The sequence below is a fragment of a genome, unplaced genomic scaffold (assembly GCF_019419815.1).
Source record: "Pyrus x bretschneideri cultivar Hongxiangsu unplaced genomic scaffold, Pyrus_bretschneideri_v1 Contig6, whole genome shotgun sequence".
Lineage (NCBI taxonomy): Eukaryota > Viridiplantae > Streptophyta > Magnoliopsida > Rosales > Rosaceae > Pyrus > Pyrus x bretschneideri.
The window spans coordinates 1-57,747 of NW_025999798.1; the positions used below are offsets into that span (position 1 = coordinate 1).

General features: G+C 37.2%; 9 protein-coding genes and 1 pseudogene across 11 annotated transcripts; 6 read left to right on the forward strand and 4 right to left on the reverse strand.

Moving 5' to 3' along the window:
• Positions 1-1,527: 1,527 nt before the first annotated feature.
• On the forward strand, positions 1,528-4,309 carry LOC125471570 (annotated as a pseudogene).
• Positions 4,310-5,033: 724 nt separating this feature from the next.
• LOC103947118 (glutamine--tRNA ligase) lies at positions 5,034-11,411 on the forward strand. Its single transcript, XM_009357974.3, has 23 exons — positions 5,034-5,377; positions 5,508-5,558; positions 5,806-5,877; positions 5,994-6,093; positions 6,261-6,356; positions 6,880-6,941; positions 7,045-7,146; positions 7,251-7,343; positions 7,709-7,861; positions 7,942-7,997; positions 8,414-8,504; positions 8,577-8,663; positions 8,809-9,006; positions 9,090-9,188; positions 9,386-9,517; positions 9,623-9,759; positions 9,875-9,974; positions 10,052-10,147; positions 10,241-10,341; positions 10,429-10,534; positions 10,643-10,732; positions 10,836-10,965; positions 11,161-11,411. The coding sequence occupies exons 1-23, from the start codon at positions 5,234-5,236 to the stop codon at positions 11,253-11,255; spliced, it is 2,391 nt and encodes a 796-aa protein (XP_009356249.2). The 5' UTR covers positions 5,034-5,233; the 3' UTR covers positions 11,256-11,411.
• Positions 11,412-13,536: 2,125 nt separating this feature from the next.
• LOC103947119 (MYB-like transcription factor EOBII) lies at positions 13,537-15,066 on the reverse strand. The gene is made up of 3 exons (XM_009357976.3): positions 14,713-15,066; positions 14,493-14,622; positions 13,537-14,344 (listed from the first exon to the last, which is right to left on the reverse strand). Exons 1-3 carry the CDS (start codon positions 14,846-14,848, stop codon positions 13,720-13,722), a joined length of 891 nt encoding a protein of 296 aa, XP_009356251.2. The 5' UTR covers positions 14,849-15,066; the 3' UTR covers positions 13,537-13,719.
• Positions 15,067-20,677: 5,611 nt separating this feature from the next.
• On the forward strand, positions 20,678-22,683 carry LOC125471235 (transcription factor bHLH75-like). Its single transcript, XM_048571442.1, has 6 exons — positions 20,678-21,117; positions 21,304-21,420; positions 21,647-21,712; positions 21,840-21,908; positions 22,032-22,121; positions 22,428-22,683. The coding sequence occupies exons 1-6, from the start codon at positions 20,842-20,844 to the stop codon at positions 22,524-22,526; spliced, it is 717 nt and encodes a 238-aa protein (XP_048427399.1). The 5' UTR covers positions 20,678-20,841; the 3' UTR covers positions 22,527-22,683.
• A 2,657-nt stretch (positions 22,684-25,340) lies between these two features.
• On the forward strand, positions 25,341-26,365 carry LOC103947121 (universal stress protein A-like protein). The gene is made up of 4 exons (XM_009357978.2): positions 25,341-25,629; positions 25,740-25,831; positions 25,917-26,035; positions 26,125-26,365. The coding sequence occupies exons 1-4, from the start codon at positions 25,356-25,358 to the stop codon at positions 26,201-26,203; spliced, it is 564 nt and encodes a 187-aa protein (XP_009356253.1). The 5' UTR covers positions 25,341-25,355; the 3' UTR covers positions 26,204-26,365.
• Positions 26,366-28,941: 2,576 nt separating this feature from the next.
• LOC103947123 (universal stress protein YxiE) lies at positions 28,942-30,486 on the forward strand. The gene is made up of 4 exons (XM_009357980.3): positions 28,942-29,273; positions 29,399-29,490; positions 29,993-30,111; positions 30,201-30,486. Exons 1-4 carry the CDS (start codon positions 29,021-29,023, stop codon positions 30,292-30,294), a joined length of 558 nt encoding a protein of 185 aa, XP_009356255.1. The 5' UTR covers positions 28,942-29,020; the 3' UTR covers positions 30,295-30,486.
• On the reverse strand, positions 30,440-33,123 carry LOC103947122 (endonuclease 2-like). Of its 3 annotated transcripts, XM_048572334.1 has the most exons (10): positions 32,532-33,082; positions 32,232-32,376; positions 31,918-32,089; positions 31,725-31,832; positions 31,530-31,585; positions 31,382-31,465; positions 31,208-31,300; positions 31,048-31,115; positions 30,822-30,895; positions 30,440-30,714 (listed from the first exon to the last, which is right to left on the reverse strand). In XM_048572334.1, the coding sequence occupies exons 1-10, from the start codon at positions 32,846-32,848 to the stop codon at positions 30,620-30,622; spliced, it is 1,212 nt and encodes a 403-aa protein (XP_048428291.1). In that variant the 5' UTR covers positions 32,849-33,082; the 3' UTR covers positions 30,440-30,619. The 3 variants fall into 3 exon arrangements, with proteins under 3 accessions (XP_048428291.1, XP_009356254.1, XP_048428292.1); XM_009357979.3 differs by having other exon boundaries at positions 32,232-33,080; XM_048572335.1 differs by lacking the exons at positions 30,440-30,714; positions 30,822-30,895; positions 31,048-31,115 and having other exon boundaries at positions 31,257-31,300; positions 31,382-31,452; positions 32,532-33,123.
• A 4,325-nt stretch (positions 33,124-37,448) lies between these two features.
• LOC103947182 lies at positions 37,449-38,843 on the forward strand. The gene has a single exon (XM_009358036.3). It carries the CDS (start codon positions 37,693-37,695, stop codon positions 38,602-38,604), a length of 912 nt encoding a protein of 303 aa, XP_009356311.1. The 5' UTR covers positions 37,449-37,692; the 3' UTR covers positions 38,605-38,843.
• A 3,384-nt stretch (positions 38,844-42,227) lies between these two features.
• Positions 42,228-42,854, reverse strand: LOC103947124 (VQ motif-containing protein 20). Its single transcript, XM_009357981.3, has one exon. It carries the CDS (start codon positions 42,852-42,854, stop codon positions 42,228-42,230), a length of 627 nt encoding a protein of 208 aa, XP_009356256.2.
• Positions 42,855-52,328: 9,474 nt separating this feature from the next.
• Positions 52,329-54,351, reverse strand: LOC103947125 (adenylate isopentenyltransferase-like). The gene has a single exon (XM_009357982.3). The coding sequence runs from the start codon at positions 53,849-53,851 to the stop codon at positions 52,739-52,741; it is 1,113 nt and encodes a 370-aa protein (XP_009356257.1). The 5' UTR covers positions 53,852-54,351; the 3' UTR covers positions 52,329-52,738.
• Between the last annotated feature and the right edge of the window lie 3,396 nt (positions 54,352-57,747).

Here is a 57,747-nt window from a genome sequence, read left to right on the forward strand (position 1 = left end):
GAAACAAAGCAAAGGTGTGTAATTTGTTGCCTAATTGGTTGACATAAGATTGATGATTGATGAGGCAAACAATAATGTGTCACGCGACGTAGGGTCCATGTGGGACGCAGCCCCATAACGTTGTTTTGTATAGGCATTATTTGTTGCGTTGCAAGCGCTCAAACTAGTTTCAACCTTATTAGGGCAAAGACACAATGAAGTTGTACTAAATCTAAAAGCATGTGATCATGTTAGAATGTGAGAGCGTCCAACACAAAAATATGTGGAGAGACTCAAAGTTGTTCAACTACGTATGTGAAACTTTAATATTGGATGTGAGTTACTTTCAACATGTCTTTTTATAAGTGATGTTTTTTGGGAACATGATTTAAAGGATCATGTTTGTGCGGAGCTTTAGGATCAATTGATCCTGGTCATTCACCACATATCGAACGACTATGATTTCACCAACCTCATGTTCACTACCTTCTCTCTTCTCTCTTCATTGCTTTTCTTCTCATGTTCACAGATCGAATGAGTTCGCGACCAAGGCATGTTGATGACTCGTCGTAAACTCAATTAGCGTAGAGAACAAGTTCGCCACATAAGAGAGGTTACGATCCCACCTTCGTCGGCGATAGTGTGCTTTAGTGCACGATGAACGCGCAAATCAGAAATGGTGTTTGGTTGGGCAGAATTGTAAGGCGATGGACGAGGCATGATGTCCATGGATTTGGAGGTTCTTTGGCCGCAACAGCACTCTTCGATAGCGTGATTTTTTTTCACTGTTCGATATATCATGAACGACTCGGATTAATGGGTCCCGAGTATCCGCACAAACAGGATTTGAAGAGGATCCTCTTTCAGATCTTTTGTGGTTAACACTTTTCACAATTTTAATTGGATATATGGGAACATGTGGGACAATTGGACAGATCACATGAATATCATGTTAGAATGTAGCGTCTAATCCAAAATTATTTAACTATGTGTGAAGAGGTAATCTTTAAGCACTAATATTATACTTAAATCATTCCATCAATCTCAATATATTGAAGTGGGATCCATGATGAGCACCCGCACGAAAGAGACTTCGATAATTTTGGTTCATCAGGACTTATCTCGCATGTGATAGAACTAAAGTTACGAAAGCTAAAAGTTACGTAAGATCAAAATACAAATGAACACATATTTTTGCGATATTTACTTTATAAAAAATATGATCTTTTGTCACGCGCCTTACTGATACAATCACAATTTGTAATCATAAAACGTGCAAGTACATGCTATGCACGAAGGATTTGACACATGGGCTAGTACCTCTGTTTGACCTAAAAAATAAGGGCTCCAAAGAAATGACTAGGACGGAGGGACAGACAATGCATGATATAGGTAGGCCCACGTAACGCGATGTCAGTGTCCCTTAATTTGATGGGCTTGTACATTCCTCGTCCCACCGCCCACATGGACCCTGTTTGGGAATCTAATTAAGCATATCCCCGAAACGTTGTCGTTAAGGCATTAAAATACATAAACCCCAAATCAAATTACCCAACATAAATACATGCAAACGCCAAACAGCGCTTTTACCAAACGAAAACTACAGCGGAAAATTGAAGTGAAACGTCGTCAGATCTAGACCCGGATCCGACCCGCCAGCGGAACGATGCTGACAGCTTTGACTATCGGGTAACCTCCAGATTTCCACAAACCGACACGACCATTCCCTCCATACAATCTTTTATTCCCGCAATTTGGGCCGGTTCGAAATGAGAAAATGGAGCCGCCGTGGGACAAGAGCATGAAGAAGAGCGGAAGCGGAGCCGCCGCTGCCCCCGTCAGGCTGAGATGCTTCGTCAAGAATTACGATTGGGGCATTGTCGGCCGCACATTCCAAGTCGCCAGGCTTTTCGCGCTCAATTCCGGGTCTTACATCGACCCGGGCAAGCCGTACGCGGAGTTCTGGATTGGACTCATGAATCTGGGGCGTCGGATGCGGATTCGGTCGGAGCCCTTGAGTCTCAAGGCCTGGATCTCGCAGGATCCTGGTGTGCTTGGAGACAAGGTGGGTTGAAAAATGGGTGCTGATCTTCCGTTTTTGTTTAAGGTATGGGTTCTGTTTGTTGTTTGGTTGCTGAGAAAATGCTGAAGAGGGGAAAAGAAAATTGAATAGTTAATGATAGTTGTGAACACTGTATTTGCATTTTGTTCTTGTTATCTGGGTAATACATTGTAAATCTGAGATTTAGAACTTTGTCTGCAAAATGCTATTGAGTGTCTTTAGCAAGATTATGGAGTTTTGGGATTATTGTGGATTGTAGGTGCTTTCGGTTGGGAAGGGCGTTGTCGATACAGGCTCATCCGGATAAAGAACTGGCTAGGGTGTTGCACAAGTTACACACAAGTGTTTTCCGAGATGAAATCACAAGCCTGAAATGGCATTGGCATTGACGGAATTCGAGGCTCTTTGTGGGTTATCAGTGTCAAGGTAAAAATATGCAACTTCGCTTTGATGTCATTTGGTTCTTGTGCTTGTATTGAATTTGATTTTTATAACAGTGTGGCTAGATTTAGATGACGTTTCTTATCAATGTCTGAAAAAGTACCGATTATAGTTGCGATGGGTTAGATCCCTAGTAATTGGTAATGAAGCATAAACTCTGCTTTTGCTTTTAGCAATCAGTTCCACAGGATCTATGCGGTAAGGAAGAGTAAAGGAATGCAGTTGAAATCAATAAGTTAATACGCTGTTGAAATCCAGTTTTTAACTTTTCTCAAGTATATCACCTGAAATGCAGTTCACTTTTTACCCTCAGCTTATAAAGATTTTATAAAACATATTCAAACTGAGTGCATTCTTATTATAATTATAAAACACTTTCTCGTACTCCATATTGTTTGTTTGTTCCTAATGTATATTTTATTTCAACCAGGAGCTTAAGGACATGCTTAATAGTGTTCCGAGATTGCAGAATTGGTTGTAGTTGGAGATGCAGAGGGATTCTGCTTGGTAGTGAGGACCATGAGAATGGAAAAGCCAAAACGGATATAGAGTCCATCTCTTCACTCGACTTTATGTTACTAGTAAGATACAATTGCTGAGATGATTTCTAGACTGAAAGACGCCTTTATCTAGAGAAAAAGGTACTTTCAGTTATGTTTGCTGTAATTGTTGCCATTAAAAAAGTTGATTTCCGCTAAACATATTGAAGGATTATAACCCACACAATAACTAAAATCATAGCTCATTGTTCTGCTATCAGTATATACCCAATATGAAAGGTGATAGGAACATTGTTGTTTGAATGGTCAGTATAACTAGAGAGTTCCACCATTATCATGTTTATGTTGATTGCATCACTAGGTTTTTCTTCAATTACAATATTCTTTGCTTCATTGGACCAGAAAGGCATCTTGAAGCGTTAAAGAACAACTGGTACTCAGATTGGAGAGTCAATATCCAGATGATGTGGGTGCAATAGCAGCGTTTTTTCTTAACTATGTGAAGCTGAACCGTGGTGAAGCAATAAGTCCTTGGGCCAAATGACCTCATGCATATATTTCTGGTGAATGCATTGAGTGTATGGCAACTTCTGACAATGTTGTTCGTGCTGGCCTTACCCTCAAAACCATTGGATGTCCAAACACTCTTTCTATGGCTCGAATACAGACAGGTAACATAGATTTTCATTCTCGATTCTTTCCGTTTCTTGAGGGATGCTCCATCTGTCACTGTTGTCCAATAGATCAATAGGTCTATGCATTTGCCATGACTTCATCACTGTCTCATCTGTCAATGTCTGGCTGGATTTTACTGGATATGATCATCACGCCTTCTGGTAGATATGAGCATTCTAAAGAATATAAACCTGCTTGGTTCTAATCTATTGACATGTTTTTTCAGGGTTCTCCTGAATTATGCAAGGCATTTCTTTGAATCCATACACAACAAGGTATCTCCCACCTTTTGAAGAATTTGAAGTTGACTGCTGTAACCTTCCTCACTCTGCATCGGTGGTTTTTCCTTCAGTCCTAGGACCATCCCTCTTCCTGTTTACTCGCCGGGAAAGGACATTTTGATGCAAGTCTGTCTGAGGATGATATAGTGACCGGTGATGATATAGTTGAAGAGGGTGAGGTTTTCTTTGTGCCTGCCAACACGAAGATTAGCATTACCGCCAAATCAACAGAACTACAATTGTATAGGGTGGGAGTGAACAGCAGAATATTTAGGGATTTGGTAGTCTGCAGTTACTTTGAATTCTTCCATTTTCTTTTTCCGAAAGAAGAAAAATGTGGACACGGTTTTATACGGTCACATTCTTATTAATATTTAATAATATTTCCTCCATCATTCTTTACATGTATTTTATTTATCCTTTCCGATTCTCATAATTCCATAACTAGTGTATTGGTATCGTTAAAGAGATTTTGTATGTAATTTAATGTAAGTTTTCGAGCTGATGAATTGTATGACTGTATTCTAGGAAGATCAATGTCCTCGCTGGCCATTTTTTTGACAACTGACATTGACCCTTCTGTGAGTTTGGGCTTAGTTGCTTGTTGAAACCATACTTTGATTCCAATTGTTAAGAGTTTGTGGTAGTAAAAACTGACTCGAAAATGAAGATGCCCACGAGTGTTCTTAAATTGTGCCACCGTACTTTTGGTTGTAGAATCATTCGGTTAGTAGGTTAAAATTGTTGAATGTTAGGATAAAATGAGATCGAATCCGCACCAGAGTACATGAGCATTATTACTTTTCATCATTGTGCGAAACCGTTATTTGCATTTTCTCGACAAAGTTATTCTCCACTCAAGTCACAATTAAAAAGATTCGCGAAAAGGAATCTCCAGAAGAGAAGGAGAGAATAAATTCGGGTTGCTTGAAGCCCAAGTTTGACGTGGAAAAATAGAATAACGACTAATGATATTTTCTTGATAAGATGTAAATAAATAAACGGGTCGGGTTGCTTGAAGCCCAAGTTGGTCTGGGAGGGTTAAATGGGTTAAGACAAACGCGTCCTATTGCTTTTCCAATTCCAAGTAAAGCTTAAGGCCCACAGAAGCGCGAAAACCACAGATTCTCTCTCTCTCTCATCGCATTCCCATCAAATTAGCTGCCAGAGTCCACCGCCGCAATCCGATTCCCTCTCCACTGCTTCGCCTGCTTGGCGCCCTTCCACGTCTAAACCTACAAAGTCACGCGCAGGCTCGCTCCCTAAACCCTAGAAGCTCCTTTCCTGTTTCAGCCATGCCCGGCAAGGACGACGCCGGCTCCTCCGAGAAGGAGAAGAACCTCGAGCTCTTCCTCAAGGTCGGATTGGACGAGCGCACGGCCAAAAACACCATCGCCAACAACAAAGTCACCGCCAACCTCACCGCCGTCATTCACGAGGTACTCAATCGTTGATTTTCTTCTTCTTCTGCTGCTTAATTTTTTTTTTCCGATTCAAATGCATGCAATTCATAATCCCTCGGATTTATATTTTTAGTCTACTTATTTTGTTGTTCTTGAATAATTTCAGGCGGCGGTTACTGATGGATGCAGTCGAACAGTTGGCAATCTCCTCTACACGGTCAGTAATTTAACTTTAAGCCATCTGTTAACATTTCTGATTAAGCTATTAATCCAGAATTTACTTTAGCTCCATCTTTTTCGAAATGGATCATAGTTCCATAAGGGTGCGTTTGGATGACGGACTTTGAAGCTCCGTGGAACCTAATAGTCTAAATTAGTTAGGAAAGCATGGTTAATTAATATTAATGACAGTGAGTATATGTTAATGATTATATATGCACTTGGTGTTGTATCATCTATGACAGGTTGCCACAAAGCACCCAGCAAATGCCCTTGTGCATCGCCCAACATTGGCGCAATACATTGTATCGTCGAAGGTTGGTGACCGCACATTCTTAGTGTTTTGGATTTAACGGACGTACTGTTTTATAATTCTTGCTGTTGATTATTAAAGTACTTTTTCTTCGAATTCTTACACAGTTTTTATTTCCAGATTAAAACCCCTGCCCAGTTAGAAGCGGCTTTTTCATTTTTTGCAACAACGGGGCCAGAGAATTTTGAAGTAAATAAATTTGAAGAAGCTTGTGGTGTTGGTAAGATTTATCAGGACGTATATTGAACATGTTTTGTTACGTAATGTGTATGTCTGGAATTTGATACTGGTTCCATTTATCTATTCTGGACTTAGATTTTCTCACAATTTGATACTGTTTTATTTCTACAATTATAGACACTTAACCTTTGCGCTTTTGGCAAGCAGGTGTTGAAGTTTCAGAAGAAGAAATAAAACAAACTGTTAGTGAGGTTTTTGAGGAGAATAAGGCTGCAATCTTGGAGCAGCGGTATAGAACAAATGGTTAGTTTTTTTTTTTTTTTTCCTCCCAGGCATTTCTAGTTACACACAATTCTCACAACTGAAAAGTTATATGTTATTATAGAAAAACATGCATTCATCAATACTATGTTTTATGAATCTTTTGAGAATTTTTATCATTTTGTGTTATCCTAGACACATCCAGAATTCAATAGTTTGGTTGATTGCTATTATTTCTTCTAGCCCTTTGAGGGTTCTTTAAGCCTCATAATTACTTTTGGTTTTGAGAAATTAGAAGTGTCACGTACATGTCTTTCCAAGGGGTTCCTGCCTAATTGTTCGTATATGCTCGCTTCTCAGCCGTTAACTGGTTGGGCTATAGGCTCCTGTCTGATCCTTGTGACCTCTGTTGCTCTGAATTGTTTGGCGCTTATGCATCTGTGTTCCTGTTTAATTCTTTCTCCAACCCCCAATTCTTTATGAAATTGTTTGTACCTTCTTTATGTGTTGCATCAGCATGTCCTGTTTGAAACTACTAAACTTCGTATTCTGTTGTTTAATCTAGTGGGTGATTTGTTTGCACACGTTAGGAGGAGGCATCCGTGGGCTGATCCAAAAATTGTAAAGGTGATCTTATTTTACTTGCCTTGGACTTAATTGTTAGCTTTTTATTTTTCAGGTTTTTAACAGAAAAACTGAAAAAGTAAGCACTAAAATATTTCTGTGACAGCAATTTATTGATGCAAAATTGCGTGAATTACTTGGTGAAAGGACAGCAGCAGATGATGAGAAGGTTCCAAAAAAGAAGAAAGAGAAGGCTGCTAAAGTAGAGGTTAGTATTTTCCCATGTTTCTGCATTTTTTCTGAAACTTATTAAGAAGTGACTGAAGACCACTCTGCATTGTGTCTCCGTCCCCTCCTTCTCCATTTTTGTAGGACAAAGTTGATGCTGTTTCTACTCCAGAACAGCCATCTGAAGAAGTTCTTAATCCATACTCGATATTCCCTCAGCCACTGGATAATTATAAGGTATGATCTTCCTCTTTTTTTTGTTCTTCGTTCTTTATTACAACATACCTCCAACTGTATGTACAAGGTAATATTTAGATTCAGACAAAGTACTGAAGAAACAAAGAAGTCATTTTCATTTATTTTCTGATTAGAGTGTATTTGTACAGTTGGTGTTTTTCACCGTTGAGTAATTTCAAAATTATACTTTAAGGTAGTATCAAACTCATTCTTCTATCTTGCTCATGATTTTGACTTGCAAGTATGACATGTTTGGAAACCCCTTGCCTTTTTGGTTGCCTTATTTAGTTGTGTGTTTCTCTTTTACATTATCGCATGTCCAGACTCCAGCTCTGACGTTTTGTTACCCCGTTGTCAATCCTCAGGTTCATACTTCTGTTTTCTTTAGTGACGGTTCTATTTTGAGATGTTGCAATACAAGGGAATTGCTTGAGAAACACTTAAACAGGACTGGTGGGAAAGTTTTGACCCGCTTTCCTCCTGAACCGAATGGGTATCTACATATAGGTCATGCCAAGGTAAATGTGTTCTTGGATAGATTCAGTGTTTTGCTTTTGTCAGTGGTTGTTCCTCATTATAACTGTAAATTATTGATTAGGCAATGTTTATCGACTTTGGCCTGGCAAAAGAGAGGGATGGAGGCTGCTACCTACGGTGAGAGTCACTCCTTCTCAGCTTTTATAGTGTGATTTTACTTTTCAATTTCCAGTAGGAGGGAGAAACAAAATAGACATGGAAACCATATAATTGATTATTTTGTCGTGGTTGATGATGTCAAAATTTATGATCATATATGATGTGCATGTACTCTTTGTATTATTGCTGAAGATAATCTTACCTAATTTTTTTGTTTGCAATATCTGGAACTAGGAGAACGTGTTCTTGATTAATTCTACTGTTACAGCATTACAATATTTCTAATTTTCCAGGATAACATATTTGAACTACTGTTTGTTACAGAAGTTTATAATCTACTTTAAAAGTTTTAAATGTTCTTTAATTTGAAAGGGAAAGAATTTTTTATCTTCCCGTGTTTTTTAAAAGTCCGATTCCTACTTTATCACTTTTAGGTTTGACGATACGAACCCAGAAGCTGAAAAGAAAGAATATATTGATCATATTCAGGAAATTGTGAAGTGGATGGGTTGGGAGCCCTACAAGGTAAAATAATTGGTTGGTACATCTTCTTGATAGTCTGTTTTGCGCCAGCTGACTCCTGCTGGATTTCTGCAGATCACTTACACCAGTGACTACTTTCAAGATTTGTACAATTTTGCAGTGGAACTCATACGAAGGGGTCATGCATATGTAGATCATCAGGTTTTGTTCAAAGTTTATTTGAAAATTGTTTGTATGCTGTTCATCAATTGTTGATGACTTCTACTTTTGTATTCATGACATTGTTTTTATTTACACGTCAACATTGGTCTGAGAAAGATACTTAACTTTGTTAATATGGTTTTAGACACCTGACGAGATAAAGGAGTACAGGGAGAAAAAAATGAACAGCCCTTGGCGGGACAGGCCAATTGCAGAGTCATTGAAACTTTTTGAGGATATGAGACGAGGCCTGATTGAAGAAGGCAAAGCAACCCTTAGAATGAAGCAAGACATGCAGAGTGATAACTTTAACATGTATGACCTTATTGCATATCGTATCAAGGCAAGTGTATACCTTAAATAATTCTTCTAATTACTCGAGTTCATGGGCATCCTAATAGTTACAGCGTGAATTTCTTATTGCAGTTTACGCCCCATCCTCATGCTGGAGACAAGTGGTGTATCTATCCAAGTTATGATTATTCTCACTGCATTGTTGATTCTCTTGAGGATATCACACATTCGGTATGCTTTCCAGTTTCGATTGATATTCTTTCCTAATGGATAGTAGTGGCATGATTCATGATCATAAAATCATGCCAAATTTATCATAGGAGCATCTCCTTCCCTATCCTCTGTGTGTTTTCACATTATTGTGCAAATGTTGATGGTTGAGTCTTGAGATGTTGAGTCTTTAGTCATCCTGTATTTGAATATGGCAGCTTTGCACACTTGAATTTGAGACTCGCCGTGCTTCGTACTACTGGTTATTAAATGCCCTTGGAATCTATCAGCCGTATGTATGGGAATACTCACGGCTGAATGTCAGTAACACCGTCATGTCAAAGCGTAAGGTGAGTCAACTACTGAACATACTTATGTTAAGAGTTATAATGTTTGATATATAATTGTTACGTGTGAGCCTTTTCCACACTTAGCAACTACCATCTATGTTGCAGTTAAATCGACTAGTGACTCAGAACTGGGTTGACGGATGGGATGACCCACGTCTTATGACACTGGCTGGTTTACGACGCAGGGGTGTTACTCCAACCGCAATAAATGCTTTTGTTAGAGGAATTGGAATCACTAGAAGGTTTGAGCTTTTGAATGTGCATGTGTGCGTGTGTGTTTTGGGCCTGCTGTTAGTTCTGCCAGTATATTGTGCTTCTTCATTATCATATATGAACTTGTGATTCTTTCTGCAACAGTGATTGTAGTATGATACATTTAAGTCGCCTTGAGTATCACATAAGAGAGGAACTAAATAAAACAGCTCCTCGAACGATAGCTGTGCTACATCCCCTCAAGGTGTGTATCTTATTGGCATTGGTTTGCTTGTGGTATTTTTCTTCCATCTGTGTATGACTCATAATTTCTGATTTAAGGTGGTTATTACAAACCTGGAAGCTGGCACTACAATGGATCTAGAAGCAAGGAAATGGCCTGATGCTCAGACTGATGATGCATCTGCTTTCTACAAGGTAACCCTGGGTTTTACTGATAAATATTAAACATTGCTCCAAGCTTTTGGTACTTCAATTGTCACTGAATTTTTTATTTTTCCTTCACATCAGGTTCCCTTTTCCAATACCGTTTATATTGACCGGTCTGATTTTCGGCTTAAAGATTCAAAGGATTACTTTGGGCTTGCTCCTGGTAAATCTGTCCTGCTCAGGTACCATATGGACTACAAGTTTTTACTTTCCTTTCCACTTGAGCATATTTGGGCTCAAGGGTCACAGTCTTTATCTTAATTTTGCAGATATGCGTTCCCTATTAAGTGCACGGATGTCATATTAGCTGATGATAAGGAAACAGTTCTTGAGATACGGGCTGAGTATGATCCTACAAAGAAGACAAAGCCAAAGGTCTACAGTCCATCCTTTTTCTTGTGGTTGTTTGATGCTTGGAAACTAAGCTTTGGTGCTTATTACTCACATTTTGTATTCTTATTGTTCAATTTGTATATTCCACAGGGGGTGCTCCACTGGGTTTCTGAACCTTCTCCAGGGGTTGATCCACTCAAGGTGGAAGTCAGATTGTTTGACCGACTGTTCCTTTCAGAGGTTGGCCATCATTACTCTCTCTCTCTCTCTCTCTCACCCCTTCCTATCCCTCCCTCCCTCCCTCCCTCTTGCTAAATCTTTTGGAAATTTGTTTGTCTGTCAGAATCCTGCTGAGCTCGAAGACTGGCTTGCTGATTTGAACCCACAGTCCAAGGTGGTAATACCGAATGCATATGCTGTGCCCTCGCTTGGAAGTGCTGTTGTTGGGGACACATTCCAGTTTGAAAGGCTCGGTATGTTTCTGCATTGACCTTTTTAATTTTTTTGTACTGGGATAACGTTTTTAAGGCAAGAAGTATTCTTTCAAGCGTGTTGATAGCAGTCCATATGGAATCTAGGAAGAAAGTTGTACAGGAGTGGCTCGAGTCCATATAATTTGTCTACTCATATGGAATCGTCTGAGGACTCTGTATGTTTCTGTGTCGCAGGATATTTTGTAGTCGATAAGGATTCAACTCCTGAGAAGCTCATCTTCAACCGTACTGTCACGCTGAGAGATGGCTATCACAAGGGCGGGAAGTAGGCAACGCCTTAGCAGGACACAAAACTGAAAGTTTGGGAACTCAGTGAGTAGATATGAATTAAAAACTCAACTCTTCTCTGTACTGATGTTATTGTGCCAGCAAACTTATAAATTTGGAAGTACCAAATGAAGTGTAACCTAGATTAGTATCTCTAATCCAATCCAAGGCACCAAACGAGTTCTAAAAGTTATTTAGCGTGTTATTTTTGCGTCGTTGGATTGGATTACTCCTCGTCCTCGTTGAGAATTGAGAATGTGTGGACGGGGAAATTACGGGTAATAAGGAGCAATTAAAGAACACTTTGTTGCTCTCTGCAGTCGGCAGTGTTGACACTAGAAAGAAATTTAAAAACCAGCCAGCTGCCTCCTCATCCCTACTCCTCCTTTGTGAGAGAGAGAGAGATTGAGAGTTTAGTCTCTTCACGCTTAGTTGTGAAAGCGAAAGAAAGATTGATTTGATTGAAAATTTGGAGCGATAATATCTCATTTCCCATCGTATTCTTAAATTTCAAAGGTTCCAAACTTCCAAAGCCAAACCCTCACATGAAAACATAGCGCACCATTTTCCATCTCTCTCTCTCTCTCTCTCCCTCTCTCTCTCTCTCACTGTGGTGCCCTACTTTTTCAAGGATAACCCTCCCCAACCCTAGTACTGATGTTCACTTTAATTCATCCACACGGCTCCAAGCAAAACACCCACGAGTTAGATGCTCTCAAACTCACGAACCCACCTCTACAATTTTTTTGTACGATCGATCATGATACTTTAGATCATCTTCAATGGAAATGTCAAATTATAACTATTATATTACAAATTGATGAGCGATGTGATATTCTGAAGTCATATATCAAATTTTGTGTTTCTTCAATCAAATTGTTAAATATTATTTTTCTTATTAATGTAATCTTCAAAGAAGATGTCAAAATTGTTATGTAAGCATACAACAATAAAAAATGGTAGCAAACTCTTTCCAATCGAGCCTTCAATTTCTTACATGGCACTAAGTTATTTGAAGGTAAAACCTTTTGTTGTCAAATTTGAAAAATTTATTAAATGATTTTTTTAATAGATTAATATAATATATAATAAATGTTATTATGTTTTTGAAATATTTGATTGGTTGCCTTAATCATTGGACTCCACAAAATGATAAAAAAAAATTATTAAATGGCATTATTATTTAACATATCGGGTGGAACAAAATATTGTATAAAATGTCAAATTGCCACATAAGCTATCAACAATTATTTTGATGTTTAAAATTTGGCATCTCCTTTGAAGATGCTACCCACAATTAAATTAATAAAAAAAATTTTGATTGTCAAATTTGACTCTTAATTACAAGATCTTTAAATCTAATCAGCAAATAACACATTAATTGGAAATTTTTTTAATATCATATGGGCATAATGGCATCTCGACTTAGGATCTGACACGTCTTTTAAAAATACTTTTAATTTACCTACTGATTATAGTTATGCGTACGTGACAGTCAATACAATATGTCTGCTTTCATTCAAATTTCTTATCCAATAAATTATTGTGTATTAAAATATTAGTATATTAGAATATCACTTTGTAACATTCACCATGTGGTCACCTAGAAATAAAATCATATGGTTGACCGTCTAAAAAAATAAGACTGATGTGACATAACCATCGTAATTCATTCCACGACGTGGCATCTAGTTGGGGACCCCCTCCTTTAACAAGTATTAGAATTTATGTTAATTTGTTTTATATATATATTTATTTATTTTCTGATTGCCGACGTTTAGCTGCTTCTTCAACACTTTCCTTACGGAAATTCTAGTCAGTTCTACTGTTTGTTATTTGTTAGTTACGCTGAGCTGTCACTCAGTGAGTGAGTTGAGGCCTTGTAGATGAATAACTCGTGCAAATATGCTGAAACAAAGAAAATATCCATGCTCGATTCTGCTAAGAGTGGATTCTCCTTTTATGTTATCGCTTGTTTAACGTTTAGTGACTTGAGAAATAGAGCACTCTTGGACTTGGTAATCCGACCTGATAAGATTTCGTACTTGTAATGAAAGTTTGATAGGGGTTTGAAATAGATCTATTTGAACCCCTCTACGAACTATCATTTTCGAGCCCCCGCCTACCTCTTATTACAACATTTTTGTCACCCCCGTTATAAAAATTAAACAAATATTAATTGTAAATAAGATTTGTACTATATCCGCAATTAGTATAGGGTCAAACATATGAGTACACTTAGTAAAGGATGAAACATAAGATATTGTTTCAACGTGGTTCACCTAAGTTTGAATCTTTATTTTACAAGTTTTAAATAATTGTAAATAACAAAAAAACAATCAACTTCAAACAGCATCTGATTACATTACTTGTAGAAAATGCAGTTTGAATACATCCCCTAACCTTAAACAACATCAACTCAGAAATCAGAATCATCTCCTGAAAATCATCTAACTTTCTAGGTTGTCACATCCCGTCCATGTTCCATAAATTGTCAGTGATGGTGTCCAACATCCAATCATTTCCTACCATCTGGCAATCAAACTGTGAATTGTCATAATTGCCCATTGCCGAAACAGGGTCCAGGCTGAGACCCTCCATGTCATAGCTACTGCTGTCCACATAGTAACTGCCATCTGGACTTAAGCCGCCGTATCCAATGTGGTCAAATGCAGGGTATAAACTCGTCGACTGTTCTGCCATTTGCGGAACCTGTGAAATAAGAGATTCCGACGAAAGAATATTACTTGGGACGGTGGCAAGATTGGAAGTTCCACTCATGTGATAATTGTCAAACATGTTTGTCACATTGCCAGGTGGAGAAGTTGGGAGTGGCACGGAAGGAACTGTGTGATTTGGCGACAGAGAAGGAGATGCAGAGTTCTGAGAAGGGCTCAAGGTTGAAGAACAAGAAGATTGCTTCATCTTTTGCAGCAGAATCGGCATCCAGAAACCCCGAACTGCGTCGAGAAATTGCACGCTGTTCGACTCGATGTTCAGTTGGCGCGCCTGTTTTTGCACCCTCGTTCTCCAATAGTTCTTTATCTCATTGTCTGTTCTCCCCGGCAAATGCTGCGCAATTTTAGACCACCTGAAATAACGTACATGCATGTTATCGATATATTTTTGACAATACTGATGCGCGACATAAAGAACGGGTATTCTGCATGGAGAATTTCTGACATAACAAACATCAACTTTACTAAAGAGTTAACGTTGTGACATGAATAGAAGATGACCTGTTACCCCACTTGGAGTGGAGTTCAAGGATCAGGAGCTGTTCTTGCGGAGTAAGGTTGCCGCGCTTAATATCGGGTTTTAAGTAATTTAGCCATCTCAATCTGCAGCTCTTTCCGGTCCTCTTCAATCCTAAAGTAAAAAACAGAGTTGAATGCTTGAGAACCAAAAAATGAAATGGACTTGTTGACAAAAGGTTGTGATCATGTGGCTACTATTTACCTGCAAATTTTGCTAAAGAGTTCCAACGGCCTTCGCCGTGGCTCGCGATGTAATGTATAAGCAGATTGTCTTCCTCAAGAGTCCATGGCCCTTTTCTGAGCGCATGTTCTTCATTAGGGTTTCTAGGAGCAGCCATAGTTGCTGTTTTACTTGAGAGAGAGAGAGAGAGAGAGAGAGGGAGGGGGGGGGGGGTGGAGGGAGATATTTGCTTTGAGGAAAGAGAGGGATGAAAGTGAAACAACAGGAAGGCAAATTCAGATTTTATAGAGAAGAAGAAAGTTTCAAATAATTACAGGTTCAAATCCAGAAAAGTAAAACCCTATAAGGCGTCTGTCCACATGCATATTCGGCTTTCTAAAACTTTACAAACGGAATTTTATGAGATGGTATTTGGTTGTACAGTTTCAATGGGGCTATGGATTAGCCTGCTGAGTGTTAAAGCTAGAGCTTCCAGCTATAGATGGGACACTTCAAAATACATCATTTTCTTAGTCATCCTTGGTCAAGTTCAAACCACATTAATTGTACAATTCTAATGATATTGCAATTAAATATTACAGAATAGTTGCGGAATTTGAGTCGTCAGTTGTTAACGCAATACAACTGTTCGACTGTCATACTAATGATTTCATAAACAGTGTGATAGATTTGAATAAGGATTTTTAACTAAAATGATCTCTGAGATTTGTATAATACATTACTTTGATCATGAGATTAAAAACCAATAGACTTGAGATTGTCCACCGTCCATTATTTTGGTCATTCCGTTAAAAACTCTGCTAAGTATCTTGGAGCTATTGACCAGAAGTTTGGCCAATTTTCAAAGTTTCACAACTCAATCGTTTTTTAACCAAATTTGACCCATAATATATCAAAATGAAGATAGAAAAGTGTAGAACAATATTATAACTATTTGGAAGCTCAATGGTTGCCGGAGATTGCCGAAAAATAGCCTGAAAGGTGACCGGTCAGCCGAAAAAATTGAAAAACTCACCGGAAATTGGGTAAACTTTAAACGTTCATAACTTCTTCAATACTCAATGAAATCAAGTGATTCAAAAATGAAAATCATACTTCTCGACGAGACAAATAGAATGGTATCTTTGGTTGATGGCTAACTCGCCGTGGTTTGTCCGGAAAACGGCTCGAAATTGGCTGTCTTGGTCTCGAGTTAGCCACTTTCGAGCCATTTTCTGGCCAAACCACGGCTAATTAGCCATCAAGAAAGGTATCATGCTCTTTGTCTCGTTGAGAAATATGATTTTTGTTTTTGAATCACCCGATTTCGTTGAGTATTGAAGAAGTTATGAATGTTGAAAGTTTACCCAGTTTCCGGCTAGTTTTCCAGTTTTCCCGCAGACCAGTCACCTTTCAGACTATTTTCCGACTATCTCTGGCAACCATTAGGCTTCCAAGTAGATTAATCTTGTTGTATACTTTACTATCTTAATTTTGATATATTATGGGTCGAATTTGGTTAAGAAACGATTGAGTTACGAAGCTTTGAAAATTGTCCAAACTTCCGGTCAAGAGTTCCGGGACACTTAACTGAGTTTTTAACGGAATGACCAAAATAATGGATGGTGGATAATTTCAGAAACTATTTCTATTGATTTTCAATCTTAAGGACCAAAGTAATGTGTTATGCAAATCTCAGGACCATTTTGGCTAAAAAAACCTTTGAATAATTAGGTATGAACTAAAGAAAGAGAAGATTAGTGAGCTTCTCGATAGTGAAATGTAGTAGGGTTTCTTTTCTTCAGGGGATAGCTAGCTTCGTTTCGTTTGTGTTTGTTGCCCATCTGGATTCGACCCCTCCTTATACAAGAAACGTGATTGACTGGACAAAATATATTTACGCAGATACAGAACTGCAAAAATACAAAACCAGATGTGGAAAATGGCGTCTTCTGCGTTGGGCTGCATTGAAGCGTGATTCAAAGTATTCAACTTTGTATGACATTGACAGTGTGTGTGTGGTTGGAATATAACTGATGCCTCATTCAAGCACCAAAAAATGCGTTTGTTCTTTTGAACGTGGTACTATTTGTTTTGATAAAAAATTATCACTCGCCTAGCCAACTAATAAATGAAAATACGTGAAACCATACCTTCTAGTCCACTTAATTGTAATTAGGGTATTTTTATTAAACAAATATTATAAACTGAAATCACTTGCTTTCTTAGTCATCATTTAAAGATCAACTTTGTAAAAACTCAGTCAAATTAATTAGAGATTGTTAAGTCACTCATATGTATCAAACAACTCTCAATTTTGGTAACAATTAGCATCCTCATGCTAAACCAATCATGTATTTGATACATATCACTAACAATATCATCTTTAATTTGACTGATTTTGAAAGGATGATATGTGAATGATAATTATGAAGACAAATGTTTTCAATCATGATATTTTTACCATGAATTACGTAAAGCACAATTGAGTGGACACGCATGTGGCCCATGGTGTGAACACAAGTATTGTCCTAACAATAAAAGAATGACACTTAGGTGCACACCATTGCACTTCTCATTATCTACTTGGTTGTGATTACACAATTTTCATTGTGCACGAATCACAAACAAATTTGTTCAATTTTTAATCACAACCTAAAGAATATCTATGCAAAAACATCAATAAAATTGGAAGTCGTTTGATCATCGTGATAATCTTGATGAAGAATCAAATTATCACTATATTTTTTTTTATTTTTATACTTCTTCTTTCAAATGCAGGATAACTCTTTTTTTCCTACCAATTGGGGCCCTCCCTTCACCAGCATATAATTCTTGCATATCCACCATTTGAGTCTCCAACAATGATTCCAATAATTACATATCCAATTTGACCTATTTTCACAAACGTTGATTTGTTTTATACATGAAACTAGCTGGATTGTAGAAAAAGTGGTGAGAAGAAGAAAGACTGAAGTGACATGGGGAGGTTTCAAAGTGGGGGAGGTGGCCAATGGAGAGGAGAGGGGGACCATATATGGGGGCTTAAAGTTTTGAATAGATGCAAAGGCCAGGTATATTTGATATCACATATCAGAACATGAGAGAATCGATTATTTGAGGATAATTTTTTTCCAAATTTAGTTGAATTGCTCTTTATTGTGGGAGGAGATGCTCTTGTCATCTTATCTATTTCTGAATCATGTAAAAAAAGATTGGAGTAAAAAGATAACTAGCAACAACTCATCATGTGAGATAGACTTGATCTTGATATATATCGATACAAGGCACGCGTGTTTATGCGGTAACCCTTGTTCGGGTGGGGGTACCCTAGGCTGGAGCTGTGGATCTGTGGATATGTGGCTGAGAATATGAGAGAGTGCTATGGACGTACTGTCCAAATTATGTGATTATTGACGTTAAACCACCTATTGTGTAGATTTTAGATAGACAGATCACTCAATTCAACGCAACTCCTTTACAATTAGACAGTCTAGCATGTCCGCATGCAATTTATAAAAAAGCTTCGGTGTTACTAGTAGTGGAATGTACTTGGAATGTGTGGGTTGAGGGTGACAATTGACGCAGAGCATAAACATAAGTCATAGATGGAGTGGAACATATGATACACTTACGACCTATTTGTAAAGGCTAAGTTCAATGGGATAGAGAATTGGAGAATTTAGGAATAAGGAAAGTAAGCAATGGGAATCGAATCAACTAGTCGTCCCACCCTCTAGCTAATCTCATTTTTTACTTATAGATTATGAATTTCAAGATTTATTTACGCTTTTTCGGCTTTATATATTTTAGTGAACACCGAGAAAATTAAAATAATTCTAATTTTTATTTTTAGTAAATAAACATGTTGTAAATTACAATATCTTAATCTTAAATCTTAAAAGAGAGAAGATTTTAATTAAATTTCAGATGTCGCAAGCACTTATGTATTTTAGAAATATAAATAGTATATTTGTTCCAGGTCAGGGTTGAAAAATGAGGAAAGGTGTTGGTGGTATTTGCTGTGTCATTTGTGTATTTTTATTTTATGAATTTGGTCGGATTCTTCAACTGCTGCGAGGTTGAGCCGGCCTGCCGTTTGGACCGAGTTAATATTTGGGCCCGTTGCGTGTTGTTCGGCCCGGAAAGAGTGGATTAAATTAAAAATAAAAATCAACATCATTTGGGCCTAGGAAAGTCCAACCCTAGTCCGTATTATCAAGTAACTGAGATATAAAATCTCGAAGATAATGATAATGTTTGTAACTACTTGTAAGCTACTTTGCACCTATGAATTTATATTCATAATATGATCGGAGTAATGAGAACCGAACAAAGAACCTCAGATGTAGTCGTAAATACTCTAAACCACTTGCAAACCTCTTAGCCACCAAGAGTTAATAACAAGGTGATATGGTTCTTGTATAATCCCATGATTATGTCATTGTTAGTGAAATAAGTTTCATACAACTTTAAATTTATGGCTTGTCATTCCATAATCATATGGCATTCGCCTATCACTTTCCTCCATGAACTAAGATTCTCACGTAAATCTAGTACATCATCATACGTGCAGCCGGATATGGACATTAGTTATGAACTTAAAAAAGACCTCCATTAATTTTTACCAAAGGAGAACACCAAAAACACTGCCCGCCTACTGATTTGGGTTACTAATGATATTGAAGAACGCTGAACTGGTATAAGAAGAAAGACTAAAAGTTTACTTATATACATAGCAACACCGAACTGGTTTATATTGTTCGACAAAAGAAAATTCTAACACACTTGAACTTAAATGCAAGAAAACGAACACATTATTCTGACTAATCGACCCAAATCACATTGACAACAATAGAATACAAGGAATATATGTTGGATGAAATCAAGGTCTAAACAAGTTAAGGTCAGTAACAGGCCATTTGTGATGTACCTTCAAAATAATTTGGACGAGGATGTTGACAGTCTCATTTTTCACCCTTATATGATGGCAAAGTTATCGTTCAATATCTAAACCCTAAACCCTCTTCTGCTTCCACCATTTAAGAAATAAAAGTTCGGCATAGAATGTATGGATCCTAATTCAAAGTCAAAGATTAGCTACACTACAAAATACACATTAAGTCAAGAATCAAAGGCTTATTTGGTGAAGATTGACTTTTAAACGATACTTAGTACAACTGTAATCTAATTAGCATGCTATTCTAGCTAGGGTTGAAAATCAAAAGGCAGAAGATGCCAATTAACTTGACAAGCAAGGAATGCATATATGCATGACATATTGTTATAAGTTGGGATTTCGAGGGGGATGGGGGGTTGTCAAGGAGTCGGTATGGGTTACCAATGAGAGATTTTTCAGGGTGTTCAAAAGGTAGAACACCACATTGTTATTATACAATTAGAGGAAAGTTTTTTTTTTTCCTCAAAGTGTTCCTCCAATTGTATAAGACATGTGGTGTTCCACTTTGTGTTTCGGACACACTGAAAAATCGCTTGTTATCGACGTGGATTTGAAATATCGAGTGCTCTGATAAAGAAATGAAGCTCTCCAAATTTAGAAAGTTTAGAGTCAACATTTGTAATGACTCTTTAGATTGTGAGCACTCCAATTAAGGTCAGTCTTTATATTTGGTTTTACAACCTTTTATTGAATGGAGTTGAAGTGGAAACCCTATATATGCCATTTGTGGTAACATCATCATCCATAAGGGGAAGATATATGTTCCCATCAAGAACAAAAATTGAAAACAAACAAAGCTAATCACACCAAATCAAATACCAAAGTTACATAATTCAAACCCAAACCGGTTATATGGTCTCACCTCACACATACAATACCACACACATCAGGACAATGAACCTGCTTTATTTTCACTGATCAAGTTTGAATTTTCTTCTTTGTAAATTAAAGTAAGTTTAGAATTTTATCTTGCTAAAAAACACCAGTGTATGGTCCCGTGTACTGGACGTGGATATATTTAAACTTTTATTTTTTGGAATAAAAAAAGGATATAGAAGTTGGGATACAAAGTCAACTTATAACTGAAATGAAAATCTGTAGTATAGCTAATTTGCTTTTGGACTGAAGTTTCTATAAACTCGATTGGTCTGTCTCTAAAGGCATGCAAAACCGCAATTTTCTGTGTAGACAAACGATTCGAAGTTTGGAAGATGGAACTCATAGACAATCTCTGTGATTTGGAGACTAGTCTTGGCACCAATATTCATCATGAAATCATGGCTCTCTCGGGCAATGACACCTCCCTTACTACCGATGATTATCATCAGCCACAACCTGATGATCATCAGCTCCCTATCAACTTCACTCAACACATTCAAAGCTTTTCTCAAATTTCTGATGATCCAAATCATGACGACGTCTTAGGTGCTCGTTCCACAGCTCATCTCATGAATGGAGATTTTCGCCAAGAAACCGGAAAAGGAAAGGCACGTGCGTATTATTGCATACAAAATTATATAGTTGCTTGTTGGAGAGCTAGCTAGCTTATATATGTCGTCTGGTCAATTGACCATGGGATTGATCATGCATGTATGCTTAATTTCTGGCTAGATTGATTTTCTGAGATTCGTTTTCTTTTGTTATTGAAATGCGCGATTGGTGATTCTTGGCAGTCGTTAGGAGGAAGAAAGAGAAAGAATAGTGAAAAGGATGGAGAGAAACTAAAAGAAGTAATTCATGTGAGAGCTAAGAGAGGCCAAGCTACTGATAGCCACAGTTTGGCAGAAAGGGTATAAATATATCACTTCTTTTTAAATTGCATTATGTTACCAGTAATAATTCTCTTGTTAGTTTTCAAGGCCAGATTTTGAAGCACATTTAGCTTAATTATCTTGACTTAATTAAATAGCTAAAATCCATAATATTCTGATAACTATACTGTTTACACGGACGTGAAATTATATATTGACGGGATGTTGGTCTCACGCATTTGCTTAACATGCATGGTATTATTAGCTAAGAAGAGAGAAAATAAACGAGAGGCTGAGATGCCTGCAAAATCTGGTTCCAGGCTGCTACAAGGTATGCATAATTTGATTAACTTCTTGTCGCTTAATTTGAATCATCTACGAAAGAAATGAATGATTATTTTCCTTTGAAAATTTTACTGATGTCGTTGCTCTTTTTTTATGGTTTAATTAATTTGCAGACAATGGGAATGGCAGTAATGCTGGATGTGGTTTGCAGTTACGTTCAGTCACTGCAGAACCAAATTGAGGTGAGTCATATCTTAAATAATTAATCATATCATATCATGGAGATTTCTTACATAATCATGGATCAGTGATCATATATGTCCAATAGAATATTAACAAAGTGCTTTGTATTGGTGGTTTCCAAGTTTCTGTCAATGAAACTTTCTGCAGCAAGTGCGTATTATGATTTCAATACACCAGGTGTGGATGCTGTGGACGCAATGCAACAGCAGCAGGTATGCATTTACACGCTTACGCAAATATATACGTGTGTGTGTGTATCCACATTAAATTATGAATTTGTATAGACTATAATCAATATACGGAAATGTTTTTCAGATTCATTCTTTCTTCTCATGCACATTCCTATTTACTTTTTATTTTTTAATCGGAAAAAAAAAAAAAAAAAAAACCAAAGGAGAATTCATGAAATTAAATACATAGGAGTGTGCATAAATCATTTTCCGTATCAAATATTTAAGGTTGTTAATGAGCTTTTAAAAGATGAAAGTGATAAAAGCGAGCAATGTGGAATGTTGCAGGGCACAAGTACTGCATATCCGGAGGTACAAGAGATGGTAGTAAGATCAGAAGGGTATGGAGGACTTCCTCACTACAACAACGCAACATGGCCTATTTGAGAAGTGAGAGTACGCTCAATCTTCTTCAGATCCCATGCTCCTAAGCCCTACATGTACATGTGGAGACAATGAAGCACAAGACGACGATCAATGCCATCTTCTCTAGCTTCCATGGATCCCATAATATATACAATAAAATATTCTTTTTTCATGCTTATATATTTGTGTAGGGTGCAAACGAATCTTGTACCATATAAATGAACCAAATATAATAAGATAGGAAAGGTTGAGACAGATCAAAGTGGTAATTATATAGATCATGCATGATTTGAAGACAGCTTCATTGATATATAACTTGATTTGAAAGAGTCATCTGTCGTGTGGATATATATGTGGGTTTCTAAGCTTACCCTTAAGATTAAGGGCACTGATGTCCCAACGCGGTTTTGAGTGCTGAAAGAGAGGCAGCTGAGACTGGTGTATAGTATAGAAAAGTACACCATTGTCTATGAATCCCCTAATTGGCCACTGAGGTAAACAAAGGGACATTACCTAAACTTGGATTGTTGGGACATTTATCTAAACATAGATAGTTGGGATCGTGCATGATTCACATGGAACGAGTTCACAATTATGTGGCGTTCTTTGTCCAATAATAAATTACTATGTGTAAATTTTTCTCCACATGAAAATGTATCATTAAATCAGGACGTTACGTGACAGTGAACCCGTTCCATGTAAGTTGCTCTCCCGAAAAGGGCAGGTTTCAGGGACTCTAGACTCTAGTTATAGTTGACGTGGGTGGAAAAAACTTGTGTGAGTGTCCCGATTATATCATTCGTGGAGCACTTCTACAAATAACGAATTAAACTTACTACTCACACACAAAATAAAATTAAAAATTATTATTCATTCTTTATTCGTTCCATATATTTGGATCCAATCTCAACTATGGCCCAATTCACTTCAAGAAGAATAGACCAATGGGCCGCAAAACTTTTTTCATGCCAGACTAAAACATTTTATTACTTTCTAATGTGATGTAAATTGCTTGGGTTTTGGCTCCAAGAATCCAAACAAAACCTCCCAGACCTCTCTCTCTCCTCCAAGCGCTGCCCGGCACTTTTGATTGAGCGGAGCTGCAGAGATGTTCCGGTTCCAGGGCCTGCGGGCATTTTCAATTGCTGACCCCACCCACGTGACCCTCCCCTCCTACTCGCGTGTCATCCAGACGTCGCTCCACCTCCGCCATCAGTCAGTTTCCTTCCCGACGAAGTGGCCACCTCTCCGATCACTCCCCACCGTCAGGAGCTGCACTGCTCTCGCATTCGATTTCAAAGGTCTCAAAGGGTACTCCCTAAAAACGTTCAGTTTCCTTGTTTAATTTGTCGGCATTCTCTATGTTATACCATTGTAAATTAATTAGTAATGGTTTCGTTGAGTGTGAGATCAAATTGTACAATGTGCCCAAAATCAGTCAGAGTTTTAGAATTTGAAGGACTCGTTTGATAACCATTTCGTTCTTAGCTTTTATTTTTCATTGTAAAAGCAAAATGATTATCCATTGGACCTAATTTCTAGGGGTTTCTTAATATGTAGAGTAAAGACTTGGCCTTTTTTGACTTGGCAGAATGAGTGAGTTCCTTGATGTGTAGCTCAAAGTCAGGGATTATGAACTTGACCAATACGGTGTCATTAATAACTCCTTTTTCAATCTTTACAATTTTTTTAAACAAACTGAGTTGTTGTGCTTCAATATTTGATCAGGTTATCATGAACTTCTGGAAAGGGTTGGCATTAGCGCTGATGCAGTTGCCTGCATTGGCGAGGCACGAGCATTGTCCGATTTGTGGTTCAAATTCCTCGCACCTCTCAGAGTATGCTTCAGTAATTACGTCTGGATATCTTTAAGATTTTATTTTTCTACCACGATATCGATACGCATGTTTGTATCCCTTAACATGGTACGTGCAACTAGAGTGGAGATAAGGCCATCTCCAACCGACACGGCCAAAGAGTTATAGAGTTAAAAATAATTCGGAATGACACAAAAATTATCTCCAACCGATGGCTAGGCCAAATTGCTTATGGGTCTCACCGAGCCCAAACCCCCAAATCAGGCCAATGGGTTGGCCATTTCCAGCCAACCCTCTAGCCCAACCCTTTAACGCCAAAATATCAAGCTTGACATTTTGTCAGCCCTCCAACTCAGCCCTAGCTAATGTCATGATGTCGTCAGGTTACCGTTGAAATTAGAATTTTTTTTTTTTGGACAAGTTAAAAAAAAAATTCTAATTTTTTTTCCTATAAATACTTACATCATTCCTACAACATTGAAAGCTGAAGATAAGAAGTGTTACGTAGATAAGAATCCTATCTAAAATTTGCACAACCAATTACATCTCGACATGTTTGGCCTATGGTCCCTTGACCTTCTCGGTTACCAATGGTATAAAATATGCTTAACACTGTTCATTAAAATATAATTTCTTATAAACTATAGGACTAAAAGGAGCCATTCGACTCTCCTTCGATTGGAGATGACTTTGTCAATAGGTCGGGCTCGCTGGCTCCTCAGCTGCTCGCATTATGGCATTGGGCCATTGTGGGTCTTGAAGCATCTTGACGGGCTCGACATAAATCATAACAAACACCTTACAGGCATTGGGCCACTGTGAGTCTGAACTGTGAGTATGGGATCTGAGCCCATTCGGTGACTAGAACCGGGCAAGATTGGAATTGTGACCAACTAGGTCGAGCCTCCGAACAAGGCAGTTGGATTACTAGGACACCACGTGTGTGCTTGTAGTTTTGACTCGTAGTTAGGACTTGCTAGGAGCAGGCACGCAGGAATGACAAGTCATCTCATTACTGCTGTCGTGACTTTAAATGACCATCAAGGCAGGCACAGGCAAATGTGATTTGCCTTGTCTGCAAAGAAAGAGAGTGAAAGACACAGAAAGAGAGAGGATGGAGGAGCAGGGAAAGCATGAGGAGAAGAAGAAGGTGATGGTGGCGATCGACGAAAGCGAGTTTAGCCTATACGCCTTCAATTGGGCGCTCGAAAATCTGCGCGACACCATCCAGAGTTCGCAGCTAGTCGTGTTCACCGCACAGCCCATTGACTTCGCTTCCACTTATGCTGCCAGTTACGGAGCTGCCCGTAGGGTCTCTAAATCTTAATCTCACTACCTATTTTGTTGGAGTTACCGGTTTGTAATTGTATGCTTGATCAAGCCGTTGTTTTCTGATTTTTCTCTATACATTGTGCAGCTGCTGAGTTGGTAACATCTTTGCTTGAAAACCACAAGAAGGTGGCGCTGGCTTTGTTGGAGAGTGCTAAAGAAATTTGTGCCAAACATGGGGTACAAATACAATCAAAGTTCCTTTCTTTTCCTTCCTAAAACTACATCTGATTTTGCGAAAAATTCCTCGTTTTCGACTGTGCAGATTGTTGCAGAGACAGTGACAGAGGTAGGCGATCCGAAGGTGGTGATATGCGAAGCAGTAGAGAAACACAACATCCAGTTGCTTGTGTTAGGCAGCCACGGTCGCGGAGGTATCCAAAGGTATGTGCGTTCTTATTCAGTTTGGTGTGTAGATGGCTTAAAACGAAGTGCGAAAATCGCTTTCTGATTGATATGTTCTGTTGGGACAGGGCTTTTTTGGGAAGCGTAAGCAATTACTGCGTACAGAACGCTAAGTGTCCTGTTCTTGTTGTGAGGAAACGGGATTGAAGACTTACATGTTCTCTTGTTCTTCAAGTTAATATCCAAAAACCAAACTTGCATCTTCCGCAAGAAAATGTTGCGTGCTGCTTGATAATTGTTGAAATTAGAGTCATGTAATAATAGGAAACTTCATGATTGAATAAAGCATGTATTTTATGGTTTGATTAAGTGACACGTGTTGGCCAACATCAATGATTCATATCTTGATTGTGGACTATACTTTGATTGAAAGCAACATTCTGGAACTTTTTCATTGTGCGCAACACTAGTTGCACATCATATCTTATTATATAAAGAACACTAGCGAAAAATTCAAAAAAACTTTACTTTTAATGAAAAGTTCTTTTTTTATTATATAAAGAAAACTAACGAAAAGTTAAAAAAAACTTTCCTTTTAACGAAAAGTTCTTTTTTTATTATGTAAAGAAAACTAACGAAAAGTTTAAAAAAACTTCATTTTTAATGAAAACCCTTTTTTAAAGGTATAATGAATAGTACCAAGGAAAGGTATAAATGTGATTTTTTGTTAAAAGTGAACAATACCGGAAGTGTTTTGTTAAACCTCCTTATTATATAAGTAGAGTGAAATTTTATTTTTGAAGTTGTTAATTTTTCAAGATAAGTATCTCATTATTTGTATAATAACATGTGGTATACTAATTTATATTCCAGACACACTAAAAAAATATCTTAAAGAAATATCAAAGTTTATATTTTTTGACAAACAATAATGTTAGTTGGTTAAATTACTAATTATTAGAAAAAAGAAATATCAGTAAAGATCGAACTTGGAGCGTACTAACGTAATTATTTTTGTGTCAGTGCGGTAAAGTGTTATGTATCAATAACTAATCATGTCCAACAGTTAACTAGTAATGCCTCACGTTCTTTCACCAAATCCATCAAATTCTCAAATCTGGACCATTGAAATTTGATCTAACGGTTAAAGTTATTATAATTTTTAAAGAAATCTCATGTTTGTAGTCGTTTGATCAAATTTCAAATGCCTGAATTTAGAAGGGATTTTATTTACACATCCTAAATTACTTCCTTCACACCTTTTTAATTTTTTAATGTTTTTTTATCAAGTGTTAATTTAAAGTACGTGAATATAATCTCTCATTTAATAATTAGCCGTATTTGATGCAAAGAATCCGGATATGATGTCTTTTCCAAAATGGTAGTAGCCCAATCAATAAAATAATGCATGGATAAGATAAACATCGCACGTCAAAAATTCGTTTCATAATTCCGGAAATGCGACACGTAGTGATTGGACTTTGTAGGGCGGCCCACTAGAAAGTTTTCACGTTTGTCACAATTGAGGCCAATTTAGTCAAGGAGAAATTCAAATTAAGTGGCTTAATTTAGAACTTTTGAGACTAAATATTTATGCTTTTTTTAATATTTAATTACGCTTTTCAAGCTTTTAATTAAGGTGCTTTAATCTGAGTCAACGTAAGCATTAATTTATTTATTTACATATCAGCATTTAATGTATATTAAAAAAAAAATTATTAAGGTGCTTTCACCTGTATTTTTATTTTTATTTTTTATGAACAAATGGTATTATTACATATCAGAACCGTTCATATTATGAATCACACAATAAAGATCATCTCTAGAAAAAATAAATTAAAACTAAGGTTGTTTAGTCAATATATTGTAGCAAATACATAAACGGTTCATAATACTTTTACCAATGTCATTCATTTGTTATAAACAGTTTGATGATTAATCTTAATTTTAATTGATTTTTTTTGTGGATGTGATCTTTATAGGATGATTTATAATATGAATGGTTTTGATTATTCACGAAGTTCTATAAATTGAGAACAAACAATTTTGAGAAATTTTGAAAATGAGTTATTACTCATCTTTGAGTAGGCAAGTATTGTTCTATCGTAGCTATTAGAAAGTTTTTTTTTAAAAAATCAAAATTAATTGGTTAATTTAATACAGCTCTACAATCATTTTCGGAACCTAATTTCCGGGTCATCAATTTTATCCTCTCTTTTTTCACTCTCCAACGTACCCAATAAAATCTGTGTTTCAACTTTAAATTGTATGCATGTTAAATAGAAATGTACCAATATGAAAAATGAATTAGAATTACACAATGTATCTAACGATTTGGTACATAACTACGTATTAGTAGTTTAGTATGTATCCGAATTAAAATTACATAACGTACCAATGATTTGCATGTAACAAAGTTAGCATTTCAAATATAGATTCTAGTAAACTCGCGCACCTACATCAAAATGTTTTATTGTTTAGCAAGTTGATTGTAATACCGCTAGTTAAGGACATTTATTTTTACATTCAGAATTTTGTGTTTCTCCTTCTCATAATTAGAAGCACCGGTAAAACGTAAACTTGACGAATTTATGAATGAGGATCCTCTCCGATTCTCTTTGTGAAGATTCTGAGAATTATTTAATCATATTCGTTCATCATACATCGTGCGATCAGAAATTATTGTAATTTTTTATTTAAAATTAAATAAAAATAGTACCTGACAAATACTAACCGTACGATGTATAATGAACGAACGTGATCGGAGGATTTCTAAATGCTTTTAGAGGATTCTCATGCGATGAAAACAGAGCAAACCTATCTAAATCCTAATATGTGGGGTCGGACTAGGTGTTTGACTGGCAGTTTTGACCTGAGAAAACCCGTAGTGTGTTTCTTCAACTACCATTTTGACAAAATCCATCCCAAAAATCTGATAAATAGAGATACAACTGCCCTTGGTTTTGCCAACGAAAAACCGAAGCAAAAGATTTGGGAGAGGCGATTCCAAGAGGAGAAGAAAGAATGGGAGAGGCGATTCCAAGAGGAGAAGAAAGAATGGGAGAAGCGGTTGCAAAAGGAGCCGAGAAGAAGGTGATGGTGGCCATTGACGAGAGCGAGAGCAGTCATTACGCTCTCATGTGGGTTCTCGACAACCTCAAAGACTCCATAACCGACTCGCCCTTGACCATCTTCATGGCTCAGACTCCCTCCAACGGCAACATCACCTTCTCGGCGTCGCTCGGCGCTGCTCGCATGTACTATCCTACGTCTTCCAGTTAAGTTGTTCAGAATTTCTTCATGGGGTTTTTCTTTTGTTCTTTTTAAGGTTGATACCCTAGACATAAGTGGAGATTTGAAATCTTCTGACAAGTTGTTTGTTGTTCGTGTTACGGAATTCAGGTCAGGAGTTTGTTAACTGTTCCCAAGAAAGTCACAGGAAGTTTGCGTTGGCACTGTTGGAGAAAGCTAAGCAGATCTGTGCTAGTCGTGGGGTAAGGCCACAGTTCTTCATCTTCAGTCACAAAACATTATGTTTGTAATTATACTTTTCGTACAAGTGCTTCTTTTGAGACTGCTTTTGTTGGATTCCCTGCTTATTGTTTTTGCTATAGCTGATTTTGCAAAAGCACTTGCGATTTTACTAAAAATCTTACTTCTTAGTGAATTACTTAAAAGTTCTTATTGAAGAAGTACCTAATATGTGTTTTTCCAAAAAACGCTTGTGACCCGAGCACTTTTATGTTAACCAAACTTTGTCGAAATCACTTTTGGTTATTAGTAACCGGTTTTAGCCCTTCCAGAAACTCTTAAACATGCATTAGGTAGTAGGTACAATGAATTATTCAACTTTGAATTTTCACAAAATCCATATTTTTTATATGGCAATTAAGCCCATCAAGGTGCTCTGATGAGGTCCTTGCAGATGCATAGCATCTTTGGGATATTCCACCCCTGTGAAACATTTATTTAAGTGTACCATTTTGTTTTCCATAGGTAAATGCAGAGACAGTCACAGAAGTTGGAGATCCGAAAGCTGCCATATGTGATGCTGTCAAAAAACACGGCATCAAGCTGCTAATTGTAGGCGAGCGTGGGCTCGGAAAAATCCAAAGGTTAGTATCATTTCATCAAATTTTCTATTTTTGTGTGTGTGCGCCTGCATTTCATTTAGGGGTCTGACGATTTTGATGTGCCGAGCCAGGGCAATTCTTGGTAGCGTCAGCGATTACTGTGTTCAGTACGCCAAGTGCCCTGTCCTCGTCGTGAAGAAATCAAAAGCTGAAGCTCTTGCTTGACATATGATTTGTATTCAGTATGTGAATGTTTCTACATCAAAAGAATAGAGTGGAACATATTGTGTTTAGATTTTGGATGATTCAGCTATCGATTGACTATTGTGTTTAGTTTTGGATGACACTGGTATCGATTGAACAACAACGATGTAAGAAACTAATTAAGCAGTAAGATATATTATACAGGGTTTGTAATTGTTCAAGTGCTTGAAACAAAGATATTTCTAGAACAATAGATAACAACATAACTACAAGTGCAATATATTTAAATTTAGAGGCATATAAGCTTCTGGAAATCTTGTTAACTTCAAGCAGAACAAGTGTTCTGTCACCCGAAGATGCGGTTGAGAGTGGCTGCTAGACGGACACCACCTTGAGCTAACCGCCTATGGACTATTGGTAGCCGGGAGAGGAAGTATTCGTCTGCAAATTAACAATGTTTAATTTATTCTCTTCATTTTTTTTTTTCTCCTCAATTTAACGAACAGACGAGCATACACTACCACTAAATTCAAAACATTCATGCTTACCTTCTAGCACTGAACCTTCATCTGCACCCTTGTATGCCCAATCACAAGCTGCTTCGATGCCTTCAGATGCGTATCTGCAAATAAGTACCCCGGTAATTAAACTTGGTTAGCGAATCGTTCAGGCCGAGCCTTGCTGATCTTATCATCAAACAGAAACTTAACACAACCAGAAGGCTCGAAAACATAAAGTCTCGTCAAATTTGTAACATAAGCGAATAATACATACACGTCGGGGCACGCTGTCTTGTTTAGGCTGCAGGTCTCCCAACCCTTAACTTGATCTGACCATTCAGTCTGTTTTCAAAGAAATATTAAGCATCAAAGGACAGACTTTAGGATTCAGACATTTCAGAAAATATTCTACGGCAGTTGATGTTGTAAGGTACCGTAATGTTCTGTTTAATCGCGTCAATTAGTTCTTCTACGTTGGAATGGTAGAATCTCTCTTCTGCTGTATCAATTATGTTGGAATCCCATATCTGTATGCACCGTAAAATTTGAAAATTTAATTACGTTTAGTAGTAGTTTGTGGAAATTTTGAACTGGCAAATGAGACTTACATGATGAAGATTTTGCTTCGTTGCGTACCAGTGAACATCAATTGTGTTGCCTCCCTTGTCCGGACCAAAACCTACATGCAGAGGCTGCGTAACACGCGTAAGGGTAACTTCACATCATTTGTGTTTGGTTATACAGATTGTGCCATACCTGATGGATGTCTCCTATGAAATGGGAAAGAAATAGAAGCGCCTGCGTGAGGTTATCTGATATCACAATATAAACAAAGTTAAATAACAAAATATTGTCACGAAATCGTATAGACCAACTATGGAACGGAATCTGATATATCATCGATAATGTATTGATATGATCATCTCTATCTAGAAAAAGGAAAGGATTTACATTTAGGTTGAGAAGAATGGCTACTGTAGGTGAGAAGCTGAGTGGTATAATTGTTAATTGCCCCCGCAACACAACGCCCCTTCTCTCCAGTCTCATCTTTGCAGTCCCCTGGAGATTAATCATTAGTAATTACATTATTAATTAGAATTAATATTTATACGTGCACACTAATCACATGTTTAAAGGAACATACTATTGTACTGGTAATTGCAAACATCAGGAGTGTTAATATAGTGAAGGGCAGATGACCAGTGGTAAATAAACTTGACATGATCTGGCCATATGCACAGGCTGCCCAAGTCATTCTGTGCATAGTCAGGAAGCAGTTGCTTCACCGCATCCGCCGCCACCGTGCTCAGCCTAGACTGCCATCACATCACCCAAAAGAAAAAACACGCCCGAACCGTTGCTAAAAATTTAACCCAGAGGCAAAATATGGTACATCTTTTTTACTCTAGCCAACTTGGTTAAGTCGAGATTGGAGAAAAATAAGAGTTGGGTAAGAACCTGAGCAATTCTGCAAATTGTGAGATGCCCATCAGTTCCCCAGCCGTGAATCACAGGAAAAAGAAGGAGCAGCGAGCACAAGGTAATAACAATCTTGATCCTGCCACACTCCATTGCCTCCCTTTCCTCCCAAGAAACAAGAATTCTGAAGAATGCAGCTAATAAATGACGGATTTTCTCTGGTTTTAGAGTTGGTAATAAGAACACAAATTGGAAAGGAAATTTATATTGAATTATGTGGATGTCATTTTACATATAAATTAACTTTTGTTTTTGGCAGGGATGCAGATAGGCTTTCACCTGATTGAATCATGTGGATGACATTTTACAAGCACGACAATGGTGGCTCTGCGTTCACACACTAATCGGCTGCGTGCTTGAAAAGGAAGGCAACTTTTAAAAAGGAAGAGATTATATGAAACGGGAAATGGTGATGGAGGTGGGAATGTAACGGTTACGGTACGTGCCGTAGAAAGCCAAGCAAACAGAATGTACCAAAGTATCCCGGAGTTCCTGTACTTTCTCTCAATCTTTACATTAAGTCTTGGATTGAAGCTTCTCTCAGTTTGACTTGGCATCAACGTTGATGCAGGTTCTTGAGCGGGTGATTCATGCATTAGTATTTTTAGATTTTTCCCTCAAATTCCTTGGAACTCTCGAAATACATTTCAATATTTACGTTTGGATTGTCTAAGTTTTTCTTCTACATACGTACGTTCTGTATGCATTCTTGGATCTGTGATTAATTGGGAGAATTCATTAATCTTGTTTTCTGTCAAATTGTTAATTACATGATCCTTCATATGCAACTAAGGTGGAGAGGCTAGGGTCGATGTCTCCTCAGGCGCTCAAGCTGCCAAATCGAGAGGTTTGTCGTTCGATGGCAACTGACTTGTAGCTCAAATAATTAAGAATATTTATCTCTGCATAACTATACTAGAATCCATCTTATACTATAATAATTGTTAGAGATGTGACCGTGGAAGATCATGCATGTTCAGTAATAAGTCTTAAGGCAAACATACGGCTAGAGAAGGGCTAACCTAACATTTTCCTGCCTCCACCCATAATATATTATTTTCTTCTTAAGCTATTTTTTTTATAAAAATATTTTTACGTCATTTTCTTGTAAATAATGCTGTAGGCCCAGAAACTAAGATGGGCCATCTCAACTTGGGTAGAAATTTGAATAAACTGTGGGTCTTGAGCACACGATCCATGCAAAACAAAAACAACAACAGCAACAGCGTAGGCCCATTTCGTTGGATTTCAACATGAAGACGAAATCGCCTTCGGTCCAGCTTCAAATTTTCATATCTCAAATTTCATCCCCTTTTCTTCTGGGACCAACTTCATAGATTGAATTGAACATATGCTGAAATTGAATTCAAATCAATAGTTTGAAAAGCAAAGATTAGCTATGTTTCACACTCCTTAGCTAGAAAGATATGTGGCCATGAAACAGAGATTAAGTGGAACAAAATTGACTGGGCGGTAAAGTAGTGAAAACATTTTTTTTCTTCCATATTTTGGATGTTAGCTCAATTGAACAATATACTAACTATTGCTTGAACATGGAAGAATTGAAATCGTAGATCAAAACATTATGATTCGATGGAGAGATAAAATGGTGGCTCTTTCCATTGTGCAAGCAAGATTGGTTGGATTAGCCCACTTTTCTGTTGCGTATATATTTACTTATACGGCTTTCTTGAAACTTCAATACTATGTTTGATCTCGAAGAGAATGTACAAAAAATTCTTTTAACATTCAAAGTTTGTAGAAGTGAAGATTTGCTTCTAATTAATCAATGAACATCTTGTATTTGAGAAAAAATTAGTGGCAATATAAGTAGAACTTTCATGTAACACATTTTTTTTTTCGGTAACTCTTTCTTCAATCATGTGATGAAAGAAATAAAGAAAAAACGAGTTGGAACATAAAATATGTGAGATTTTCAACGCATATCTTGTATGCATCTTCAAATACATAAAGCGAGTTGAGTTTGAGATTTGATTTGATTTTGTTTTTTGGTCGTTGGGTTGTTAATAATAGAAAATAATGTGTAGATGGGATCAAACTTAGACCTTATTATGCCGAATTAATTATAATAAAATGATTGATAATTACAACTAAAAAGGAGAAGAAATGACCAGAATATGATCATAGTCTTTGTATAATCTAATCTCAAAGTCAATATTTTTGTGGGGATGGGATGGTCATAATTATTCTCTTCCAGTACGCGTAAAGTTTGGCACAATATATTTATTAAAATCAATGCATTTCACGTTACATATTTTATATGCCTTTCAATTTCATCAGCTGCCACCTCCTAATTATTTCTACGTACCAGGGATTGGTTTGACTTTTTATACGTTTTGAAAATAAAATTAGAAGCTTCACCAAGTAATTTGATTTCATTTACCAGTGTTATTCATTCACTCTTTTTTATTTTTTATGCACTTTATATTAATTTATGTTTTTTGGCAATTTTTTAATTTGTTTGATCTAACAAACGAAAATTAAAAGGTATATAAAAAGATAAAAAGGGGTCCCAAAAAATATTGCTTCATACCCCCCCATAAATTAGTTTTAGACTTTTTGGATGATTGGGTCTATGGACTTATCCCGCTTGGCTTGGCTTAACTTGACTTTTAGTTCGTCTCTTTTTATTTTTATATTTTCGTTGTTGTTACTAGTTGAGTTCCCATTAGTGGTCTTTGAGATTTGGTTTCCATTTACACAAAAACTAGAGATTTTTCCATATTCGGAATACAAATTGGTAAACTACGTTTTTTTTTATTTTTTTAAAGCAACAATGTGATATTGTATTCATAGCAATTCAAAAGCAACATCATATTACATAGACAAGGAAAACTCTTGCAAAACTAAATCCTACTGTCAATCAACAAAACATCAATAATTACATCGAGGGATTCTTCGAACCAAGCACACTCGCACGATGAGGATAGGACATAACGAGCAAGATGGTGATCATGATGTGTGAGCTGCAATAATAAAGCTTCATTGATATCGTTATAGTATCATATTGATCGTGACCATAATGATGTGTGTATTTGGAGCATATACCTTCTACCTACCTTTTGCTTGGTAAACCATTGAAATTGAAGAAGAAACCAGACTCAACGACCTCGTTTTGCACTGATTAATTAATTGGGCCTCAAATCAAAGCCCTTAATCTCTACATTAAGTAATGATTGTTTTGGATTTGACAGGGTAGCTGTCGCTGTGTATTAGCGGAGAAGTGCGCACCATGCGAAACACATTGGGATTGAAATTATACCAAAACCAGAAAGGAGGTGCGTCTGATTAATTTCTTATAAAAGTGCAGAAATGGCACCGACATTTCTCCATCATGGTCGGTGAGTCACTAAATCGTGTAACAGAGGGCACACACCGGCACACCTCTAAAATAAGAAGAAAAAAAAAGCCCAACCCAATGCTAATTGTAATCACGCTAATTCTCATTAGTGTTCAGGTGATAATGAGTGAATACCTAATCGTGAAAAAGAAAAGTAAGACACCTACAATGTTACTGGAAGTATAATGAAATCTTCACGATAATGATTAAATAGCTAAATGATATATGATTTGGACGAATTTTGTGAAAATAATATTTGAATGAATAACTGAAAAACGAAGTGTTTGTCAATAGTGAATTGCCCGAATCTTCCTTTTCAATTTACTATGACCCAAACTCAAAATTTTATTTAGTATAAATTAAATTAGTTATATCACTTGCTATTAAAATAAATAAAGTGTTTAAACCTTAAATATAAATTTATAAAGTGGCCTGAAATATTACGGGTTAATAAAGTATTAAATGATTAATTTAATTAGCACTTGTTGACACACTCCGACCAAAATCAAGGCATGCTGGCCGTCACGAGAGAGTGACTGCCAACATGCCCTGATTTCGGTCGGGGTGTGTCAGTTTGGTATCAGAGCCTAACCCTGGCTGTGGTGTGCCGACGAGGACGTCGGGCCCCTAAGGGGGGTGGATTGTGACATCCCACATCGCCAAGGGAAGTGATCCTTATATGTATATTCTCATCTCTACCTAGCACGAGGCCTTTTGGGAGCTCACTGACTTCGAGTTCCATGGGAACTCTGAAGTTAAACAAGTAGCGTGTGAGAGCATTCCCAGGATGGGTGAGTCATTGGGAAGTTCTCGTGTGAGTTCCCATAAACAAAACCGTGAGGGCGTGGTCGGGACCCAAAACGGACAATATCGTGCTACGGTAGTGGAGCGGGCTCGGATTGTGGTGGGGGCCCGGGCCGAGATGTGACACTTGTACTCTCATTTCACAATAATAATTATTGACAAAAATATGCTAAAAAGAATCTTTATAGACTTTATGCTATCTTTTTTTTTTTTTTTACACAATTAATATATAATATGTTTAATGTTATCCTATGAATTGACAGGAAATTTATAAATAAATAAAAAATCATACTTTTAAGAGCGAAGTTGGCATTTTTCTACCTAAAGCAGCTCAAAATACATAGATACCAACAAAAAAAGCGTTAGGATGACCAAGCAATGAGATTTGACTACGTGTCAATATTCGAGTGTGGAACCGTCTAGTCCCTGACCAACAAAGGTTTTGGACCGGCTCTGCAAGTAAAAGCGGAGATCACATCCTCCTGGCTGGCTGCCAATGAGTCAGCCACACCGAATTCCATGAATGATCCAATTTGTTTTTGACACGACAAGTCTTTATTTAGTGTGACTATTTGCCTTTTTAACATGACTTCACTTTTTATCATATTTTTAATTCATACGCAAGTGATATATATTAAATTAATTCAAACGATAGAAACAAAGATTCAAACTTAAATATTTATTGATATTTGATTATACGTAATATACTTTCTTGTTGTAATTGGTGGATTTATTTGTATTATATAACTTTCTTTTATACAATTAGATTTATGTTAAATTTGTCTAAACTTGACTGGAAATTGTAGTTTGGGAGTTATTGATCCTTCGTGGTAACATACTAATTGCAGTTTAGGGTTTTATTTTAAATTATTGAATGAGAATTCGTACTAATGTGCATAAGTAAAGCACATATGCTCTTAATAATATTTGAATGACGTGTTTATAATGTATTAATTACATATATTATAATACGTGAATTAAGAAGTCGTAGTTCCTTACATAATTCAACATTTTCCAGCCACGTTGTACTACAATTGCAAAAGGACCGCTACGCTTTTCTGACGTGGAACGGATGTCCCTGAAACTTGCATACCAAGTCGTTATGTTCTACATCAGTCTTCACAACTAAAACATTTTTTTAATTTCTGGTATTCCCTCATTCCAAATTTCCAAGTAATTTCTTCGAGTCTATATAATCGCAAAGCCCCTCCTTCCTCAAACCTCCTCCCCTTCTTCTTCTACTTCGTCCTCTTCCTCTCACCACCGCTCTCAGCCATGGAAATTCCGGTGCTTAACATAATTTCCGATCTTCCGTCCCGCCTGACCTCGCTGCCGGACCCATCTTTTCTTTCGCAGAGTTTGTTGTTTCCCGGAATCCAAAACGTCTCTCAAGCTTACAGTTTCTGGACATGGGGAGCTCTAGTCCTCGCAATTCTAGCTTCCTTCGGCACCCTCATCACTATAATCAACATTTTTGTCATCAGTCTCCGCCGCCTCCGGATATTAGACCCGCAGCAGCTTAATCAGCAGCTCCACGACGGCGAGTATTCGGACGTCAGCGACGACGACGATATCTGCTCTGCTTCTTCGGCGTCCTCCTTATCCGATGAAGATTTGGAACCCGAAATATCGTTCGACGAGGAAAGTCATTCGATTGGGAGAGATGAACAATTCCACGTCAAAGGCTCGGGTTATTACGGCGAAGACGTAGTGCAGAATCATAATTTTGGACTCCGCCGCCGCCGAAGCTTCGGAGGACATCGATTATCGTGGTCCGACTTCACGGCAGGCAATAGCGTCGTAAAACTCTGGGACGCATCGTCGCCGGCCACGTTTTTGTCCGCGGACTCAGCCCCGTCGGGGCTCGTGTCTATGGGTGTCTGGGACGCGCGCGTCGGATGCCGGATTCCAGCGATACTCGCCGAGTGGGGCCCGCAGATCGGAAGAATAGTTGGAGTGGCATCTGGTGGCGTGGAGAAAGTCTACGTCAAGGATGGCGTAACCGGCAATTTGACGGTCGGTGACGTGAGGAAAGTGGCGTCGCCGTTAGGGAGTGTAACGGAGGCTGACGTGGACGATACGTGGTGGGACGCCGACGCCGTTGTTGTGACGGACGAATCAGCCATGAGTGCATGTGACTCGGCCGTGATACGGTGTTGTAGCGCGGTTAGGTCTTATCTGCTGTAAATCATTAGTACGAAACAACAGAAAATAATGCAAGGTCATTATTTTGTAAATATCCTTTAATATTATTTACCTGGATTTACCATTTTTTTTACCCTTCAATTTGGTTTTCTTTAGCTTGTAATCAACAGAAAAATGGCAAATTACAAGCTTCATACTAGCTTCCTCTGGTTATGGAATCGAGATCATTTTTGGATCTCGCAGTTTGAAGCCAATAAAGAAAAATTCGGATCACTCATTTTTAATTGTATGGTCTCATTAATCCGTTCACTCATTCACTATACAAATCAATTGTACATATCTCTCTCTTCCTATCTTCAACAGTTTAGATTACTTTATCATCAGCTTAGAACTGTGAGATCCGAAAAGAACCTAAATTCTTGGTGACGAAGGCTTGACAGTTGAGTTGATAATCTTCTTCTTTGCCGTGTGTTTTGGTTGTTAATTGTTAAACAAATATAAAAGATAAATTGTGTATTATACAACTTCAATGTTGAATGTGGCCGGAAAGAATCTCACCAACCAAATAAATTGTGTATGCTTGTGAAAAAAAAAACAGAAAGATGGATGTAATCTGCGATGCCATTGTTTGAAAGTACAATTGTTCATGCGGCATGCCTCATAAAAGTAGAACCTTACTTTGCCGATGAAAAGTTAAATCACAAATGAACATGTGTCTGAATAATTAAAATTGAAAACTATAATTAGACGCTTGTCTATTTGTGATTAAGTTTCAGCAGCGAAGCATGGTTCATAAAAGTAGATAGCAACGCCACTAATGCAATGGGTTCAACATCATGCTACAATTCACATAACATGTTGTGCTCTCCCTTTAATCAACATCACATTATCTAGCTTTCTGGAGCATGAGAATCCTGAGAGGGGCAACAAATTTATATAGATAGAAAAAGATCCATATCTTTTAGATGTTATGGTTAAGCAATAAACCGTTTGCCTCCAAAAAAATGAAACATAATCGGGACTACTCAATCACCCATATATATACATACGAGTACATATATATAACTTGGAAGTGTTAGAGTGGCTAGATCTAGCTTCTTATTCTTCACACTTCCTACGAGTTTGTAGAGAAGAAGCTTCAATGCAGCTTGTATGGCACTCTTGTATTATTTTTATATAATCCGCCTTATGGATAAGAGAAATACAACCTGAACATCCTACGTTTTTTTGAAATTTCCACATTTAGCAGGAAGTTTAATTTTCTAATGACAGATAGGTCCAGATTTCGCATGCTTATCTTATGCTAGACTTGGTCCATGATTAACACAAAGGTAACTTGCAGGGCACAACTAACTAGTTACGTGACCATTTTTATATTTTCTTCCCACGAAAACGCACGTCGTTTCCCGGAATCCCACAGATTATTTTAGTACCAGAATATGTCGTAGGCGTTGTCAAAGGGGGCTCCCGACGGTTTGAGTCAAATGTGTGATTGCTGTTTAGCTTTGGGCCTAACCCATGCAAACCCACGGACCATAGTAACATTTTTTGTTGATCGGACTTTTTCTCAAACCATTTTGGAGCACATGTCTGTCTTTTAACTCAAAATGGATATTTGGTGCGCCTAGGATGATCTGAAGACATTGTAACCCCTATTTTTTTTTTGACAAATGATAACGTTAGCACTTTAAATTATTAAATGTTAGGCAAGAAATAGGATCGGTGGAGATCGAACTCGCATCCTATGAATCATCGATAGAGATTGAACTCGTACCAAGATGTATATGTGGTATTGTTTTTCGTCACTACAATAAAGCACCATTTGTATATCGCCCAATTTTGTGCCTATGTTTAATGGTTAAAAAATGATTTTCCCACTTTTTCTGTTCTTCTGCACATTCTATCTTATTTATGCTCCGTCGTGAACGAAAGTGGATGCGCTTCCCTAATTGTTTCCGCGGCCATTTTGATCGCATATGGTTACTAGTTATAGATCTCTACAAGTCGGTACGCATCTAATAAAAAAAATTAATAAAAACAAACAGTAATTGAAGGTTAATTTTGTAAACCACACACGTTGTAAATCATATTATTAATCCCAAATTTCAATGTAAACCACACACGTGGTAAATCATATTATTAATCCCAAAATTCAATGTAAACCATGTGGATCTGTTGACCCTAAAAATGCCTAGCCTATGTCATTCGGTTGAATGCAGGGCATGCCAATTCGTCGGCTGAGCTTAGCTGGAGAGTGAATGAATGTTGATGTGGCATTGAGCGTACTGATGACTTCTGAAATTTGCGACGGCGGTCGAGGAAGGAATACTTCTTGGCCTTCGAGTTCTAGAACCTGAAGACAACGTTGTTAGTTCTGCGAAGTTTACTATCAAATTCAGTTTTCAGTGTGCCAAATGTGGTAACTTAGTAACACCTCACTTCGTTGAGAAGGCCAAGGAGATGATCTCTTCCAACAAGGACTTAGAGATTCCTGCTGATTGAGGCTTAGATAAATAAGCAGTTGGTCTCGAAGTAGTGTTGTTTATCCAAATTGAAGGTGATCATCGGTTGGCTGATTCTACGACTCTAATGTTGTTTATCCAAATTGAAGATGTGTTGGTGAACAAGGGTAAAATAAAAAATCTAAAGATGTTTGAGAGGTTTCGCGTAGAGTGAGAGTTTGCGCAACGCAGATTTGTGTGTTGATTTGGAGGGGCTTTGAATGATACCCTCCCCTCTCTATTGATAGTAGTAGTTCCGCATGGTCGATTTAGAGTCCCACTCGAACTATAATTCCTTGGTCGAATCCAAATAGGTTTCGGCCAACCCTAGTTCATGTAAGATTCTGAATTCCACCCTATTATCGTCCATGTTTAACCCTTAGTCGAAGCATAACTAGCCTTTGAGGACTCCTTGTTCTACTAGGACTCGACCGACCCTTCTATTTAGATAAGATTGTGTTTTGATAGGATTCGACCAAACCTCACTAGGCTGGGTTTTTCTTGAAAATATTTTGAGATACCTGATGTCCTGTATACGGGCCGAGCCCATAATCCCCTCGCCCCAAAATGTCATTTTGGGTCCAAACAGGATCTTAACTAAAACAAGATTCAATTAGCTACTAGCCCGGCTACATGTGGCATCGTCAAACCAGTATTCATGTTTTTCCAGACTACTCGTGTGGATGTGGTTCGTGGTCAAGTCAAGACTCGAGGCGTACAGGAAGTTGCACAGAGGGCTTCCTGTTTCTAATGCAGTAGTGGTGCAGAATTATATAACATGTCAACGTATATGCGTCATAAAGTTTGATAATGCTAAGTACCCAAAACCTTATGAAATTTCAGAAGGGTCAATATATTTAGTTTCCAGCTGCCAATGGTAACTCAATATATTCCCTAACCCAATTGAGGTTAAATGTAGAGATTTAAAATCCCAGAAATCCATACCCACATTTAAGTTAAGGAGTAAAAACTAATTAACAAAACAAGAACCATGAATGAATTAATGAATGAATTAAGCTATGAACAAGCAAAGGACTTTTTCTATCAACATACAAAAAAACTGAATAAAAGACACAGATAAAGAATCAATTAACAGTGGTAGCAAATAACTAACTAGCTCGATTGGATAATCCTCTAGTTGCTTATTAGTTGTTCATCATGTAGTCAATATTCTGGGAGTCCTTTGATGAACTTGAACATTGATGGAGATATCGAACCGCCGAAGTTCGGAGACGCATGCGATGAGGAATCGGAGAATCTGTAAAGCGGCCTTGGCGGGCAGAAGAAATCCGCTGAATTATTTGAGGTCGGCGTAAACAATGGAATATCTGCAAAATACGGGCTAGGGTTGCTGAACATGGCATTGGGAGAATATCCGGAAGATGATGAGCTCCCCACTTGATGTTGAACATTATTAATCATACTATTATTATCGTAATTCCCACCACCACAATTAATCTCATCCGTCAGATCCGAACACGACTCGTTTCCATCACGGCTGCGGCTAATAATAGATTTAGTAATGTCTGTATGGTCGATATGGTCGTCTTGACATGATGAAACTTTCACGTTTGCATGATCTTCATGAGTAGTGTCAGTGTCTTGGCTTTGGTCGTTGACGTCGTCGTGAGTATTATCGGATCGCGAGAGGCCGGTGAGCTTTTGGACCAAGGCCATGAAATCGCGCGCCTGCGCGTGGATGATTTTCGGAGATTGGGTGTAGATGATCACCGGCTGCCGCTGCTGCTGGTGCTGGTGGTGTTGCTTCTCCGTCTTGTTGGCGGCGGCCATGCGGGGATAGTTATTGGTAGGTTTGTGGATGAGATGGGAGCTTCGGTTGATCTTCAACGGGGAGGGACGGCTTCCGTTGATCATCATCTGGCCCCTCCTAATGGATGAATGTTGTAGTTGACGATTATCACCCAGCTGGAACTTTGCAGGGTTCATGCTCAATGATCTGTTACCTAATTAAGCTAACTAACTAATCTTAATAGTAATTAGGTAGCTCCAAAATGAAAGGATCAGTTAATCAAGAAACTAATTAAGATTTCGAATAGCAAATAGAGAGAGAGAGAGAGAGAGAGAGAGGATGACATTAATTTGATTAGAGGGAGAGAGATGTGTGATATATAGGAGAGTATGAAAGAAAGAATGGAAGCCAAGCCAACATTTCTGACTGTTGACATTTATCATAGTTGTATACAAAAGAATAATACTATTAATTGGGAAGAATATTGGCAAACTGGTATCCCATTCGTCCATTGCCTTTTGCCTTATGTTTGAGGTTTGGTTGTCCTCTTGGGCGCATTTGTTGGCTGCCACACGCAACGCCGGTGCCGCTCGGTCAAGCAAAACTATTTTTTTTTCTCTTCTTTTTTTCTATTTTATTAATTGTGGCCCTTCTGCATGCGCTCCTTGGTGTTCACACACACACATATAATATTTGAGAAATTGTAATATATTAAGAGTCTGACGCTAATTAGATAGTCAGTATAACATACTTGAACGTTATAACATAATGCTCGAGCACCTCGATTAGGCTAAGTGGTCACCTCAAATATTTTTTATTAGATTAAATTAGTTTTAAATATTGTATCGTAAAAAATAAAACAAAAAGCATGTTATTAGCACTGTTTTATTTTTTATTTTTGGAAACAGCACTGTTTTATTAGCAGCTTGAAGTTCAGTTATACAGCCTGCGCGGCTCTTGACACTTGTGTTGAGCTCCCACCTTATTTCCTCAACAGAGTTGGGCGTGAATATTGGGAAGTTCCCTTTTTTGAGTTCAGTGAATGGAAGGCAATTTAACTATTTAAGACTTTAGATTTACCAGTATATATGCAAAATTACAGATTTATTGTTATTTATTTATTTTCTGTGTGTACATCATATGCATATGGTGTTCACTGCTTGATCTTTAATTGCAGATAATTAAGTGAAATTTTAATCAGTTTTACGGTGAGGAATGACTATTAGTTGGGGCCAAGGGCAAATCCCCTCTGTCAGCCTCAAACTATAGTCAAACTTTCTAATAAAATATCTTGAGACTTTTTATACTTTTCAAGAACTTGAATTTGGAGCTTTGACTAATTTGAATAGTATTTTTATTCGATTTTTTTTCCTTATAAACTTCAATGTTATATCATCGTATTCTCTAGACCTAGATCAGTAAAGTCAAATTCTTGTAGTTTACCTTGTTCACTAACTTATTTTTTGTCTTTGGTCAAAACATAGCATTTGACAAGTATATTATCATGGTGGCAAAGACACAATTCAATCCAGCTATATATTTCATGAACTGCTGCGTTTTCAAAGTCAATCAATTGAAAATTTATCCTCGTTCGTTCAGCCTGGCTTGTAATTGCAGAAATGATCGAAGGACCGTCAACTCCCCATCCTTCAGTCTCCCTTTTGACGTGCATGCAGTGATCAATCTAGCTAGCCGCACCGTCAAGGTCACCCCTCTACGGTTCTACTGCTCTACTTAATTTTTGTGTGGTGACATTTTTGGAAAACATCCTTCTTTGTAACGTGCACATTTTTGCTGCTTCTTAAAAATTTATAAGCGCATGCGCTAATGGTGTTTTATTATAAATTAATGTTTTTATTAAAAATCCATGTGCTAGCCACAATTAAGTACCGAACTTATAAAAATAAGTATCAAAAGCAATTAAAAGTGTTTTTGGCTATAAAAATAAGAGCCCTTTGAGTTTCATATTTTGATTGAAGAAGAATTACATGTCTAATATTACGTAGTGGTCCAGTGCAAAGGGACCAGGGTGGAGTGAGCCTCTGGCCCAGTGACTCAACACTAGTTAGTTGGAAACTCACACGTTGTCCTTGTTAATTATAACTTAAAAATATATTATCAAACAACTGCGTACACAGTCAATAACCAGCAACCGAGGAAGACATTGTTCCATTGTCGTCCTTCATCGTCATGATCGTAATCCATGACGAAAATTGAGGTGATATATATTTCATCAGGTTTATCTAAGAGATGGTATGATGACTACGGCTTTCTAAGATTTCAGGTGCTGCACAACTTATTAGACTATTCAAATTTGGATACAATAAAGAGTTACCAACTTACCAGACATTTCTTGTAGTGCTGCACAACTTATTAGACGATTCACAATAATTTTTTATTTTATTTTCATAACAATAATAAAACTCAAACTTAAAATATTTTACTTACAGATGAAGATAAATATCATTAAACCATAGTGCTAGAGATTCCTTCACAAGAAAATTAACGATCATTCCACTTACCAGACATTTCTTATTATTTTCTAAATCATTCCACTTACCTGACATTTCTTATTATTTTCTAAAAATATAAATATGTGTTTAAATAATAAATAAAGGAAAACATTGAAGATTCAAAAGAAGTGGATAAATGAAACCATTCTTTATCTTCTTTCCTTTTTAGAAACAAATGTTAATAGACATGAGCCTAGGCATCCGCAGCAAACGTTTTCTTGACCATGAGAAAGGACTGTCGATTGCAAATCTGTATGTTTGTATCAGGAGCTTCATATAATCTTGGTCTCTATGTTTCAAAGGTCAAGTTGTGCTGCGTTCGAACCTTAACAATTTTCCTTCTTCTGACATTTCATAGGTTTATTTTTCATCGTTCATTATAACCGAGACGAAAAATAACCATCATCAGATATTTTGCTTTATTGGACTGAAATTATAAGGTTTGAAAAAAAATTTTCCGAATCTCCCGATTTTCCAACTCCTATGTTAGTATGTTATTATGTTGAGGAAAACGTGTGTAGGGTTGTCCAACCATGTTATCTATATATTAAGTCTAGACCCGGTTCAGGCTCAGTGCTGGCAGGACGACCGTTCGGGGCCCAAAATAAATGGGGGCACCAAAATTATTCGGGTGGTATATTTATATATGTTTTTATAAGAGTATATATTTATAAAATTTGGTTCAATGACAAAGAAGTTTAACTAGAACTGGTGGTTTTGTTGTTTGAAATTAATAAGGAGGTCTTGGGTTCAAAACAACATGTGTGCTTTACCTTTCAATTTTTACAAATTTATTTTCATAAGAGTATAAATATAAAAAATTTGGCTAAATAATCAAGAAGTTTAATTAGAATCAATGGTTTTTGTTGTTTAAAATTAACGAGAGGTCCTAAGTTCGAAATGCTAAGTGCATGTTTATTCTTTTCAATTTTTTCAAATTTTTGTTTGGTTGTTAATTTATTTTTAAACATTTGTTCCAATTCAAGTCTAATCTTCAATAAAGAGTAATGCTTGACTAAATTTGCAAATCATATGACGTGTCATCAAAAATTTTAATTTAATACTCATTTATTACTTATACATATCAATTAAATACTCAAAACATCATTATTTTTTTAATCTCATATTGACAAGGTTAGTAAATAAGAAAAAATACCTCACAATTTATACAAAAATACTTTAAAAGTTCAGATGGAAAACAAAACTCATATCTATCTACTTGTAAACCTGAAGTTTTTTTGTTTTTTTTCTCACGATACAAAATAAATTCGTTTTTTTGTGTTTCTAAATTATTCAGTTTGAAGTGATTTTCTAAGTATAATTTTATCGATGTCTTACGTGTGAAAATAAATAATTTTCTTATATAAAGTGAGAGCACATTTTTTAACATCGTTCCGAACCTCAAAAATCTCTAGACTGGCCTTGAGTACGTCTCACGAAAGCATGATACCTCGCTGTATTTTGATCAATCGGCTTAAGCTTAGAGCATTGATCACGCTTTCTTTGTGGCCTTGGAAATGTTTTGTTTCACTGCATTACAGGGGCTTTCTCGATTCGATTCTTTGGTAAACAAAAAGGCCGGGGCTCTTTTATCAGATTGGGGCATTCGGCCCATTTTCTGTCCAATGCCCAGGGTCTGTATTGTACGACAAAGAAAAGATCAGTATTTGATATATCATACGAAAAATGGCATACGTTGAATAAAGTTGGCAATGAGGAGTATCTTATCTATATAACTATATAAGCACATGCAAGGAGAAATTTTTTCTTGTAATCGGAACACGGGTAGTACACCACATGTTTTGATATAAGTGATGGAAAGTTTTATTTTTTAAACTATTAACTTTTTAATACACATATCTCACCATTTGTATAGTAACACGTGGTGTAACACCCCGTGTTCCGATCACACTAAAAAATCTCTTACATGCAAGGTCTTTCCTCTCATCAATGTGAGATTCATTCTCAAGACGCCTCTTCGTGTGTGGTAATTTTCAAGACTAACACGTGAATAATACAACTCATGTAACGTGTAGCACGTGTGGCCGTTAGACTTCCCACATGAGAAAACCTGTTTGAATACCATGAATAAAATTGGGAATTTATCATAAAATCAATTGGTAATATGAAGAGTAACTCAAATACTTATAAGCACATGAAAGTCTCTTCTCTCATCACTGTGAGATTCATTCTCAATACATACCATCTTTTTTTTTTATCCTACACACTCTTGTAGAATCGTGTTTATTATTTTTATTTAATTTATTTAATTTCATGATTAGAAATGAAAAGAAATGTGTGAGAAGCTAAAAAGAATTATAAAGTCAGCTCCCATATATGTTTATATATGCATTCCTAATAGCGGTATACACTCGAAGTCACGTATTATCTTCCTAAGGGAAAAGAAAAGAAACTCAGAAGGTGGACCAAAAACAGTCAAAATAGATGAGCTTCTAGATGGGCTAATGGAGCAGTAAAATGGTGTGACTCCTCACCATTGCAAACCCCATGTCCACATGGCTGTCATCGTGCTTGGAAAACGCAAAGGGGGTCAGAGCAGCACCCAGTAACTCTTCTATGAAGTGCTGCTCAAACAATGACTAATAATATTACCACAAGTCGAGAATAATATTGCATTAAAATACATGATATTTAAATATCAATTTGTTTGGTAAATTAAAAATTATATAGTTGTTGTTATTTTATTAGGGTTTTTAGTTCTTAGTTATAGGATCATGCGCAAAGCAATCGCACGCGCACTGCATTTCTCTGCCATTCGTCTCCAGTCTCTATATTGTGTATATCATCAGAAAGTGGTAGCAGAATTAAGCAGTTGCAGTTGAAGAGGGGAGGAGAGAAGGCCTCTCTCTTCCTTCTTCTTCTTCTTGGTTTTTGCAATAAAACCATCATGCTTCTCTCTACTGATCACACACACACACACACACGCATATTTTATACATTATAAATAAAAATATGTTTCAGAACATTAGCTGACTGCCTGACTGATCACTCACTTCTCGATGCTTTTGTCTTTCACTCTTTCGATCACTCGTCCTTGGATCTCCCGTTCACCGTTTTAGGCATTCCCTTTCTTCTGCCATTGATTTATTGGTTCTTTATTTGTGTGTTTTTATTTTGTATTTTTCAAGCAATATTCACACTGGGACAGCTTCACTAAAACCAGCAAGTCACCACGTTCAACCATTGCTAGCTCCTCCAACATGTAAATTTCAATTTTCAAGCGCCACAATATGAGCAAACCCACTTCCCAACTTAATTATCTGTTCTCTTTCTATCTCAACTGCCTAGACATGTCATAATGATTAGAACAACTTTCATACACCTAGAATGCCAATTGTATTTTTTTTAACTTCCTTGCGTAACAATACGTGATTGATTTTTGAATCCTGTTAGCATGACATTACATGTGTACATGAAAGTTTTTATGGCGGCAAATGCAAATGCGAATGCGAGCCATGTTTTTGACAATCCATTTCCCTCCATGCATAGCTAGGTCTTGGTGGATCAAACCTCTATATATATAAATTACATTATATAATATTGTTTGTTTTGTAATTTCGTTGATTCTTGAGTAACACAACAAAACAAACATACTCAGCAATGTGTAATAATAATGGATATGTACACGCATGTTTGTTTGTGTTAGTTACGAGATGATCAGCTAGCTAGAACTCATAATTCATGGTCCCCTTATTAAATTACTAATTTTCTCAATTTTCCATTTGTACGTGCTATTTTATGCGCATTGCATTGCACATGCTGCGCCCTAACACATTTCACCATATCAGGAATGTTAAAGACTATCTCAAAAGTATGACTTAAAAAAAAAAACTCAGCCGCCTCATATTTTAACATTAACTTCTTTGTTAATATTATAAAATATCATGTCAAAAGCACGAAGTAGCAAAGAGTCTATAAAGAGTCCGATTTTTGAGAAAGTTCCATTAGCATTTATCCTCGCGATAATTAACTATCTCTATAAATTGTAGTTGCATCTTAACTAAATATTGTTCCAGTTCAGAGAACTTAACCTCGAAAATTGATGAGTAATTGGTCTTAAAGGAGATGTCAAAATTATCATGTAGGCATACAACAGTAAAAAATGGCAGCAAACTCTCTCCAACTGAGCCTTCAATTTCTTACATGGCGCTGAGTTATTTGAAGGCAAAACCTTTTGCTATCAAATTTGACAACAGATGTCAAATTTATTAAATAATTTTTTAATAGATTAATATAATATATAATAAATGTTGTTATGTTTTTGAAATATTTGATTGGTTCCCTTAATCATTGAACTCCACAAAAAGATAAAAAAAAATATTAAATGATATTATTATTTAACATATCGTGTGGAGTAAAATATTGTACAAAATATCAAATTGCCACATAAACTATTAACTATCATTTTGATGTTTAACATTTGACATCAATTGTTGATTATTCAAATAATTTAAAATTTGATGACCTCGAAATAATGTCTCCCCCTCTTGTGTGGCACCATTGCTGGCAGAACCGTCCCATTCCACCATGCCATGCCACGCCCTACACTTCACTTGTTATATCCCCATGCCACTGTCAGCCAATTTGCATCCTTTATTAAAAATCCTTCCTAAAAAAACTTACCACATTCAACATACGTGAGCATAGTCATATCAATTAAAATTGGTGTACTTATCGTATCCGAGTTTTAATCTTTATTTCCGTAATTCAAATTAGGGTAAGATAAAGTAGCATCCTCTAAAAATTATACTACAATTGGCACACTCCTAATAAAAAATTTGATTAGCACCAAACACATAATTATTCCTTAAAATGCATCGATTTAACAATTTGGTCTGAGCCCAAATATGTTGCGGACCCAATTGAGGATGTACGTGCACATAGTTGGTCCCCACGAATCTATGTCATGCCAAATCGAAGTCACATAATCTGGGAATTCCAGGGAAAACATTTTGAAGCCTTAATTTGGATAACGACCTCAAATGGATAATCTCATTCTGAAACTTCACATCACCAAATCACATCACAGAAGGTTCTATAATTGCTTCAGAACATTCATAACCTTGTTATCTGTAGCTAAAAATTGTGACAATTTTCCTACACTCTTTGGAGACTACGATGATATTTCAAACTAATATACGTTTGACATTGTATTGTTGATTGGTGGTGGTGGAATCTTGACGGATATAGGCAAGTCGTTTTCGGATGAGAGGGTGGGAAGTTTCAAGTTTCATGCTTTCTAACAATACTGCTGATCATTTGGAAATTTGAACAGTTTTATTCCACTTGAAATGGTAAACTCAATTGATGTTCCTTTGTTCCTCTGTAGTTTGTAACTCTGCTGGCACAAAATTGACTAGTCGTGACCTCCATGTGAAGGTTCAAATTCCAATTAAATCTTGCAACTACAATTGACCTGAAGTCGTTCTCCAAATCAGATGTCTGCAATTATGTTTTATGCAGCAGAAGCGCTTGAAGGAAAAGCACTTTGAGGACGTGCATTGTTGGTTGAGAATGGAAATAAAGTATCACCCTAGCCTTCGCTTGATATCATGTCCTACATATAGAATCCCTAATATTAGCAACTCTACATTAATATTATTAAGACTACTTGGGACATGAAATTACACATTTTTCCAAAATTCCCTCGCGAATTCCCAAGCCACAACTCACATCCTTAATTATACACAAAATAATTGAGCTGCATTTTTTCTTGTTATTGATTAATTATTGTTAAATTAGCGTGACTTTCATTAATTACTACACAATTTAAATGACTACGTCACATATTGTTGCTAAGAAACCTCATAAACAAACGAAAAGGGGAGTGTGAGGAAGAAACAAATGTAGAAATAGAGAAAACTTCTAAAACACAGAGGACTAAACAAGAAACTCATTTAGCAACAATCAATGTCACGCTTTCCGTCGGACTTAAGCTACGTGGTCCCATCCACGGTCCATAAGAAAAATGCAAGTTTTCTTAGTTTTAAAAAATGGATTTCTGATTTATTAACCCTGAATTTGATCAGCTGATAAGCATATAATTATGATAACATATATCATCAAAGAATAAACACAGAAGGTCGAAGGAGACTAATTTATAAGAACGTGTGTACGTAGTTAGTGTATCTAGAAACAAGATCACGGACCAATTTGGCATTTGACAAGATCTACAACAAAATCTAGTAAAATTGCCAAATCTCCAACTCCCTTGCTAATCTGGCATTTCGCATAAAAGCACACTTTTACTAGATTTTCTTCCCTTTTTCGATCGGAAAATCACTTGTATCGTCAGCAGATACTACAAGAAGTCAATTTTAGTATTACGTGATGTGCAGCCCCTTTATCTAAGGGGATATTCATTTTTCGATAGAAATTGGGACTAATTGGCGAGCTCACTTCATATCGAATTTCAAAGATTCGGCCCGTCTATTTTTCACCGTTTCACTTCATAGATCTTCCTTACAAAATATTAGCTAAATCGAAAATGTTTGAGGTATCTAATTGAGTTCAAAGAAATCGACGGACACTATCTTCTAACAAACATTGAAATTTCATCAAGACAATCAAATGGGTAAATAGTTACGGATTGAACCGACTTTTTGCAAGGATGATCTATGAATGAATACTTGAAAAATAAACGGTACGGATTGTTGAAGTTCGATGTAGTGTGCACCCCACAACTAGTCCCTATATTTATAAAAAAAAATTGAGATCTCCTTGGATAAGGACTCTGATATGATGTGAGATATAAGCACAATACATAATCTTTTACTTAAAAATATTTCCACGCGGTAGACTGCAAAGCTAAATTTACATAAATACTCTTTATTAGAGAAAGACAGGCAATACTATTGTATTTGGACCTCACATGTACTAAAAAATTTTTGATTTTGTGTATCTAAATAATATCACCCGTACAATAAAGGCTGATGTTGTATTAGGAAGGAACTAAGAAGAGTTTAGTGAGTGATTTGCTCATTGCTAACACACTAAATTTGTGATTAAAAGAGTCCCTGCTCAATTACATTTGAGAGAATAAAATTCACAGAATTTCCCTATTTAAGTTGCGAAAATTTCACAAAACTCTTTTGCTCACTTGCCAAAATAATTTTTTCTTTTTCTTTTTTTCCCTCTCAATTTCCTGTATTTCGTGTTTTTTGCATTTCCCTCCCAAAATCCAAAACTTGTCGCATTCTGGTCTCGGTCTTCCGAGTCCACTCCCACCCTTCGATTTTTCCATTTTTTTTCTCCGGTGCATACAGGAATTGGGAAGCAGAGGCACAGAAGAATTTTCCCCAAAATTGTTAACGAACTCAACATTTGGAGGAGAATTTAAAAAAAGAAAAAAGAAAAAAAAGGAAATGTATAGCTGGAAAAAGCTGGAAGACCTACTCCTCCAAGAAGCGCTTCACAATCTTCGCGCTTGGTTCCACCACCTGCCTCTCCCATATCTCTGACCACCGCTCTCCTCCGTCATTTTCCGACGTCGACGTCGCAACCACCGCCCTAAACGCGTCCGTTGCGTCTAGTCTTCGTAAGTCCCACCCTCCCCCTCTTAACCGTAGGATCTTCCCTATCTGCCTCTTCGCGAGCTGACACGTGTTGTCCTTGATCGCCCTCACCGCCTCTTCGTACGCTCCTCTCCGCTCCAGGTCGTCGTCCTCGTCTCTTTTACTTTGTGGGTATTTTTTAAAATACCGGGTGAACTCGGGCACTCCAATCGCCTTTCTCAACCCTGTCGGAACCGCAGCTGGGTCGTGCTTGTCCTGGCGATCCGGTTCGCAAAACTTGGCCAACTCGTCGAACATTCCCGAGTCGAGCATTTCGTCGACTCGCTTTGATAAATACTCCGTCAACACCGCCATCGACACGTCCACCCAAAGAAAACAGCAATCGTATCTGAGCTCGGCCGAGACGGAGGCGTCGAAACCCGGTTCGAAGACATTGGAGCCCAGTTCGAACCGTTCCGCGACCATCGCGTGAATGAAGGAGTTTGACCCGCCGACGAGCATCGGCACCTTCCTCCGATTGGTAATGCAGGAAACAACCTGACCGGCGACGGCGCGAAAATCGGCGGGGGTGAAGTCGCCGTCTAGGGGGTCGAACTCGCCGAGGAGGTGGTGGGAGACGCCGAGTCGTTCCGGTAGGGGGAGCTTGTTGGTGGTGATGTCTAGGCCGCGGTAGAGTTGCATTTTGTCGGAGTTGACGATTTCGAAGAAGGGGAAGCGGGTGGCGAGGTCGAGGGAGAGGCGGGACTTGCCGGCGCCGGTGGCCCCCATGATGACGAGGAGCTTGTCTTTTGGACGTGGGCCCGCGGAGGTGGGCCCGGTGGCCATGTGGGCCGAGCGGCGGGGCCTTTGGGGGAGGTGAAGAGGAGGAGTGGGGTGGTTGTAAAGGTGGTAGAGCTGCGGGAACAAGTGGAAGCGGTGGGAGATATAATTCGTATTGAAATTGAGATTAGAATAATGGAAGGAGTGAGTTGGGACGGGATGGAGTGTCATAGGATGAAAGAGAGAAGGACAGGCTGGTAATTTTGTTGAGCTGGGAATATGTGATCAGGTAGCTGCGCACACACCGCACGCACATATACGGACTGTCCAACGGAATAGAGAGAGAGAGAGAGAGTGAGAGAGGGGGGGAGGGAGAGAGGAGAGAGAGAGAGTGGGAGGACAGGTAGCTGGATGATAGTACAATACGATAGGTATGATGAGCGAAACAAAAACAAAAACCGGCAGCTTTTGTGGTGGTGGTGGTGGTTGTGGTGGAGGAGGAGGAGACACGATGCGACGGAGGAGAATGAAGGAAACGGCAATGGGGTGTTTTTGTCCTGGAGCTGTTGGCTAATGCTGGACTACTATATACATCGACCTGCTCGTTTCCTAGTTTTTGGTTCATGCTCCGTGCTCTGCTCTGTCTCTCTCTCTCTGTTCGGCGCTTGTTTATTTGTTTCCGGCGTTCTGGTTTTTATTGGCTCTCCCATCATCCCTCATTTTCTTGTATATATAGAGTAATGTTATTCGTATTATGTTTTTATACACATTTAATACTATTTTAGGTGACATCTAATATGGACAGCCATATCATTTGAAAAATTTGCAAAACCCAAGGAAATGAATGAAAAAGACTCCTCGTATACCATAACCATAATTTAATTAACTAATTTTTCTTAATTATTAATTTATTAAATAATGAACTAAATTTAAAAATTTGATTAATTCAAATGATATGGCTGTCTATATCAAATATCACCTAAGGTGGTATGAAAATGTGATACAAAAACATGATATGAATAACATTACTCGTATATATATATACTTCTGAAAAATTAAAAATACATGCTTATTTTTTAGTTGTGACACATTTTATGGTTTGAAAATTTAGTTTACAAAAAGTAATTTGCCTAGCATTACTTATTAAAAAATAAATAAATATAATGAAAATAGTGGTGTCACGTTTTAACCAGTTCACCAAACTCTATTTACGCCCTCTCTCCTCACTATTCACACATCCTATGCATCAAAAGAACAGAAAATTTACTTTTAGATCATGAATTTTTTTTTACGATGGGAAAAATACTCCTAACGAACAATGTCCTGTAGAGCTAGAAGACTTACGGGCGGTGAATTTATTTTTTTTGAAGAGGAAGCAATTATAATATCACAGAAATAACAACCGAGTAACTCTATACTTCGTAGAACCATCAAGGATTAGACCAATTCTGAAAATAAAGATCGTAGAAATTAAACATACGAAACTCAAATGAGACAATAAACAGATGGAAATGCGTGCCAATAACTGCGTTTAATACATAAGGTATAAGCATTATCTGAAATGATTGAGCCTAAAACATTTATAAGTGGCTTGTGGTCTAGATAACTCGACCTATAATGATTCCACGGGAAAACCCTATGCTAGGTCACCAAACAAACACCATAAAGCAACACCAATTGCCCTCTTAATGCTTTTTAGTTCTCTCTTTCACACATCAATTTCTCTGTCATGTTCAACGGTTAAGGTATCCCATTCAACCAATACCCTTTTTCAAACCCACAAGTCATGTGTACTCGAGTTTCTAGTACGTATATACATATATTTATATATTTATACACTCATATTGTAAAGTCAATGTAGGGTGAGTTTGGTGCAACTGAAATGTTGTTCCTTTGTGACTGAAGAGTGTACCGGTTTTGGGATAGCCTCTTTACAAAATAAGGGTAATGGTTCGTACGATAGACGTTCCTCTCTCTCACCTCCCAATGACTCTTGCAAAACAGAGAGCTTTGTTGGCTTGGAGTCATTTTTGATATTGTAAAGTCAAACCAAGTTAAAAAACGCAGATTCAACCATTAAGTTGGAGAGGAAATTGGATGATGCATGAATTTGCATATTGGTCCTGAGTGAGTTAGGATACGATGCATTATTATTTTCAAAGTGTCACGAGAATTCAGTACAAGATGCATCTTTCTCTTGCTTAACTCTCTTATTTTAAGTAAGTCTTTCAATCGTAATGATTAATTATCTCATGTCCTTTTATTTTAATTTAAGATTGCATAATCCAACTTTTCATTAACGGTCAGGTGCATCCTCCCAAAACCCTTTAAAATCCCAGTTATTGGAAGCACAATTCGACATTACAGAGGGGCTCTTACATTGCATGCCATTCGGGGTTCAAAACCTGCTGGCCAAAATGGTTTCTTATTAAAGTTGAGATTCTACTCCTCCCCTTCTAACATATATGATCAATGACGAAAACTCAATCCTCTATTTGTTGAGTTAATTATACATTTTCATTATTATTTTAATTTATGAATGTCCTTGTTGGCACTACGGTCTACTAGTGTTCTTTTATGCTTAGAAGCAGGTTGCCTAGGTTTGGTTTCCAAAGTCCTGCTCTCTTAAGGTCCTCATTTTGAAGATTCGTGATGACCAAATGCATATTAGATTCAATATTGTATTAGTTTATATATGAAGGCTTAAGATATTTGACAACTTAATATAGCAAAACAAGAAAATGAGTTTTCTAATGGTTCATGAATTTTAAGTTGGTTTTGCTTTATTAAGTTTAAAATATTTTAAGATTTTGGGTCTAAACTAATATAATTTTATAGCTAATATGCATTTGGTCCTTACAAATCCTCAAAATGAGGACCTTAAGAGAGCAGGACCTTATTTTGACAATAGTTCCGTTAATTCAATTGGCAGGCAAGCTTATAATGGCGCCCAAACTTGAAGGTGTAAAATATAATTTACCCTAACAATTAATAGGCTTCTCAAAATTAATATTGTCGCATATATATATATATATATATATATATAACCAGTTTAGTGTTTGCCAACTAAGTTGACCCCAAATTGTTTTCTGCATCCTCTTAAAAAAAAAACGGAAAACTTAACTTAGATTAGATTATAATGTGTTAGCAGTGACAAGTAGCTGAAGGCAGCAGCTGCGAAACCCTCCAGCAGTCTTTTCGTCTGGTTTTCTTCTTCCTCTTTATTTTTAATAGGTTGCTAACTATTTTTCAAGTATATTATTGGCAAATTGCACTGTCACAGACTCACGCTAGTATATATGATATATCCAGTTGTGTTATTTTATTTTATTTTATTTTTGTTCCACTTCCATGCTTACAAATGGTTTGGTAGCAATACGTTTGCCGGCCAGTTGAATTTAGTGACGCAAACATCAACCAACATGTGGATAAATTTCGACACCTGGAAGTAGGTACGATAATGTATAATAACGTTAGTTAATCTTGTTTAGCAATACATTAATATAGATCATACCTACATCTTAGATAATTATCGTCTTAAGCATGCTAAACAAATTGGACAAGCGCACACATATATATACATAAACATTGGGAAACATAATAAAATGCTGAAGGCCATGCCGTGACGCCCTGCCTGCATAAATAAGAAGTGCATGCTTGTCAACGTAGCGTTGGCTTCACTTAAGGATAAGCGTGGCGGTTGGTCATTGGTGACAAACTGGCGATGATCAGGGATAGATGGCTTGCTCTTCAGTTTTGGCGCCGGCGATGGCGTCTGTGAGTAGTCTCTCTCACATCGCACTATCACATAGCCATATACGTTTGTTAAGTGGTTTATGTTGCAGTAGATGGTTTGTTAGGTGGTTTATGATGCAGATGGTTACGTACCTTATTGTATCATCGGCAGTAGATGGTTTGTATGTCTGGATCCTGTTTTCATTTGTCTGTTTTGCATTCCAACATCCGTTCAAGTTAAATGCAACACTAACTGTGTTTCCATTAATTGATCTTGTTTATAATTAGGGATATGTTGCTAATTAATTACATGCATAGTCCACCATACACGTATTTTATAAAAGGGTGTTGTTATTGGTAAAAAAAAAAAAAAAAAAAAAAAGTTATTCTAC

Bases quoted from the DNA above. Each gene is read 5' to 3' on its own strand.
- LOC103947123 (XM_009357980.3), top strand. From the start codon at position 29,021: ATGGGAGAGGCGATTCCAAGAGGAGAAGAAAGAATGGGAGAAGCGGTT. The intron at 29,491-29,992 runs GTAAGGCCACAG...TGTTTTCCATAG, and splicing joins AGATCTGTGCTAGTCGTGGG to GTAAATGCAGAGACAGTCAC. The intron at 30,112-30,200 runs GTTAGTATCATT...GTGCCGAGCCAG, and splicing joins GGGCTCGGAAAAATCCAAAG to GGCAATTCTTGGTAGCGTCA.
- LOC103947118 (XM_009357974.3), top strand. From the start codon at position 5,234: ATGCCCGGCAAGGACGACGCCGGCTCCTCCGAGAAGGAGAAGAACCTC. The intron at 7,862-7,941 runs GTAAATGTGTTC...ATTATTGATTAG, and splicing joins TACATATAGGTCATGCCAAG to GCAATGTTTATCGACTTTGG. The intron at 8,664-8,808 runs GTTTTGTTCAAA...ATATGGTTTTAG, and splicing joins ATGCATATGTAGATCATCAG to ACACCTGACGAGATAAAGGA.
- LOC125471235 (XM_048571442.1), top strand. From the start codon at position 20,842: ATGGAACTCATAGACAATCTCTGTGATTTGGAGACTAGTCTTGGCACC. The intron at 21,713-21,839 runs GTATGCATAATT...ATTAATTTGCAG, and splicing joins TGGTTCCAGGCTGCTACAAG to ACAATGGGAATGGCAGTAAT. The intron at 22,122-22,427 runs GTATGCATTTAC...GGAATGTTGCAG, and splicing joins ACGCAATGCAACAGCAGCAG to GGCACAAGTACTGCATATCC.
- LOC103947182 (XM_009358036.3), top strand. From the start codon at position 37,693: ATGGAAATTCCGGTGCTTAACATAATTTCCGATCTTCCGTCCCGCCTG.
- LOC103947121 (XM_009357978.2), top strand. From the start codon at position 25,356: ATGACCATCAAGGCAGGCACAGGCAAATGTGATTTGCCTTGTCTGCAA. The intron at 25,832-25,916 runs GTACAAATACAA...TCGACTGTGCAG, and splicing joins AAATTTGTGCCAAACATGGG to ATTGTTGCAGAGACAGTGAC. The intron at 26,036-26,124 runs GTATGTGCGTTC...CTGTTGGGACAG, and splicing joins GGTCGCGGAGGTATCCAAAG to GGCTTTTTTGGGAAGCGTAA.
- LOC103947125 (XM_009357982.3), bottom strand. From the start codon at position 53,851: ATGACACTCCATCCCGTCCCAACTCACTCCTTCCATTATTCTAATCTC.
- LOC103947119 (XM_009357976.3), bottom strand. From the start codon at position 14,848: ATGGCTGCTCCTAGAAACCCTAATGAAGAACATGCGCTCAGAAAAGGG. The intron at 14,623-14,712 runs GTAAATAGTAGC...TTTTTACTTTAG, and splicing joins CTCTTTAGCAAAATTTGCAG to GATTGAAGAGGACCGGAAAG. The intron at 14,345-14,492 runs GTCATCTTCTAT...ACGTTATTTCAG, and splicing joins CACTCCAAGTGGGGTAACAG to GTGGTCTAAAATTGCGCAGC.
- LOC103947124 (XM_009357981.3), bottom strand. From the start codon at position 42,854: ATGGCCGCCGCCAACAAGACGGAGAAGCAACACCACCAGCACCAGCAG.
- LOC103947122 (XM_048572334.1), bottom strand. From the start codon at position 32,848: ATGCATGAATCACCCGCTCAAGAACCTGCATCAACGTTGATGCCAAGT. The intron at 31,301-31,381 runs GTAAGTCTCATT...CGGTGCATACAG, and splicing joins CGAAGCAAAATCTTCATCAT to ATATGGGATTCCAACATAAT. The intron at 30,715-30,821 runs GTAAGCATGAAT...GTTAATTTGCAG, and splicing joins TGAAGGTTCAGTGCTAGAAG to ACGAATACTTCCTCTCCCGG.